The sequence below is a fragment of the Homalodisca vitripennis genome, unplaced genomic scaffold (assembly GCF_021130785.1).
Source record: "Homalodisca vitripennis isolate AUS2020 unplaced genomic scaffold, UT_GWSS_2.1 ScUCBcl_4215;HRSCAF=10265, whole genome shotgun sequence".
In the NCBI taxonomy this organism is placed as follows: Eukaryota; Metazoa; Arthropoda; class Insecta; order Hemiptera; family Cicadellidae; genus Homalodisca; species Homalodisca vitripennis.
In genome coordinates this window covers 1-52992 of record NW_025780347.1, presented here as the reverse complement: position 1 = coordinate 52992, position 52992 = coordinate 1, and the positions used below count along the sequence as shown (strand labels likewise).

Sequence of the window (52992 nt, the reverse complement as noted above, 5' to 3'; positions counted from 1 at the left end):
CAAAGCGGCCTAATCTCGACTGATGGTTGACTGATTGGTTGGTCTGCCAATTTAATGTATGTTGCCTCAATTAATTTCCTTTTGAAGAAATGTGGTTCCCGATGTATTATTGTTAACTTCATCCCAATTCATATGATGGTCTTCGGACCAACAATGGTGTGCAATTTTTGACTTTTCTGTGAAACCCTTTCTCGTGTTTTTCTTTGTGTTCTTTTATCCTTACGTTTAGTGGTCTTTTTGTCTCGCCTATGTATTCCCTATTGCAGCTACATTTTATACTGTAAACACAGTTTTTGGAATCCTGTGTGCCATTTTTTGGTTTTGTTTTTACGAGACTTTTGTCTAAGAGTGTTGTGTGTTTTTTAAAACGCGGTTCTAATGTTGTACTTTCTACCTACTCTTCTAATTTTCTCCGATAATCCCGGCACATAAGGGATTGACATAAACGCAAATTTATCAAAATTCTGTTTTTCTGACTCAGGAATGATTCTTCTGGTTCGTTTGCACTTATTAATTACTAATTGAGGGTATCCATTGCTTCTGAGATCCGATTCAATTTTCTTAAATTCTTCTTTTAGTCCATCTTTATCTGAGCACAAGCTCTTTGCTCTATCAAACAACGAGTAGGCTACTCCTTCTTTGACAGATTTTTGATGGTTGGAATGATAATTTAAATATTTTCCTGTGTGTGTTATCTTTCGAAAAACAGTTGTCTTAAGGACATCCCTATCTCTTAATACACACACATCCAAAAAGGGAAGCTTGTTTTGGGACTTCCACTTCCATTGTGAGGCGGATGGAAGGAGAAATACTATTAATGTGATTCAAAAAATTATTTAATTCAATGTCTCCATGAGAAAAAATAACAAAGGTATCATCCACATACCTCCACCAAATCTTCGGTTTGAACTGAGCTGAAGCCAAAGCTTTTCGCTCGAATTCCTTCATAAAGTTATTGGCGAAAATAGGAGACAGTGGAGAACCCATTGCCATCCCCTCATCTTGACGGTAAATTTTACCCTCTAACTCAAAATAATTGCATTGAGTGCATAGTTCTAACAGTTCCATAATTATTGGCACGGGAAGTTTAGTTCTATCCTTTAATGTTTGGTCTTCTTTGAGACGTGATTTAATAATTCCGAGAGTTTCTGGAACTGGTACATTTGTAAACAGACTTTCGACATCAAAACTTACCAGTTTGTCAGTTTCAGTCAACTTTAGGGATTTTGACTTCTCTACGAAATCCCTGGAATTTTTGATGAAAGAGTCAGTTTTTCCTACCAATGGCGTTAAGATGTCCAAGAGGACTTTAGACAATTCCCTGCAAGGTGAATCACGAGAACTATGCCGGAGAGGGATGGTAGGTTTGTGGATTTTGGGAAGGCCATACATATGGGGGATTGGGTCAGTCGTAGGTGGTTAGTAGACGAGTGAAGACGTATTGTGACCTGTATTCCGTAGTTTAGTTTTAATGATTAGTGTTTGGTATAGTTTTGTGTTAAGTGCATGTCTTTAGAGTTAGTGAAGTTGACAAACAACATGTAGGTTGTAATTCCTGACTTAGGCGTGCCACAACGCTTTAGTAAGATTTGTTTATTTTAACCTAGTTTGTAATTATGTATTAGGTTAGTTCTTTACCTGAAGAAGAGATCAGATTGCAGATCTCGAAACGTAGTGTTACTGTTTTCTTGTTTCACTGAACGATGGTAAAATTTGGTATTATTAAAAAAATATATTCATATAGAATCTGTGTTGATATTAAAGACTCCTAGCACCTTCGTATTTTCAGTCTGTTTGCTGCCACGCTATTTGTGGACCGGCAGTTCCCTTGCCCGGTCATACCCCTTCAGCCTCTCATTTAGATCCTCTCTTCATTCGCCATGTCTCCAGTCTCGGTTCTGTCATAACTAAACAGATAGTTTTACAAGGCTAATCTCACTAAGCGTTGGCTCGTGTTGAGCACGCATACTTAATTAAATTCGGAATGAAGATATTCGTACAACATTGTATCACATTGGTTTCAAATCAATAAACCATTCAAAACATCGTTAGATGTGAAAATTGCAATGGATTGAATGAACTTCAACACTTGACAAGGGCTCTTTACCTGACCTGGCCTACATACTCTCAAATTTGCATTCTTTTTTCTGATAATGTAAAAGAATAATGAAAATTGTCGTTTTCTCTGACAAAATAAAAGAAAAATACACTAGCTCAATTGGAATTAGTCAGGTTAGAATAAATAGTCTAACTATCTAATTAATACATTATCTATGTATAAATGTAGAGGGAGGAAAATTAGAAAAAGACTATATAAACTGATATCTCGATGCACAATGTAATATTATCTTATAATTTGATACAAAGTAAAATCGGTTAAAGATAAGGATATGATTTTTTACAAGGTGTATGCGAAAGATACATCCAGACAATGAATTGACACGTGTTTTATTTTTAAATAACTAATTTCTTGAATAATAACTTTATTAACAAACATGTAGTTTTCTAAAAATATTATAAAAAATATAATTTCCTCCAGTCATAAATAATTTAAAAAGTATCAGTTCCTGAAGTAATAGTAGTTGTTTGTATTAGTAACGAAACTAATACAACAATAATAATAATAAAATTGTTTATTGTGAGAAGACAAACATTGTATCACAACCGTACTTAAGGTTACCTAACCATTCTCACTGACTGGAAATCTTGAGGAAAAACCTTTGCAGAGCATATAATATATGCAAACATGCAGAAAACTGGGATAGGTTCTCTGCTGCCCTAACAGAGTAAAATAAAAAGGTGAGATAAGCTAAGAAACACTCAAGGAGAGAATTCTGTCAAGTATTAACAAGGTATCTGACTGTGCAAAACTTCAAAAAGTCCTTGCTCAAAGCTTCATAAATGTGGTGGGTACTATACTTAGTGAAGATGGGACTCACACCAAGGATCCTGGGGAGACCCTTCAGTGTTTACTAAACACACACTTCCCAGGATCTTTCCAGACCAGTGAAACAGTTTTTAGTGAATGCCGGCGAGAACCTAGGGAGAGCTCGTCTAAGGAAGACTGGAACTGTGCAAAGACTATCATCAACTACTCAATGATAAAATGGGCTCTAGAGTATTTTCAGCCATTCAAATCACCAGGTACCGATAGCATTTTTCTTGCTCTACTGCAGGAAAGTACGAACTTGGTGATACCTCTGCTCCTAAGATTGTTTAGAACTAGCCTAGCGACAGGAGTCATATCCTCATCAGAGAGGACCTCTAGGGTTATTTTTATCCCGAAGCCAGGTAAACCCTCCTATGAGGTTGCAAAGGCTTATAGACCAATAATCCTAACATCCTTCCTCCTCAAGACCACGGAGAAGGTTCTCGATACGCATTTAAAGACTGTGGTCTGTCCGCCAGGTCACACTAAACTAAATACCTTTTTGTTTTAGAATGTAAACCTCAACCAGTTCATTATTAGATTAATAGAACAGCATGCTGCACATCATACTGATTAAATTTGTTTAATTGTCACATTTTCTAAAAATATCTCCAAAGGACATTCATATGACAAGAGGCAATGGAAAATTTAATTGGTTTTTAGATTTAATTGGAAAAAATGTGTTGAAAATAAAAAAACATGGTTTATTTATATACAAATGGTCATTTTATATACAAATCAAATATCTTGATAGTATGATCTAAGCCACAGCTAGCAAGTTGTAAGATACATTCTGTTTGTTTACTTGCAGAGTCTTCAGCCTGGCCAGCTATCCCTAGAACTGGCCGAAAAGACAATCTCTTGACTGTCAGGTGATGCGCAGAACTGATAGGATGGTTAAGGTCAACTTTGCACAACAATAAAAACAAACAGATTTCATTTAGCAAATAACTGCAAGTCATACATACTGCTAGTTATCTTGGTTCTGAAAAAAGTTAAATAACCTGAATAATCGACTCTGAAATGTGTAAAAGTAGGTCTGAATTTAGCATATTTCATATATTACATATTTAGAACTATATTAGCACAATTACTTAGTATGGTTTTTGTAAAATAATAATTGTTAGCACCTACACCTTATTCTTAGAACAATACCGTTGCCTGTCTATCTGTCTTGTGTGATACCTCTTGATAGAAAGGTTCTGAAGGCTTGAAACTTGATACATAGATTCCTCTTGGTCTAAGAAAGACCTTTTTTAATTTGGGGTCATAAGATCAAAATGAATTTAAACATTTTTACATTGGTCTTAATAGCAACGGGAAAATCTCAGAACAAAGATATTTGATAAAAAAATAAATATACTATGAAATCGCACGAAATTTTTCAGCTAGTAACCAACAAATGAGATGGAATTGTTTTGTTTAATTGCATGGTTTCATTAAAAAATTATTGATTATCGACCTGAAAATTCTTTGTCATGAACGTTTCCACAACACTTTAAACTTTCTGAACTTCAGCTTCACTCATTTTGGAGAACTTACAAAGTCTAACTGGAAATGCACTAAAGGAACCGCTAAAAAAACTTCCTTCTTAAAAAGACAATTTACAACATAGAAGAGTTCAAGGAAGATGTATAAACTCTCTCTATATGTATATCTTACATTATATTCTATTGTAAAACTTGACAAAATTACTGTACTTAAGGTTCATGTAATAAAGATTTTTTGACTTTGACTAGCTGAAAGTAATACAACTGTAAGAAATTTTTTTGATGTTATGAGTTATTCCAAATTTAAACTTTGAAATGTTATATCTTCAGTCCTGTAACTACTTTTGTTTAATGCATAGTTCTATAGTTTATTAACTATCTATATATAAAATTGTAGCCATTTGGTAATCTGAAATTACAAATTAAGCATTCTATAAGAATAAATATAAGTGCCTTACACAGAATCTTTTGAGTTAAAAACACAATGCATTCAAATTTATTTGATGAAAGTAATAGGGATGTATAGAAATGTCTTTATATGTGTATGAGTTACCAAACTTTAGCCTTATAACTCAAAAACTGATTTAATTTGGTACATAGAACTAACAAATTATGTTTGTAACTTAATTGAATGATGATGCGACCAAGCTAAAGAATTTGTTCAACCTTGTACCGCCCTTAATATAATTATCACTCATTAATAATTTACAAACAATAACTTCCAGTTATTATGCCAACAGCAATGAAAAAGAATACGGTTTTCTGCACTTTTCAACTACAAATTTCAAAATTCATAACTCAGAAACTCGTGATTCGATTATGACCAAATATTTATAAAACATAGGGTACAGCATTGTTTTTTATTATGTAATTTTAGAATTTTTGAAATATATGACAAAGAGGCAATTCAGTTACTATCATAACTTTTATTCTTGACCAGGTGGGGTACAAAAACTTCAGCATCGGTTGAAGAGCTCTTAATCTTTATTATTAAATGTCGTTATCTGGGGCGTGTAATTTTGTAACGCACTAATTAAAATGTCTCATTAAAACACATTAAATTGAGCAGGTATTTTAAAATTTACAGAGTATCTGTATCATCAGTATGTCTACTCGTTTGAACATGTCAGACTGCCCAGGGCGGTGTTAATACAGGAAAAGCACTATCAGCGTGTAGTAGGTATTAATATTCAAATTCCTTAGCTGTGTCTCTACCATTCACTTTGAACAATTATTGTATTTCATATGGAAAGACATCTTTTGATATTCTAGGATTTGAGGAGAATTGAATTGAAAATAAATTATAGAAATTCAAAAGTGAAAATCTTTTGCTCGGTGGGGTTTGATTCCACGTCTGTCAATTACCAGTTGAATGCACTTATACTTTACAGCTACGAGACAATCGAATTTGCACCGTCATCTCTTACTTCTTGGCATGAAGAGAACGGTGGAAGAACTACTTTATCGCTACCATATATTCATTTCATATAAATTTGTGACATCTCATGCGGTTCCTCTCAGCCCTCGGCCTTAGGCCAAGGCCTAGTTGTAAATCCGGCACTGAGTTGCTGCCTAGAAAATAAAAAACCAAACTGTACGGAATTGCTAAAAGGATACTTTCCACTGAGCTGAAAAAGAAATCTCCATGGTGACTGAAGATTTTCCCAACCGTACAGTCTAATGTCTCCTGCCTCTGACCCAACAGCCATCAAATACTCGTTTGTGAAGAGATAAAAATCTGCCCCACAGGCAACACTGGTAATGGATTCTTTCGGCAAATCAAGATATTCAGAGCACCCTGCAAAATTGCCTAGAGTGGGGTGGCTGTGTTCTATTTTGTCCCACACCACCACCTTTCCATCACGTGACCCAGTGACAAAATGGGCCGAGTCATGGGTCCATGCACAGCACCAGATTATCCTGGTATGGACCCCTGTACCTTTGTTCGACCTGGCCACCAGACTGTACTTGTCCACCTCTGCAAAAAAAAAAAAAAAAAACAGGTAAAACAATCAGTTCCTTAAATCATTTAATAAGGAAAAACATATAAGTGTAAAGTTAAAATTACCACGTCCAGACTTCAACAAATCAAGTACTTACTTTGAAGAAAATATTAATCAAGGATGATGAGTATGCCTTATGAATTAAACATAGCCTAGTTAATGTTAGTACTGTAATGTGACATAACAAATACTTATAACGGATTATCGACATAAATCCATTTCTTCATTATCTTATCTCATTCATTCTTTATCAGGTAAAACAATCAGTTCCTTAAATCATTTAATAAGGAAAAACATATAAGTGTAAAGTTAAAATTACCACGTCCAGACTTCAACAAATCAAGTACTTACTTTGAAGAAAATATTAATCAAGGATGATGAGTATGCCTTATGAATTAAACATAGCCTAGTTAATGTTAGTACTGTAATGTGACATAACAAATACTTATAACGGATTATCAACATAAATCCATTTCTTCATTATCTTCCTTAAAATTACTTTATATCAATGTAGTGTACTGTGTAGTTCTCTTTCGGCGTAAAGTAACGAAAACAGTTATTATTTAAGAAGTCAATTTATGACGTCTTTTTCTCCCATGAGGCTAATGCAAATTTTATAAGGTTTTTAAAACCAAATATTAGGATTCAACTTCTGCTAAATTTAATTCTTAAATCTAGAACTAATGGTTTGAAATAATAAGCCATTTTACATTTTAAGTACAATAAATGGCAGCCTAAAATTAATATCTATATAATTCATTTAATTATTTTATGAATAAATATTTTTAAATTGTTAAGATAACAATTTTTGCACAAATGTGAACTAATGCAATATTGAAATCTTTTATTAAATGACATCAATTGGCGTTATTATTAAAAACAAATTAAAATTCTTAAAATAATTTGACATTTATTCTAATAGTCCTAAGCAAAAATAAAACAAATAAAAGCTATGAACTTTGTCCTTCTGTTCATGTTGAATGTTCATAAATTCATTGTTGAAACCCATATTTATTCAACAGCAAACCTGTTAAGAAGGTGATCAAGATCTAAGACCCAAACTTGCCTGATTCACTTCTCTGGAAGACAGCCCAACATCGGTCCCTGGAAACAGACAGCAGGTACTGGTCATCGGGCGAAAACTCGAGCTGAGTGACAGTGAGTTGATGGTAAACCAACCGATCCACCTTCTGCCATGTTGTCGTGTCCCTAGGATGAAATCCCAGACCAGGTTAGAAAGAAACATTTTTCAATTAAGTTTTGGCAAAGCATTCATGTCATCATTAAAAGTTGTATTGTAGAAAAAATCTCTTATCCATTAATTCAATTCAATTCAATTCAATAATATCTTTATTCACACATTCATCAAGAATGGTTACAGAGTCAACACATGCAGTAAAAATTGATGTCATCAAGAAGTAGGTAAACTAGTTTAAAACTATTATAAATGCAAAGAGAAAATATCTTTAAAATTTGATATTAACTAACATTTCTGTAAAATAAAATATATATGAGGAGAAAATATATGAATGCATATACATACACATACATGTCTTAAATAATAGCATTAACAGAATTAAAAAACTCATTCAAACTATAAATTGTAGAGTTTATCAACAGGCTGTGCAGTCTTTTCTTCAGAGTTTTAGAGTCACATGTTTTGAAGTTTTCTGGAAGCATGTTAAAGAGTCTTGCACCGCTATAGGAAGGCTTCTTGGTGTAAAGGATTGTTCTATGCGCTGGAAGGGATATATCATTTGCCCGTCTTGTTGTGTAGCTGTTGACGTCACCAACCCTTGGTAATCTTTCTCTTGAGGCGTGGGTGATTACCTCGATGATGTATATGGACACTACTGTGAGTATCTCAAAAGATTTAAAAGCCTCTCTACAAGATTCTTGTGGCTGTAGTCCTGCCATGATCCGCATAACCCGCTTCTGTAATACCAGGACACGATGAAGGTTGCCGGCAGATGAACTTCCCCACAGAGTTATTCCATATCGAACATGTGATTCGAACAGAGCATGATATGCGGCTTTCAAAGCGATAGAGGTACCAATGGATTTAATCCTCTTCATTGCAAAGATTGCAGAGCTAAGCCTTGAACACAGTTGGTCGGTGTGATTGCTCCAGGAGAGGCCTTGATCCAGAGTTAGGCCTAAGTGTTTTGTGTTGTCAACTCTCTGAAGATCTGGGGGCTCAGTCAAGCATTCTTTTAATCGTCCATTAATATTCAGAAGTGGGGTTCCACCATTCTTTTATTTATTTGCATGCTAAATTACAGACAAGTTATCTAATTACATTGTAGTATTATACTATAAATTATTAAATTTAAGCTAGTTAGCAAATATACAAAATACAAATAATCAGTACTCAATCATGCAAGTCTTAAAGAGGGAGAACCTGCCAAGAACACAAAATCCTTGACATATAAAAAAGTAGCTAAGATTTTAAAATTATGAGCTTGAGTACTTAACAATGACATTTACAACATTAAGAATTACAAAACTTAGAAAGAATTAATAACACTTGTAATATTAATGTAATCAGACTTCACATAGGAGAAGACAAATAACTCAAAATAAGATTATAAAATAAATTGTAACATTAGTAGTGGCAGAACCATTCTTCATGCAATGTAAAAAATTATCCCTGCACAGTTTAGCCAATTTCTATAACAACCATTAAATTGAGGTTTTCCAATTTCTCTCTCTCATTCCCTTTTCCCCTTCTCCTTCCACTGCCTCTTGGAGACTGTTGCACTCCACATATTGACATTTCATACTCAGGTCTGTTATTGGTTCAAAGTTAACATTTTACAGTTACTAAAATAACTGAAGTGTGATTTTTCTTTTGCTTAAAGAAAATAATATATTTAAATTTTAGATGCGATAATTTTTTTTACTGTTATACGTTACTCATTTAAGTGACTTTCTGAAATACTTTGTGGCCAATACCTTAAGGTGCTTACAAGCAATGTTGAATTGAACTGAATTTATTGATTACAAAAGATTACACCTTACCAAGTAAAGATGACTTCTTGATGGGAACACAGTGTTCAAGAAAAATGTACATTTATAATTTTATTAATATTATACTTTAATTAGTGAGAGTGATTACAACATCTGAGTGGCTGTGGTACAAACATACTTAATATCACAACATGTGGCTGTTAATAAATAGAAGTAAAACACTTACAAATACTAAATAAACATCCAACAATAACAGAGTTCTGGATTGGAAGTAATTTTTTCACTGTCTATTTAAATATTTCCAATTTTGTCTGGAATTAAACCGAAATAACATGGAATATAGTTTTCTGGCAACTCTCTCCGTACTCGATGCTGCAGAATAGACATTTCCATGACTACAATACTAGACATGGCACAAATTACGACACACCAGCTTATCATTACTCCCAATATGAAAAGAAACCCTCCTACATAGGCATGAAGCTGCTCAACCTTCTGCTAGAAGAATTGAGATGCCTTACCGAAAGAAAATCGAAGAAACCCCTGTAAGGTTTTGTAGTTTGGTTTAGTTTAAGATTAAGGTTGTGACATATTTTGTGATTTTTATAAAAGCCTGTTCACATAGATCCGTCCATTTAAAATGCCATGTTTTTATTTGAATCTTTTATTATCTCAGTAAGGGGTTGTGCTATTTTGGCATAATTTTGGATGAATCTGCGAAAGAATCCTGAGCATCCTAAAAATTGTCTCATCCTTAAAAATTGTCTCACTTGCCTTACACAAGTTGGTCTTTTAAATTCGGTGATAGCTTCTACTGACTGTTTTTTGGGGTAAAATGCCTTCCCGTGATACCTCGTGTCCTAAAATGTTTACACTTTTGTAGAGAAATTTACACTTTTTTGTATTTAGTTTCAAATTAGCTTTTTCTAGTTCTTCTAATATAGTTTCTAGATTATGTAAGTCATTTTCAAATGAGTCACCATAACAAATTAGGTCATCCACGTAACAGATGACTTTATTATAAAGGTGACGGTTTAATATCGCATTCAAGGCTTTTACTAAATAATGTGGTTGAAGTTGAAAGTCCCATCGGCAGTCAGCAAAACTGTAGAAGTCTATCAGGTGTTTTTATGGCTAGGATGTGCCTATCTTCTTTCCTAACCTCCATGGAATAAAATGCATTTTTTAAGGTCTAATTTTGTAAATGTGTGCGCTTTGTTCAAAGAGCTTAAAACCAGGTTTACTGAAGGAATGGGGTGGGCATCTGTTTTCAACTGTGCATTAACCTTCCTGAGATCAGCTACCATTCTGTCGCTTCCATCTTTATTTTTTCACTAAAAATACTGGGCTTGCATATTCTGTGTAATCCTGACATTCCTCTAATATTTTTGCTTGTACTAAATCGTCCAATAATTTGTTTAATTTTTCCCTTTCTGTTTTACTCTGCCTATACGGTGGTGAGTTTACAGGTTTCGTATTTGGTTTTAATTCGAGTTGAACAGGAGGTATGTTTGCAGGAGTTAAATCGATTACCTTTGTTGTAAATATGTGTCTGTATTTTTGTAAAATGTCAAGGACTTGTTTGTGTTCTTGGAGGGTTACATGTGGTGAGATATCAAATACTATGCCGTCCTTATCTGTCAATATGTTTTTCCTGTGTCAGTTGTAGTGGTATGGTGTTCCAGGGTAGGCTGTGCTTCGAGAGTTGGGTAATGTATATGTCCTATTGTAGTATATGCGGGTATCCTTTTTGGGAAATTTGATGCGTTATAAATATTTACAATTGTATCTGTACCATCTTCCCCTTCTGTAAGATATGCATGACATTTCTTTTTTATTCTTAGATTCCTATCTGTTTCGATGGCTGTTCGAGACTCTATACCTTTTAAAGAGCTAATCCTAATGTGCTGATGTGGTGCTATAATTATGTCTTGTGGGGCTGTTACCTCTGTTACTTGCTGTACTTCTAATTCCTGTGTGTTTTTAAAATTCTTGATGTCTAACTGCCACTGTTCATTTCATAGGTATTATATGTTCAATCTGATATTTGGTAATTTTTATTGTTTTATTTTTATAGTTTAACTCCACGCAGTTCTGAAATAGGAATATGTTTCCTACCAATATAGGGCTGTTTAGATCAGGTGTCACATAAAACGTGTCTTCAAGTATTACTTTGCCAATTTTATATGGCGATCTTTGTTGAACCCAAAACTGTTAATGGTATACCGTTAGCCGATATCAACGAGGGTATGTTGCTAGTATTTAATTTTGTTTCACAAACTAGGTCTGCTCTAATAATGTTTATGTTACATCTGTATTCTATAATGCAGGGTACTGGATGTCGAGGGTTTTGTGGTCAAGGCTACGTCTATTGTTAGGACAGGTATCTTCTTCTTGGTTTTATTTTTCGCAATTAAATATGAGTTCATAAATATCCTCTAATAATAATGTTTTATTTTTCCTCGTCTGTGTATCCTGTCTTGCGTTATTTCTTGCAAGTTAGTACAATCTATCATATTCTGTTTCTTCTGTTGCTCTATGTGATTTAAAATCTGTATATGTGTCTATCTCAATGGTTTCTTCTTCCAATCCAGTATGTGTGTTTACCTCCCCCATACTACAATCTGGGTCCTGTTTTACGTGCGCTACCCCCTTTAATACACTAGGTTTTATCTGTCGTGTGAAATTTTCTGAGACTGCAAGGTTTCTTGTAAAGCTGGGTTTTATTTATATTTGTTGTCCCCGAGGGGTTTGGTTCACTTAGGGTTTGGGGTTGATTGAACGCAGATTGAAGTTTCATGGTGTGTATAGGCTTTCTGCAAAATAGGTTGTTCAATTTCTTGCATCTTCTTTAAGGGTGGGAATTCTTGATTATTTTCTATGGCTTTAAATATCACTTCTGAACTGGTCTTTCCAGGGGTTGATAGTGGTAGTACTTTGGGGTTAGTTGGAGTAAATGTCATAGACTTTATACATTTGTAAGTTTGTCGATTCCTTTGGTTAAGATCTATGGTGATATTGTTTTCGCTTTTGATAAGGGGGAAGTTCGGTAAGGGTTAGTGTGACCTCCCCCTATTTCCCGTTTTTTTTGATGATTTTTGTTTATAATAATTAGACTTGTAACATGATTCGATATTGTGGTTTGTTCGCTTGCAGTACCTGCAGAACAGCTCTTGTGTATTGTTGGTTTTAGGTGCCAAGCAGTTACTTTGGGTTTGAGAAGTTAATGAACGTTGCTTGAACCAGCATTGTTCAGTATTATGGTTGTCTTTACGGCAAATAGTGCAATACCTATTTTGTCTAGCAGGTTGTATTTGGGAATGGTTTTTGTCTTCTCCTATCACTGAAAGTAACGTGTTTAATCATAGGTGGCCTTTGGGTTTGTTTGGGGTAGTTTGAGCTTTCCATATATCTATTCTGGTGAGGACTAGGTGTTCTATCATATCTTGGCTTATATTTTGAGTTTTTCATACGGGGATGGAGACCTTTCGTACCTGTGGTTATGATTTGAAAATTTGGTTTGTAGTTAGGGTAGCTACTAAATTGGTTAGGGTGTTAACTTCTGTTTGTAGTTTATGGATGATGTTTTGTTCATATAAGGGTGTACTATAGGGTCTGTTTGCTGCAACCCTATTGTACCTTTCTTTGTTTTTTCATTTGTGTTAGAACTAGCTGTTCTGTAATTTTTAAATTATTCTCTAGATCACTTAAAGGTGTCGTTTTTTAAGGCCTATAACTCGTTCACCAGATTTCATGGTTTTAGTCCCTGTATGATAAAATGTATAATTTGCTTCTCCTGTATTGTGGGGTCATATCTTCGGCATGTTGTTAATATATCTAAAAAATAGGTTAGTGTTGGCTCGTTCTCTCCCTGTATTTTGTGTTCTAAAATAATTTGTAGACTCTGGGTTTGTGCTAATGGAGTGAAAGCCTCTATGAAACTTTTAGCAAGTTGATCCCATTGTATGGCTACCCCTCGTTGTTTTTGCTTGTAGTGTTTGAACCAAGTTAGTGCTGTGCCTGATAAATGCGCTGGAATAAATTAACTTTAGTGTTATCTGTCCATCTGTTTTGAAGTTGCTGCAACTAAGAATTTGTCTAAAAAATCTCTTGTGGATTTTTCGCTCTGGAGACCTGTGTAAGTCCCAGCTGATATTAACGGTATGTTTTCCCCCATGGTTACTGTGTTCGTTCTGTCAGGTAGTGTGAGTGGGCTCGTAATGTTGTGCTAAGGTTGGGGGTGCTTGTGTCTTGATGTCCGCCTCAGGGTTATGTACTATGTTGTATAAATTTGTTCTCTGCACTAGAAAATCCTCGATTGTAGCTAGATCCTTATAGTTTTTCCCTGTCCTCTTCACTTAGGTGAGTTTTTTCGTGTAGTTAAATTATTAAATATGGTTTTAATATTAGGGTGACTTGCGCTTATACGTGTTAAGTTCTTAAGTGCCGCTAGGATAGGTCTGAGGTCTGCTACAGTGTCTGTGTCTCTAGATAGTATTCCATTTTCATTTTCATATTTTTATTATGTCACTTTTGGAAGTTCCTATATGTGTCTAATGGTATTAAATCTTCATGTAGTATGGTTTCCATTTAATTATACATGTCCATTGACGTACCTCGTTAGTTTACTTGGCGTTACTCTAATTACGGGTTTGAAAATATTTTTGAGTTATTGGAAATTTAATTTGTCTTTTAGGTAAATGAGTGGTTTTGTCACTGAAGTAGGCTATTTTAGTTAAATACTTTCTTATGAATATTATTTAGTTCTAATTTATACCTAGCCTATGAAACTATGTGCTTGCCCATGTGAGGAATTTGAATGCCAACCGAGTTTAGCGCCTCCACCATGTAAGGTTTTGTAGTTTGGGTTTAGTTTAAGATTAAGGTTTGTGACATATTTTGAGCAAGGGTTTGCTGTGAGAGGATTTAATAAATAGGTTAGATTGGCAGTACAAATACCCTCAAATGAACCAACACATTTATTTGTGACAACATTTCATTAATTCGATTAATTGATTGCGTCAATCGACATATTAAGCACAAACCTTAAATACCTTAATACTTTGAAAACATGTTTGATATTAAATTATTCATGACAATTTATTTTAAATTTAATTCATTATAACATTTACTAGTAATTTTGTAGTGTTGCAATAATAATGAGTTCATGGACTAACATGAGAAACTTTCTTTAAAATAGCTAAACATTTACATGAATATACATTTTCGAAATTGTGAACATTTAAATAGATATGGAATTGAAAATGATTAATGAACCCTAAAAATATACTAAGTTCTTAAAATTACTTACATTTTATTTCACATCACACTTATTACGCCTAGAGATATTTTTTCCGCACACGAACACAAAACACTCCCGAACTTCACTTTTTCGAATTCCGGCTTCCACTTCCACCTCTCCTCCTTGTTCTTCCGTTTTGATGTTTTGATGTTCTTCCCCGCCAGCTCATTGACCACGCCTCTGCCAAATCTCTCCATCATAATTGGTGAGTAACAATTTTCCATATCAGCATGGCTTGTCCTTACATTGTCGCACGGTTTTTACAAATAAGCATTTCCTGTTTGTTCACCATCGGCGTCTGGGCGGATGTGCGTATCTACTTACATCCGGAGGATGTTTGTCTCGAATTGCAATACGAGACTTCCTTTCCAGCAACTATCTGTACATCTATTCTATGAATTTTATTTTACTAATAATACATATGTCTTACAGCCCTTACTCCTTGGCTGGTCAACAATCCTTTTTACACACTTATCAAATTCAATGAAAGAGGATTTACATCTTTTCAAACAAATATTTTTGTTTTACTTATATATTTTATACTATTTGATACCATTTCAATACTTTATGTATTTTAAAATAAAGAATATTTGTATAAGGTGAGCTACAGTGGTCATTTTTTCAAAATTGTACTTACTTATAAACCTGTCTCCTAATTAATTAGTACTAGCATATCATCTGTATTTAGAATGTGTTACAACTTAATGATTTTTGTATCATTTTTGTCTGTTGTTTGCTTTTCTTTAGACCAATTAAATTTGATACTTTCCTAAACTGGTTTTGTTTTCATACAAATTATTCTCCAGAGTATACAAACTGTTAATATAATAAATTGATCTGCTTAGGCTAATTTTTAAAACCATTTAATGTTATTACAGCCTCATAATAAATTGTGTTTTATTAAAGAATGTTTAGTATTTGCAACCAACATCAATTTGGTTTTCATTAAATGGTTTAGTAACAAAAATACAGAATCTCTTTTTTCTTAGGCTTACGCAACCAGTGTCATGACAATCATACAGATTTTCAAGTTCAAAAATTGTAAAAAAGTTCCTGTCAAAATTCAAAAATTATTTTGGCCTCCCTGTGATGAGCTATATTCAGTAAATAACTGCTTGACCTAAATCAGTCCAACTGGACCGGTTTGATCCGGAAAACTTGATGATTGTCGAAGCTATATCTTCTCTTCCATTTCAAGTCCTACAAATTCGTGGGCTATGTTATCTTTCCCAACTGTTCAACTGTGCATTGTGCTTGGTACTTAAAGTTTGTAGTATAAATTAATTGCAAGTTTTTTAACATAGCAACTGTGATCTATGTGATAGTTAAAAGTGACTATTTTTTAATTAAATAATAGGTTTCATTTGAATTTAGTGTTTATTAACAAAAATCTTAATACTAAAGATGAGCCTTCATGTTAACCTTAAACTTGATAGTGGAAGTTGATTAAAGTGAAGTTTTAACTTTTTTACTGTGAAAATAAATTCTATTTGAGCAAAACTATAAACATTGCTTTAAAAGGCTACATTTAAAAACAATCAAATATTTGAAACTTTTAAAAAGTCCTACTGTCCAGTAATTTCGACTGTCAGTTTTCCTGTTCAAGATTGTAGGAGGATAACTTGTTTTGAACTTCTTGCTGGTGTGTAGTTTGGTATAGTGTCTGAACTTGTCATTGCCCAGTATCATTCAGTTGTAGCTCAGTGGTCCAAGTGCTGACCTAGAAGAAAGTCGAGGATCCACGGTTCAAATCCAACAATTTGCATTCATATTTTTGCTGGTTGATTTTTATTATATATATTTTCAGGATTGAACTGTAAACAAATTATTTTACATTTTCCAACATTAATAATACAAAATAATAATAATTAAAAAATATATATTTTTTTTATACAACATGAAAAATAAAACAAACAAGTATCCTTGTGTAAATGTCTTGCTAATGTAAGTAAGTGTAGCAAGGCAGTGCTATGCAAAGGCAGCTGCAATCAATGGTTGCATTTAAAATGCAACTGATTTAAGTAAAGAGGACTATGAAAGAATTAAAAAATCAATTATTAAAAAATGGTTATGCTCAAACTGTGAGTTTGGCAGACATTGATGAAGAAATTGAAGTGGAGGATAGGGTTTTGTATGTGGAACTAAAAGAAGAACTTGAATCCCAGGAACTTATTATTAAAAATCTGTCAGAGGACCTTGCTAAAGCTAATGATGAGATAAAAAATTTAAGTACTTATACCTTAAATCTTGAAACTCTAGTCCTTAAAAAAGAGGAAAGTATTGAGTTACTGGAAAGGAAAGTTAAGGAAATTTCTGAAAATAAGTCTGAATGCAAGTGCCTGAATAAATACAAGGCAACTGGTCCAAGAAGGAGTCTTCCTGCAAAAACTATCGACCCCTGTCAGCAGTATTATGAATAAAAATAATCGTTTGGACTCAGAAAAAAATAAAGAAACTTCCATATACAGTTGTAAAAAATAGAAAACAAAAAACATGCAACAAATATCATTTTTCAGAATAAAGATTTAAATTTTATTTCCAAAAATCAATATGAGGTGCTGTCGGTGGAGGAAGAAGAAGAAGAAAATGGGCCAAAGGAACAGCCAGTACAAACGTCTTCAAGAGAGAAGAAGAAGCTCCTCATTTGTGCCGATAGTCATGGAAGAGACCTAGCTTGGAATCTAAACCAAACTCAACACACATATGAAGCTGTGGGTTTTGTTCGACCAGGTGGTCGTACAGGTCAAGTTTTGGACAACCACAACATCGAGGAGGAAAAATTGGGAGAAGAGGATGGACTAGTGATTCTTTGTGGGACCAATGACGTGGCAATAAATAATGCTCAAGATGCAATAAAAAACATTGAGTTGGTGCTAAATAAAATAACAAGTACTGTTTCCAAAATCGTTGTAGTTAGATATACCAAGGAGGTATGACTTGGTGGAATGGTCCTGTGTTAATCAAGAGGTGAAAAAGACTAACTGTGCCCTTAAAGAAATGTGTAATAAATTCAGAGATGTGAGTTTGGTGGAGGTTAGTAGAGCTGAAAGACACTTGCACACCGTCATGGTATGCATCTCAACAGAAGAGGGAAGATGTGGCTAGCACATCAGATAGCCAGAGTCCTGGACAGCAAACAGGAGCAAGAGACTTATAATGTTTCACCAACTCTTAGGGACCGGCTCAGAGGAATCAGTAGCTGACGCCATGATGACGACGGAGATCAGCACTCCAACTACCGAGGACAGTATACAACGTCATCGGGAAACTCTCCGCTCCAGACACCAACCCACAACCGGTAGGCCTACCCCAGTATTGCTCCAGGGACTTAAGTGTATACCATTTGAATGTGCAATCTATTAGAAATAAATTAGAGGCTCTAGAATTATGGTTAGACAAATATTGTTTTGATATTTTGACAATTAATGAACATTGGCTGGATAAAGAAGAATCAAACACACTGTATATACCAACTGGTTATACCTTAGCCAGCAATTTTTTGTAGAAAACCCACCATTAAAAAGAAGTGGAAGCTCAATTTTTGTAAAGAATTGTATTGACTTTAAATTGTTTAGATATTGACAAGTTTTGTGTTGATTACTCCTTTAAAAGCAGCTGCTATAATCTTGTCAAAGATTAATGTCAATTGTTGTAACTGTTTACCGTACTCCAAAATTCTGATACCAACCAATTTTTCCATAGTTTAGAGTTTATCGTAGAATTTTTAAATGAAAAATTTGCAAATTTAAAACTTATTTTAACTGGTGACTTTAATATAAATATTAACAATAAATCTAATGAATGTAATTGTTTTCCTGAACATACTTCGCTCTTTGAATTTATACTGTTTAAATGAGCAAAACACTAGACAAGAAGCCTGCTTGGATAATATTAATAACAAACCTTAATGAGTCAAACATAGTACAATGTCAAGTGTTAGATCCTAATTTGTCTGACCATGCTGGTGTATCTGCAGTGTTTTTTGACTTGATCATAGTTGACAACAATAGTGAAAAAAGCTTCATTTTTTGTTAAAAAGAATGCTTTCTGCTAATTCAGTCTTAAAGTTTAAGGAACAACTGTCACAATTTAACTGGTCACAACTTACGAAGTGCACCAATGTTAACCAAGCTTTTGACTACTTCTTATTTATTTTGACAACTTCTCTTGAAGAATGCTGTAAAAACTAAAAAAATAAAAAAAAGTAAATTTAAAAGGCCAAAAATCACATGTTCACACCAGAGTTAAAAAATTTAGAGATTTTATTGTTACCTTATATGATAGATATAAGTTATCGGTAGGGGGAGAAAGTGAACAACTGCATAAAAACGTTTATAATGAAGCAAAAAAATTATATAAGGCTAAAATTTTAGAAGCAAAATATCTGCGAATGACGAATATATAAAGAATTCTAAGAATAAATTGTAAAGCTGCTTGGAATATTATAAGGCTTGAGACCAACCGTTCTAAAGTTAGTCAAGAAGTACCTGTTAATATTAATGATTTTAATGACTATTTTATAAGCTCTGTTTTCACTTACACCAACAAATAATGTTTTAGCAATTGAGTTTGTTGATGATTATATTTTTAAGTTGTAACGGTGGGGTCAGTTGTTTTAAGTGGCAAAGCATTGATAACACTAAGGTGTTAAAGTGTGTCTCAAAGTTAAGTTCGTCCCAAAGTGAAGATTATTATGGGTTCTCTAACAAACTTTTAAAAGAAATAATCGATGTACTTGTAGACCCATTAACTTTTTTGTTCAATATGATGTTGGAAGATGGTGTCTTTCCTGAAGCATTAAAAGTGACCAAAGTCATTCCAATTTATAAAAAGGGTGAGAAATCACATCCTTCCAGTTATCGGCCAATCTCTTTGGTACCTATATTTAGTAAGGTTTTTTGAAAGTTGTGTAAAGGACCAACTAAGTTTATATTTTTACAATAATAATTTATTATGTAAAAGATCAATTTGGGTTTCTTCCAAACTTAAACACAACCAAAGCCATAGAAGCAATAGTAGGGAAAACGTTTTTAGAGAATTTTTGAAAATAAATTTTTGTCGTCTGCAACTTTAATAGATCTCACAAAAGCATTTGACTCCATCTCTCATGAACTGATTGTAAGTAAATTCAATAGCTATGGAGTTAGAGATTCTGAACTACAGTTAATTTCCTCTTACTTAAGTAATAGAAAAACAAATGGTTGTAACAGGCTTGGAACTATCTGATTTTAAAACAATTCAAGTTGGGGTACCGCAAGGATCTGTTCTGGGTCCTTTTCTATTTATAGTTGCTGTGAATGATTTTTCATTCAATGTGCCATGTAAAGCAGTACTATATGCCGATGACACCACTCTTCTGAATCAAAGTAAAGATTTGAATGGGTTATTGTTAGAAGAAAATAATTCAATGATAGCAGCTCAGAATGGTTCAAAGTCAACGGGCTACTTGTACTTGTAAACAGTAGTAAAACTGAAAAATATTGTTTTCTCATTGAATAAACTTATAAATGAAGGTACTAAACCCGTTAAACTATTAGGATTATATCTAGATAGTAGGCTTAGCTGGGAAATGTCAAATAAATCAATTGTGTATAAAAACTATCTAGAGTTACTTATTTATTAAGAAAACTAAAAAAATTGTGTTAGTTTCCCAATGTTAGTTGCTGCTTACTATGCCTTCTTTAATTCCCATTTATTATATGGAATAACACTTTTGGGGCAACAGCTCACAATCACTAAAAGTGTTCAAATGGCAAAAAAAAGCTATTAGGATAATGGCAAATATCTCAGGTAGAGAATCATGTGTTCCATATTTTAAAGAATTCCAGATAATGACTCTTCCATGTATGTACATATTTTTTTAGCTTAGTTAGTGTTAAGGAAAACTTAAATAATTATAATTTTAGAAATGAAGTTCACACCTATAATACTAGACAAAATTACTTACTTGATTGTATTTCTATAAAACTAGAAAAATCAAAAAAAAAGCCATGTGTTTATGAAAATAAAATTATTTAATAAGTTACCAAAAGAAGCATGGTCTGTAAACCTTAGCAGATTTAAATTTATTCTGTCAAAATGGTTGAAAGAAATTGCCTTTTACTCTGTTAGTGATTTTTTGGCCTGTGATATTAGTACTTTAAGATTTTAACTGTATTTTTAAATGTCATCTTGTTTTTTAATTTATTTTGTAATTTTAATGTCTATGTGTTATCTATTTATTTATATAGATATATATTTATGTCTATGTTTATTAAACAGTCAAGATATTTATTCTTTAGGAAGATGCCTTAAATATATAATAAATTTCTAGACCTTATGTAAAATATAAATAATGTTTTATTAACTGTTTATTTATTTTGCACATGTATATATTTTTTTTTTTGTAGAAATTGTATTAGATGAAACTGTATTTTATTTGACTTTGTCTATTGCCATGTGCTTAACGACAATAAAAATTCTTGATTCTTGATTCTTGAAATCAAATAGAATTAAATGTAGTAATCATTAAAAATGAGTATCTTGATCAAAATGTCTTGCATTACTCTTATATAATGAGCTTACTTGGAATTAACATGTGGACTATCTCTGCAAAAGGTTAAGTGGTGTGTGTGTGCGTGCATGCGTGTGTGTGTGTGTGTGTGTAAAATACTTATTCTTCTAACTCGTATATGCAACAGGGATATCTGGATATCTTTTTGACTTTTTACCATGACTGTGTTGAGTTGCAATAAACATTTTGAGAAAGTATTCCTCAGTCTCAATACTTCTGGGGTGTGAAATAAGCCCTTGAAGCCCAAGTATTTGACAATAGGCCAACCTTTAAAAAAAGAACATAAATCTGGTGAGGCCAAATTCAATTGATTCGCCTTGGCCAAAAGGAATGAGAATATCTTAATAAGATCAAAAAGGAAAATATTACAGAAAAAGAACATTTCACCAAGCCATACATAACTAATAAATACTCATTTGTTCAGTACCAGAGCAGGACAGCAGCATGCTCTTCATTAGTAGCCTTACATGCTGAGGCCAGTAGTTTACCATCGCTTGTAGTGGCCAGACTGAATATCTCGTAGCCATGGCCATACAACTTCATTGTCTCTGGCCACAATGTATTTTGGAGGAGGTTGTCTTCTGTCGGAGGCTCTAAAGAAATAGTTATGGTTAGTTTTAATAAAAATATCTAAAATACTCAATATCTATATTAATAATACATAGGAACTTTAAATTATTAAAGTGTCAAGAAGCAAGTGCGAATTGTACTCAAATCCGATTTATACATGTACCTTAACTCAAGAAGGGGCACATCAACCCCTGACTGTATTCTTGCCTTGATAAGGCAGTGGGGCTTATGCGCTCCGACAACCTCGAGAGCTATGCCTGCAGTAGCGCTTAGTTAATGGTAGGGCCACCCTTGCCAGACAAGTCTTCATGAGGTAGGAGGCAGACTAAAAAGGATACACTGATGCAGATAATGTGAGCAACAGATCAGTACCAAGCTGGAGACGATGAAGTGATTTACTCCAAGAGGGTCCAGCATCGGAGAGTGGTGGAGAGTGATTGTGTCATGCTGCAGCCACTGTATTGCTAACTAATGATTTTGGGTTGTTGTAGAACGTGACAGATGAAAAACAGGTGGATATTGTAAGCCAGGTAGGAAGCCACTTCAGTGGAGAATCCCGCCCCTCTCAGAATGGCCAGCCCATTGATTCTAGGGCGGGTATAAATCTGATGAGTTACGGGCTTGCTGTGAAGGTGTCTCTGCTCCTGGTGAAGATCAGGAGGTGGAGATGTGTGAAGTGGGGGTGTTCCAGAGGAGTGGACTTGTGCAGTGTTCACCTGTCACCGGGCACTCTGCCCTGTTTCATTCAGAGTGAGACAAATGTGTTCCACAGTGCTATAGCAGCTGGCTACTAACAGTTGGATATCAACCTGGGGGTGTCAGATGCTGAGCTGCTGATGGAAACCTCCCTGGAAGACACTGGGATGGAGCTAGATAACACCCAGTTGGAGGCATAAATTGGAAAAGTTCTTGACTACAACCTGCATCTTCCATCTAGGTACAGAAAGCAGCTCATGAAGGAGAAGAATGAAGCTGAGAGTACCTGGATTCCGTGGAAGGAGTGAAGAGAACACAGAAATCTCAAGCCTAAGCAAAGGAGGAAGGCTCATCTCTGAGGAAGGTGGGTTCAAGCCAGAGGATAAGCTCTTGTCCTAGCAGGCCAGATCCGATGAGTGGATCCCTGAGACTGCTCCCTCTAAGAAGATGAGAAAACATAGTAGGTGGGACCAGTGACCAGAGACATGAGAGGGAATGTCTAGGGAAGCCAGGCTCTCCCTCAAGGATTGGGTTTTAAGCTGGAAAGTTGTTACTGCTCCGGAGTCTTATCCTAAGGCTAGGTCTTCTGAGGAGCAATGTGAATCTGTGCAATTTAAGCTGGCGGAGAAAGTATTTTATATATGTTACTAAACAATAAGAAAGTTTCTAAATTTTAAATACAACACAACCAATAACAAAATTGAAATGCGATAGATGGTTACAAAAACATACAGATGGAACAAAACTTTCTGCAATAGATAATGAGCAAAAAATAGGAGATTATTGAACAGTAGTTCGGTACTTGTAAGCTTGTTCAACTGCAGACATAACCATGAAAGGGCACATACGGAAGCTACTTCCACCTCAAAACACTATCTCAAACACAGACTGACTGAAAGTTATGATGGTGGATGGAGTGGCTGATTCTAGTTCCCAGAAAAAGGATTTAATGAAATACACTAGGTTCTAGGGCTCCCAAAATATGGATACTAACTTTTATTAAAAGAAACACACACAAAACAACCAGGAGGTAAACTCAGTGATGGGTTCTCTATAGGGTTCTTCATGCAAAATTTCAAGTCCATAGCTTAGTTCATGCTCGAGATATCGTGAGGACAGACAAACAGAAATGAATTTTTCCAGCCTCTCCATGCTCTGTCAGCTGGATTAGGGCAGTTGTTGTAAATCTGCCTTTAAGAAAACCATGTTGGTGGCTTGTAATTAGTTTATTTTGTTCCAGATCACAAATGAGTCTTTTAAGGAGAATTTTGTAAAAAATTTTTGAAAATGTGGGTATTAGGAAGATTGGTCTATAGCTGTTTGTGTATGTGGTAGGACCTTTCTTGTATTTTGGGAATACTTTTGCTGTTTTTAGCTATGATGGGAAAATACCTTGTTTGAGTAACTTATTTAAAAGGTCTGCAAGTGGGCGGATTAATTAATTTTCACTAGTTTTCCTGATATTTCATCAATTTCAGATGATGTTTTTGGTTTTCAAAAATCTATAGATATTTGTAATTCAGCTTTTGTGGTTTCTTGAACATGCAGCTCTTGATTTGTTAGTTGAGGAGTTAGTGTGGTATTGCATTTAGAGGTCCTGATATTATTAGTCTCTAAAGTGTTTTTGAGAAACAGTAGCAAAACATTTGAAACAACATTATTGTAATGGTTGGCTATTTCTTGGGCACTATCTAATTTATCTTGACCTACTTGGAGCTTCCATTGGTTCTCGTATCTGGGGTTTTTGTTCCTTTCATTGTTTATGATGTTCCATACTGTATTTGACTTATTGTTGGAGTCATCAATTAGGTCTGAGGTTTGTTTTTTCCCCACAGCTTTCTCTGGTCATGATCCTTATTATTCTTTGCAGGACAAAACGTTTGAATTAAACAATATTTTGAATTCAAAGAGTTTAAATTATCCATGTTCCTCTTAAAAAAAGAAACTGATATTTTATGATTCAAATGAATTATTTTAATATCTCAAATTTCAAGTTCATACATCTAAAATGTGTTATTAAGATGTACAACAAATTATATTTTGACTTAAAAACTAATATTTTACGTAAATCTTGGTTTTTGCAATTTTATAATGTACAGGTAACTAAATTAAAGTAGATAGCTTTATATTAGATTACCCATTTCTTATACTGCATTTTAAGTGAGTTAATATACATTAATACTTACAAAAGATTTTTTAAGGATATACAGTAAAACCATATTTCTCCAAAACCGCTACTTTAAAAAATAATTAAATAATTTTAAATTTTTATTTTAAACATACAATGAATTTAGATTGATTGAAATGATAAAATGTGTTATCTTGGTTATCTGTTTATGTAAATTATGTCACACTAATTTTTATATTAATTTTAACAAATTTGTACAAGCATGGAGAGGTAATGCTTACATCACTAAGGTATAATTTTAGAATCATTTAAAGCTAACCATAAGTCATTCTAATTCTGGATTTCTTCAGACCCTAACAGTTCCCAACATTGGACTGTTGGAAAATGTTTTGAATTTGAAGTCTGACTGTACTCCAGATGTGGAGCTCTCCCACAATATGATTTATTGAACTACATAGGTTTTAGTTGTAGACTATATTAGAAATATTATATATTAGAAATATAATATAGCTCCCACAATATGATTTATTGAACTACATAGGTTTTAGTTGTTGACTTGAGATTATATTAGAAATATAATATAGCTCCCACAATATGATTTATTGAACTACATAGGTTTTAGTTGTTGACTTGAGATTATATTAGAAATATAATATAGCTCCCACAATATGATTTATTGAACTACATAGGTTTTAGTTGTTGACTTGAGATTATATTAGAAATATAATATAGCTCCCACAATATGATTTATTGAACTACATAGGTTTTAGTTGTTGACTTGAGATTATATTAGAAATATAATATAGCTCCCACAATATGATTTATTGAACTACATAGGTTTTAGTTGTTGACTTGAGATTATATTAGAAATATAATATAGCTCCCACAATATGATTTATTGAACTACATAGGTTTTAGTTGTTGACTTGAGATTATATTAGAAATATAATATAGCTCCCACAATATGATTTATTGAACTACATAGGTTTTTAGTTGTTGACTTGAGATTATATTAGAAATATAATATAGCTCCCACAATATGATTTATTGAACTACATAGGTTTTAGTTGTTGACTTGAGACTATATTAGAAATATAATATAGCTCCCACAATATGATTTATTGAACTACATAGGTTTTAGTTGTAGACTATATTAGAAATATTATATATTAGAAATATAATATAGCTCCCACAATATGATTTATTGAACTACATAGGTTTTAGTTGTAGACTATATTAGAAATATTATATATTAGAAATATAATATAGCTCCCACAATATGATTTATTGAACTACATAGGTTTTTAGTTGTTGACTTGAGATTATATTAGAAATATAATATAGCTCCCACAATATGATTTATTGAACTACATAGGTTTTAGTTGTTGACTTGAGATTATATTAGAAATATAATATAGCTCCCACAATATGATTTATTGAACTACATAGGTTTTAGTTGTTGACTTGAGATTATATTAGAAATATAATATAGCTCCCACAATATGATTTATTGAACTACATAGGTTTTAGTTGTTGACTTGAGATTATATTAGAAATATAATATAGCTCCCACAATATGATTTATTGAACTACATAGGTTTTAGTTGTAGACTTGAGATTATATTAGAAATATAATATAGCTCCCACAATATGATTTATTGAACTACATAGGTTTTAGTTGTAGACTTGAGATTATATTAGAAATATAATATAGCTCCCACAATATGATTTATTGAACTACATAGGTTTTAGTTTGTTGACTTGAGACTATATTAGAAATATAATATAGCTCCCACAATATGATTTATTGAACTACATAGGTTTTAGTTGTAGACTATATTAGAAATATTATATATTAGAAATATAATATAGCTCCCACAATATGATTTATTGAACTACATAGGTTTTAGTTGTAGACTATATTAGAAATATTATATATTAGAAATATAATATAGCTCCCACAATATGATTTATTGAACTACATAGGTTTTAGTTGTAGACTATATTAGAAATATTATATATTAGAAATATAATATAGCTCCCACAATATGATTTATTGAACTACATAGGTTTTAGTTGTAGACTATATTAGAAATATTATATATTAGAAATATAATATAGCTCCCACAATATGATTTATTGAACTACATAGGTTTTAGTTGTAGACTATATTAGAAATATTATATATTAGAAATATAATATAGCTCCCACAATATGATTTATTGAACTACATAGGTTTTAGTTGTTGACTTGAGATTATATTAGAAATATAATATAGCTCCCACATATGGTTTATTGAACTACATAGGTTTTAGTTGTTGACTTGAGATTATATTAGAAATATAATATAGCTCCTCACATATGGTTTATTAGAAGAGAAATAGTTGACTAGTGTGGGTATTGGTTTATAGAAGGTCATGTTATTATTGATGGTATCAGATAATTGCTGTATAGGTGATTGTCACTTTTGTTGTTGGTGTTGGCATTGGTGTTGTTATTGTTGTTATGTTGTCTGGTAGGGTGATGACAAAGGTGTGATTTGAATCGCTAGTAAGTCAATGGACTAACAACAAATTTCACTTTTTGACAAGGTAAGCCAAAATGACCTTAGTTTTAGTTCATAATGATAATGATGCCTTTGAAGCTTCAACATAATACGTAGATCTAATTGTCCAGTTACAGTATAAAAGTTTCATGATATCAATAAATTGGCATTTTCTTTGAAGTTAGGAAGAACTTCTCTTACTTGTTTACGTGCCTGTCTTATCAGATCCAATTATTTAATAATATTCAAATTACCATTGTTACAAATTAATATAATACACACTTTGAATTTTGAGAAATATTAAACATGGAAAATATTTTGGAAACTGGTCTATTTCCTATGAGTTAACAAAACAGAAAGGAAATAATACAACATAGCATGGGTACTTCTGAGCTTACTAACTGCCGGGAGTTGTTATCCATTAATGTTGTGGATATTTTATGTAAAAATCACCATTTTACAAGAAGCACATCTCATAAAAATTTGCTGTGTGAACAAAAGTGTTCAATTATACTCTACTAGAATAATTCATATAGTCGAAAGTTACCTTCAAATTGTTGTGGGGTGAAGTACGAACTCTCATCATACTGGTCTTTAACATGCCTTTCCTCGGGTTGGCTGACTGGTTCATGCTGGAATACTGCCTTATTTGACAGTCCCAGCACAGGCACTGCTGCTCCAGTAGGGAGAGATACGAGTTTGTCTAGAAGGAAGCAATACAGAAGAAAATTAACAAACTTAGTTTTATTGCATATGGCCAACACAAATAAGACTGAAATTACACAAAACAAGAATATTACCCACTTATAAGTTTGACTTTAAACCACTAAATTTCACTAATGCTCCTGCTGCCCAATGAAGCTCACAAAGTTGAACTCACAAACATTCATGACAAAACATAAATACAAGAAATGCTTTTGAGAAATATGGAAACTTCATGCTGATAGTGACAATAATCCACAGCCTACATATAATTTTGAAGTTTCATGAAAAAACTTTATAAGAAGTTAAAAAGATCAAAATAATTGTTAGATAAATATTTTTAATGGCATTACATCTAATCATTAAGTTATACATAAAAAATAAAGCCAAATTAGTAGGTATCTTGTAATAATTTGCAAAAAAAAAATCGCAAGGACACCTTTAAAGAAATACATCAAGAACAAAAATCACTTTATAACAAATCTATTCATCAATGTTTCAATTAGTTTCAGGATAAAGGAAGCACGTTGATAGGACAATTCCAAGCCTTAATGGAGAGAAGATAGCAATAAAAGAGGCCTCAAACTGGAACCTCAAGGCACTCCTGTGTGTGTGTAATTAAATTTAAATACACTAAAAACACTAAGATTAAGTAATAAATACGCCTCTAAAAGAATTATAATGAACATAAATGTTTAAGAGTTAATAGACAACAGACTAATATCTAGAAATGGTATCAAGTCGATTCTCACTTACCATCTGATTCTACATCCTTCGTGTTTTTCAAACACAGCCTCTTGAAGTTCTCTAAGAAGTTTTGAGGGGCAGTGAAAGCTCTTACCACTTTTTCATCAGCGCCAGACACAAAACGGAAATTTGGCAACATTGCCAGGCACACCAAGTCATAACCATGGATTTGCGGTCGGGCAATTTCATGCCAAGAATATTTCTGTAACAAGATACATAAAGATTAAAATAATTTTCTAGATCCATTTACTAAAATAAATTCCAGGGAGTAATTTTTTCACATTCAGAAGGTACTACATACATTCGTTTAGTTCATGAGCTAGTGAGAACAATTTTGATTGTCAAGTAGAATTTTGTGAAATAATGAAGTGTAACATTGATAATACTATAATTAAATTAAACAACATTGCTTTCTCAGATGAAGCAATTTTCATGTTTAAACAGTAACATAAACAGACACAGTGTTAAGCATGGCTGGGGTGTACCTTAAATGTCAGGATAGCAAATAAAGGGCAACCTTAAGTGCTTGAGTATTTGAATATACGAGGGTCGTCCATAAAGTAACCGCCGTTTGGGCGTGGCGTGATAAGTAGTGGGGGTAGCGCCGCCATTCTCACATCGGCGTGCGCAGCAGTTCAGTACGCTTCTAGCTGTGGAAGGGAGAGCATCGTGCGATCGCGCGTTCTTATGTTACGACGTAAAAACATGAGTGCCGTGATAGAAAATCCCGCCAAATGTGAAGTGCGTGGTGTAATAAGATTTTTGTGTGGTTGAAAAGTTACACAGGAGCTGAAATTCATCGTGAATTGAGTGAGGTGTTTGGCCCAAACATTATGAACGAAGGTGTAGTCCGTCAATGGGTTCGTTTTTTAAAAATGGAAGAACGAACGTTCACGATGAAGACCAGAGTGGTAGGCCATCTCTCGTCAGTGATGACTTGGTGAAAGGGCATTGGTGCTAAGGGCATCTTGCTCGTTGAATTTATGGAGCGTGGTACGACCATTACAGCTGCAGCTTACTGTGAAACCTTAAAACGGCTACGACGAGCGATTCAAAACAAGCGTCGTGGTCTTCTGACATCTGGTGTTGTGTTTGTCCATGAACACGCCCGTCCTCATACAGCTCAAAGAACAACAGAACTTTTGGAAAAGTTCAAATGTGACGTTTTTGACCACCACCCTCCCTACAGCCCGGACTTGGCTCCCAGTGATTTCCATCTTTTCCCGTACATGAAGCGGTGCTTGCATCTCAGAGGTTTGCGAGTGATGAAGAGCTTCAAAACGCTGTGACAGGTTGGCTACGTTCTCAGGCGGCAGATTTTTTTTAAAGGTGGAATTTCAAAAACTGTTAAAAGATATGATAAGTGTTTGAATTTGTATGGTGAATATGTAGAAAAGTAGAGAAAAGCTGTAGTTTTAACATTTATATAATAAACTTTTTGTATCTCAACTGGTTTACTTTTTATTTAAAAACGGAGGTTACTTTGTGGACGACCCTCGTATGTTTATTGATCCAAAGCATCTAAGTAATAATTACACATTGAACACAAGTTGTTCTTACAAGGCTGATTAATACTGGAGACTACCAGACATACTAAAGAGCTGAGGGCTAGCGTGACTTACCCAGCACCGTAACCAATAGGGCCAACAAAGACATGGCAGCACGGAGAATGACACCGGGCAGAACTCGTACAGGACTGGGCCTCGACTCGACTGCGCTGATGCGAGGCTGAGACGACGAGATAAGAGATGAGCAGATAAGAACTACTAATTTTGACTAAGTTTGGGTTTATATACTGAGGTGGTGGTTCCCTCTCCAGAGGAGGCGGAGCCTCCCCTACCGTGCCGCATCCCAGGGGTTCTGAGCCCTGATTGGCCAGTGGATATTTTGGGTCTACACGTGTGACCTCCAAGGACGGAACTGGTTTCCCACAGCCGGGCCATTAGTGGTGAGGACATCCCGGACATTGGTTTTTCGAATGTTATTTTAAGCTGCGTGTGACCTTTCCACGTGTGGTGTCGTACTCCCTGGGAATCTTGGCTACATGTGTGTTCTAAAAGGGTTGATGCCTAATCCAAGATAACCCTGTCTGCATTCCCAGATGCTCTTAATATCCTGGGAAGAAATGTTAAGAAGGCCACTGCCCTAAAGCCTCCCAGATGTCTGTCTACTTTCCAAACTGACTTCCAATTTGGAGTAGAATGATTCATAACAACAGACACAATGCTCTGATGCAATGGGCTAATGTTAACCCTCATTGGATGAGAGAGCAACATACCCAGCACCCTGAAAAATTAAATGTTTGGCTTGGCATTGTGAGGGATGTTTTGTTACGCCCACTTTTATTGATGGAAACCTTAATGCTGAGATATATCAGGAAGTGTTGAAAAATCAGGTTTATCCAGTAGCAACCAACAACTGTAATGAAGTTTGGTTCCAGCTGCATGGAGCACCTCCACACTATGGCCTACATGACTGCCAGTATTTAAACAGTATTTTTCCAAATCGCTGTATAGGCAGAAGAGGAAGTATCAAGTGGCCACCAAGATCTTCAGATCTGTCTCCACTTTACTTTATGTGAGGTCATATTAAAAATAAAGTCTATAATACAAACTCCAGTGCATTAATGACCTTAGGGACAAAATAGTAGCGGAAATTCAAAAAATCCCACGTGAATCCATACAGCGTGCAGTTTCAAGTTTTTACAACAGGCTTGGACATTGTCAAACCTTCCTGGGACAGCAGTTTGAACATCTGATATAAAATACACAGTTTAGTAAGTTTTAGCTGTTTTATTGTAATTTTACATTAAACAATTTTAAACTGCCTCCATTTTGGAAAAACAATTCACTTTTGTTTCCTAGAGGGGTGTCCTGAGTTTAATTTTTGTTATCTTTGTCCATTGAAGGTTGAGAGGATCCATCCATGCTTTTAGCTTAATTAATTTCAATGAGCTGCCATTTTGTACTGGGTTGAGATAGAAAGCTCTAGTTTCCACTGTTCTCCTTTTATGAAGACCTTTCAAATGACGTGTCACTTTACAGGTCTTTACATTTAAACATTTTGAGCCGCTCCCTTAAAATCCCATTTTGGGAAAATGGTCAAAGTTGTCCCAAGTTCCATCCCTCCATCATTAACCATAAAAAACTAAACAGAGTGCATCCATACTTTTAATTCACACTGTATATTAAGCCTCAATCAATATTGGATTGATTGACTGGCTTCCAGCACTGCATAACACAGCTTTTCTTGAAATTTATCACAGGGAAACACTCCTGAGTTGAAAAAGATCACTTCCACTCCTAACTTGCCCGTCTTACAGAACCAGCCTCAAAAAGAAACTCGACTATGGTTCCGTAAACCACCCTTATATACAGCTTCTCAGGTTTATCATCAAATGCTTACTGGGCACTCTCCTGGAATGGAAGAGCGAAACAAGTTTCTGATTTCCAATCCAACGACAAGATTGGGTGGTAAGGACCTTCCTGAAAAGGAATGTGTACTTTTGAACCGAACTGGAGTGGGCAGATGCAAAGCATGGAAATCTAAATGGGGAATACCTCCTGATCTATCATGTGATTGTGGAGTGGGTTCTCCAACAATGCAGCCCATTGTCAATGATTGCTCCTTGAGTCTTTTCCAGAAGGTTCAACTGGTCTTCACAGATTGTAGGACCTTGACTGGGTTGGTCTCAAATTCATTTCTTTTTGGCTGTTTATTTTACCTCTTGACGCTAGTACTTTGTACTTTACTACACACAACGAACCTATGGTAGGTCACAAATAATATAATATTGGATTGAAGCTAGACTTTCTTCTATGATATCTTACTAACCTCTAAGATCTGATTAGAAATATACTGCAGGTCAGTAATCCTCTCTCTCTCAGGAGGATATTTTTAAAAATTCCAGTTTTGCTAATAACACTATTTTACCTGCTTGAAGACAATCAGGTATACTGTCACTCGACCAACAACTTTATCAGCTTCAATGCTGAATGAGGATTACACCGGCTTCATCAAAAACCTTTTCTTGCAGGCTGTGTTGAGTATATAGAATAGAATAGATAAAGCTAAATTGTTATGTATTTACAAAAAATAAAATAATTAAACACAAATTGTAATCTTAGCTAACAGTAATATTAATTATGACATCTCTAAACACAAAGACTGTTTAAAACTGTAATTATGTATATCTGTAAGTTATATGTAAGTAATAACATAAACTTACAATTAAACATTTAAAATATTTAAAACTTAACCGTAATGTTCAAAAACTTAAAACCTTACAATGTAAATTAACACATTGCAACCAGACAGAGTCCAATTATTGAGGGAGCTGTTTACAAAAAGGAAAAATATTTACATGCCAATCCATCCAGTTAGAAATAAAACATTACATGAGGATTGAATGGTTATGTCAGCTTTCTAAAGAGATACAAATAAAATATATAAATAGAATAATGGAGAAATAAAGAAAAATAGTGAAGATTGACTAAATAACGGTAAGAGAATATGACTCAATGACCAACCCAGGGGAGGGAAGAGAATACTGAATTCACTACAATGAATATTCCTTCATCCTCGTGGTGGGATTAGGAGAACACTGTTTTTATCGTCAAACCTTTCGCTCTAAATCAACTGTATGCATCATTATACCTCCAAAAGTACTATAGCTTCATTCATCTTAAGGAGAAAGCTTATGTTATGGCCTATGTCCTGAAAGGGTACTAGTGTAGCCTTTCCAGTGAGGTCACAATATCTGGGCATTGTGACAAAAGACTGATCTGGAATACACACTTCTGCATCAAGCAGTGGTCTCTCTCTATACCAGCAGACAGTTCTGTAGTAGAACCTGGGGTATGAGGTCTAATATTAGTTAAAGCACTGGGTATCCGTAACAAAGTTACTCTAATGTGGGCACTGAAACATAAAGCGATAAAACTTCAGTAGGATTTAGTGAGAGCTGGAGCTATGTAGCAACTTGTTGGCCCTTAACCCTTTTGTGACTTGGCTAAGTGACAAGTCAAAAACGCTATCACAAAATGGGTGGCTTTGTCATCCCAGATCTGAGACAAATAATAAAAGTTGTCACAGACTACTCAAATTAATAGCAAAGCTATTTTTGGACTCAGTAAACGAGACATTAGTCTGCTAACCGGACATTGTCCACTTAACTACCACCTGTTTAAGATGGATATTCGTGTATCAGAGATTTGTCGCTTCTTCAGGGAGCCCAAGGAGATTGCTGTACATATAATTTTTGACTACAAAGCGATTGGCCTGAAAGATGGAGAAACCTCTACAGGATATTCATAAAACCTGCTGAGGTGGGCTAGTTTTGCTTCTGGAAGCTTCTTATGGTTTATCTACACTTGAATTGTCTACATTTCAGGGTTAAATCATAATAGATCACCAGGATTGCGATGAGATGATGGGGGAGGGAGGAGGGGGGTCATTATCATGCCCTATCAACTCTTAGTTATCACATTGTATAGTATGTACACAGAATAAAGTAAATGTACAACGCTATAATTCTTGACTTTTATACATTTACCACAGCTGCTTGATATACAGAGATCCTGCTTGTGCTCAAAGACATATTAAATCTACCAACCTTGTCACAGTCTGACTGCACCCACGGAGCATGTAGACGTGTTGTCTGGTCAGTGCTAACTGTGAGGAGGTAGCGGCCGTGTTTTCGTTCCCATGCCAGATCCGTTACTGCATCAAAATGGCCTCCTACTACCACTGTCGGCCGCCACTCATCCTATATCACCCACATTGTAGATTAAACAGAGTGTTCATTGAGAAAATTACAAATTCAAGAATTATTTTAATACACTAATAATTTTAATAACTATGACTGTAAAACTAGTACTACTTCTTTTTGAGTTGAACTAATGTTTTATTAAAACTCCATTTTGGATTACACTACTATGTACATAAAAACTGTTTAAATGAAAAAGAAATGATTTAAAAAATAATTCCTATTCATATGGAAAAGACCTAAATAGGCTGTACTAAAATTCAATGTGAAATACTCATTTATGCCTTTCCTTTTTAACTTCATACTAAGGAAGAAATTGCTATTAGTTAGCTGTTATTTACAGCCTCCCCTCATAAGTTCTAAAGAGACTAAAATAACTTTGGAATTGTGCAATATATAAGGAAACACTTGCTTGGAGGTTCCTTCGTCGGAGGTTCAGAGGCTTTATAATGTTATATACTACCTATTTCAAGAGACCTCACATGATTTGGATCTGGTTTTAATAAGGCTGTTGTAAATCCACAATAACTGGTAGTCTCAGGAAACCCATAATTCGTTGTAAGGTTCTTTCCCATGTGCTGTGGTAGAAAGTGCCACTTAGATTTTATCTTGGAACCTTCTTTGTAAAGGCAAAGCTGTAAAAGTGTTTTTCATTTTTTATTGAGCAATAGAACTACCTGAAAAATAAATATTTTTTGAAACTTATTAAATGTTAAATGTTCAGCAATTCTAGTTCGAATCAATTATATTTCAATAGTAGGGTTTATTTTGTTTCCATGATCAAAAATACCCATACATACACGGTCTGAGAATCCTACTTTAGTCAAAAAGTGTTTATTTTCGGCACTTGTTGCATTTTTCAATTTAATTTTTAAGTAAGACCCTCAGCTCCACCCATATACGGCTAGTTCGAGGTTAAGTTGGCTGGTGGACTAAGAATAACTACCTGAGTATCACGTGTGTTTTAATAATCAGTTGTTTTAAGCTAAACAAAAATACTCTGATAAGTCCTCCTCTGTAGATTAGAGCATACAGTCACAGCTATCTAACTGAGAGATCACAGGTTCAAATTCCAGAGAGGTTCAATATGACAGGAATAATAGCCAAAGTGAAAAAAACAAGCCAGCTTAGCCAAGAGCTAAGGCTTAAAAGAGATTAAAAAAAAAAACAAATAAAGATTAACATTGGAACTTTTGAAGCCTGTAGAGGAGAGCCCTGTAGTAAATGTCTTCCAAATTCTTTTGATAATATTAATAGCACCAAAACTTTGGTTCTTTAACTTTTTCCATCTTTGTATAGATATGAAGTCTTTTGTAACCATCTATCCAGATGTTTTAGCATTTTTTACATAAAACAAACATAAGTGAAAATGAAGTCATTGTAAATTATTTAAGATGTTAATTTCAGTAGATAAATCTCAATTATCCACAAATATATATGTTTACTAGTATCAAATTTCTTATATATTTTGAAATTGATATACTTTTCATACACACATACATAGTATTACAATAACAGAGCCTTCACACATTTTCAAACAAAGTTATCGCTCACTTTCAAAACATATTAATGGTTTAAAAGTAATAAGAGACTAATCAGATTAAATACTGAAATTTCTTAAAGTTTTCTCAGTTAATCATGTATAATTTATATTGATTGAAATGTTTTAGTTAATATAAACATTTTTAATGGTTGATAATAGTTTATTATCATCAATTAACATTGTCAGTTTGAGTATTAAACAGAAATTCAAATGCGCCTCTGTTATACAATACAAAAAAATAATGTAAATAAACTAATGTAAAAAACTATCAGAGTAAAAAGACCAGGATCAAAATTCTTTGTCACTAAGACACTATTGTTTTACTAGTATTATAGGGAAATTAAGTGTAAAAGTATAGTCCTAAAATTGGTATCAATACAAATTCACGCAAAATACACAACTCACCAGTTAAAACTAATATTCTGCCGCAGATTTAATTAGTTGCAAAACTATGTTTACGGCTAAAGATTTTACACAGACAACTGGTTATTTTTACCTCATCCTTATACCACAAGTGGAAGCCACCAAGATAACTGTGTGCAAGTATGGCAGATCCTGACGGGCCAAAACTAGCTCCAAAGAAGCCAAGTGTGTTACCGCCTACTTCCCCCATCCGAGCTTCCTCCAGCCACACTCCCGACTGTGCTTCGGGTGCCCACACTACCACTGTTTTGTCCAACGAAGCTGTCAGCAGCTTCAATGGCTGAGTGTAGCCTGTGTCTGCATACCAACAAAATGTAATACATCAAACACATTCATTAATACAATGCTGTCCACTCTTCCCAACATCTTATTCACCAGAAAATTGTCTCTCATTAAGAGAACATAATCAACTAATAATAACTATGTAATATTAAAAACTCAGAACATTCTGTCCGAAGAATTATAGAATTTTGAATGGAAGTTTACAAAGTAAGCACTTAACGATTAGCTATTAAACAACATACTCTATGAAGTAAATACATTTCACCAGCACAGAACTTAACAAAAAATTGAAAACTTTGTTTGTATCATAAAATAATATGTGCAATTTAAAAAATAAAAATGGATATTATGTCATATATGCAACCACATTTTATTTTAAAGTCACTCATCTCTTCGATCCCAACGTTCTTAAATATGGACATCAAAATGCATTCAAAACGTATCTATGTTTGTAATGGATAGAAAATTAATAAACTTATTATATTGGTTTTTAAAGCAAAATAAAAACAATAATACACTAGAGTAAATGAAATAAATGGAATGTTTCAAAATACGTTAAAATATAAAAACAAAATCACTTTAAAAAATTAAAACAATACATTGCGAAATTGTACAAGTGAGTCATCACTGGAGAAATGGGTACACGACTCCGTATAAGGTGATCTGGACTCTGATTAGTGCACATAGTAGTTTTTTTTCCCCATTTTTCTCAATTAATTATTGCATTTTTTCAAGAAGCAGGGTCTAGTATATATTTTAATATAAGTTTATTTTGTTTATATTTTTCTGATAAAAGTTGTTGAAAATGGCACTGTCCGTTTGAATGGAAACAAATAAAGATACATTAAAAAAAAACATGTAACACAAATTAAATCTAGTATGCCCACACATCACTTTTAGAGAGTTAAGATGTTTGTTTAAAATGTATGTATTAATGATTAGGTCAGTCTTGATATAGGGGTACTTCTTGTCAATGATGAACAAAGTGTGTTTGAATTTAGTTCCACCTACGAACTGACCTGTCAGTACAGGTGGATGCCACTTGACTCCATACACTCTTCCATCGTGACCAAGCAGCACTGACTCTAGGCTGACGGCCAGCTCCATGGAGCCAAGTCGGAGCATCTTTTCCTCCACCCGAAACATCGGAGGCAGGGATGAGCCGTCGGTGGAGCGTTGGGAGCTGGTGGGATGAAACCGCCACAGTCTCACGCTAGAATCTTGCGATCCACTGGCCAACAATAGGTCTCCATTGTCTGTGGAAAATGTTTGATGTAAAAATGTAATAAAACACATTGCCATCAGCACAAAACCATAGAACATATAATGCAGGATTAAGTTAGGACCATATAGTTAGGAGTGTCTCACTGCTTTGAAGTGAGCAATGCCACCTTGGTTCCAGCTACGGGCGGTGAGGGGCAGGAAAAGGGATGAGTGCATGTGAGTAACACTGCTCGTTGCTTTTTCCATTGCCTTGCACGTTGTTGCTTGTTAATTTCATTATTCTGCCTCAATTCAGTTAATGTGGCTGATGGAGCTGGTTGTATTTTATCTAAGTTAGTATGCCACTGTATTTTATGCAGAGATAGACACTGTCTAAATGTTTTAAATACCTAGGTTTTCTTCAACATGTTGAATGGTGCGATCGCAACCTGCTAAAGCTATCACAGGAAAACTCACTGTTGAGCATGTAGGTTTTGTACCATAGTTTTCCTAAAGACCCAGATATGTGTGTTGTCGGTTTGCAAGTGTAGAAGAGAAGGCAAGACATATTTAATTATAAAAATGCTTTTATATATAACAATCATTTTTTTAGTGTAGATTACGGGGACGACGTAAGGAATGATTCATTAGGCCATCCCCAAAAAATTGTTAAAATGTAATGCTGTCTCTAGTTTAAATCTCCCAGGAGCAGAACATATAAATAAAATCAAAAGACCAAAACAAAAGTTTAAACTTCGAGGTGAACTATTGGAAAAAGAACAAAACTTGAGCATTGTAAACCCTAGTGGCAGCATAAAAAACACGTCCGAATTGACGTAGCAGATGAGTTGATTGAAAGTAGCAGATGAAATGACTAACAATATCATTATTGACAACAATGATTTGAAGAAGGAAACAGACATACTGTTACACAGTTCGTCGGCCGGCAGCGGTTTTCCACTAATGGCTTACAAGTGAATGAAGATAAGAGTGAGCATTTTATTTTTAGCTTAACACGTTGAGTGCTGCATGCCAAATCGTAAAACAGTGGTACGGGCCTAAAATTTTTTTACATAAAATTCTTATATTAACATACATGGACCTCAGAAATGTTGATGGAAGTCAGCCGAGAAGATTCTATGGTGCTGATAATGACGTCACGTTCGGCGTCGGGTTAACCTGTCACCAGGCCCACAGATGAGACGCACATAACTTTAATAGTTCTAAGGTAAACAAAATGAAGTACACAGATTTTCTTATTGAAGTTATTTTCTCTAACACTTTTAAAAGTTATTTTTCAGGTTCTGGGAACAAAATTAGTTAATTACAAAAACATCGGGTATACCCGTCATCAAGCCACTGAACTTAGTTTATAAGCAAAACACAAAAAATAAGACCAAGAACAAACATTTTTAAGTTAACACTGTAGGATATTTATTGTTAATGTTTATTTACACCACACATGTGGTGTTTTGAGCTATTTACATCCCCACCTACCCCCATAAAAAGGTCCGAATTATATTCCTTGTGGTACTTGTCAAAGCACCGCACTACACACAATGCTGGCTCTTCAGGACACTGCGAACAGAAATACATGCTTTCTTTTCTTTTCCCTTCTCTGCTGCACACTCTGCTCCTTCTTTCTCTGGACTTTCCACCAGGAGTTTGAGAAATTTTCGAAATGACATGTTCAGTCAGTCGCTGTCTTTTTGCTGGGACATTAGGTATGTCGTCTTTTGGTGGAAGAAGTTGCTCAATGATACTCAACCTAAAGTCGTATAAGGGAATTTTCACTTCAAGATTTGCAAAGCAATAAAGGCGATAGGCATTGGTGACAAACATCTGCAATAAGTGGACAAAAAGAAGCTAAGCATACTCCTCCACAATATCATTCCTTCATCTAGAGAGAGATCTTTGCCAGGAGAGTAAACCTGCGACATTTTATTATTAAATGAGTCAATAAGCAGGTTTACTTTAGAGAGATTGTCAGTGGTTTCCAGAGTATTATTATTGAAATGCAAACACCTCAAAATCAAAAGAAATCTGTCTCGACTCATTGAGTTCCTGAAGACCTTGAAATCAAAAAGATAATTAGTCTTCCAGTAATCTTTAATTCTGTTCAGTCTGACAGTACCCATGTGCAACAAGATTCCAATAAAAGGTTTTAAATTAATTTACTGTCAGGTCTTTCCAATCATTTATGCGTGACTGAGGGCCAAAAAATAGTTCCCTGGCATAGAAGTTGGTAAATTGTATTATATTTTCAATTAGTATGATGTCAAACAAAACCCAAAGCCAATCAACTGGCCTATTTTGTGTTGGTTTTGGCCAAAGAAGTTTGTTTTCCCCTGTAAAAGGGATATTACGAAAGACCAGATGTAGTAGGACTCCATGTTGGATCAAACGTACCTTCTTCACCTGAGTCGGTGTCGTATTCTTCCACGCTATCTTCGCTGCTTGAAAGTTCAATTTCACTGTCTTCTGAACTGTTACCAGAAGTTTCCGCCATATTCATGAACAAAGTACTCAAAATAATAAACAAACTTAACACTAAACACAGCACAATACAATGTAAACAATAAAGTATAGGTAATACACTGATATCAGAATGGAAGCCTAGACTGGCACGCACAAAGAACAAAGGAGTAATATCTGAGGGCCTGACAGTGAAAACAAACTCCTCACTCAAGAGCCGAGCTCAGACTGAGCCAGTAACTGTGGAGGAGACAAGCGTCGGGTATACCTGTCGCCAGGCTGCGGCAGTAGGAACGCGTGACGGGTATACCCGACGCGCCACACCGAATGTGTTAAGAAATAACTCTGTAAATAAATCAGTCAAACTACTCTGTATCAACCTGGACTCAAAGCTTACCTGGAAACACCACACAGATGTTCTTTGCACCCGATTATCTAAAATTATATTTTTGTTAAAAAATTCAAAACTTGTACCAGTTCCAGCTTGATAATGAAAGCATATTTTGCACTGTTTCACTTGCATCTCTTGTATGGAACTTTGGGGTAACTCAAGTGGTGCTAAAGAAGTCTTTCTATGCCAGAAGAAAGCATTAAGCAAAATGTTCAATGTAAGTACTACTGACTCATGTAAGCCCTTTTTAATAGAACATAATGTACTTACTGTATCCTGCATTTTTATATTTCAAAGTTTAATGTATATTAAAGAAAATTTAGAAGCTCAAATCATGATTACTCCACTACATATCGAGACCTTATTGACTTAGAATCTGCTAGGCTGACTAAAACCTAGCATTCCTACTTCTATGTTGGTACTAAATTATCCAATAAGCTGCCTGTAAATGCCAAAGATGTCTCTTGTAAAATATTTTAAAATGTTTTGCTTAAATGGTTAAAACAAAAAGCTTTTTATAATTTTAACGAAATGCTTTATGTAATGTAGATAATTTATTCTTTTAAACTTTGCCTTGACTTGTACTATTTGCGAGCGAGATGACAATAAACATTCTTGATTCTTGACACTTTGTAAAATATTATTCATTTCTGCTTACGATTTGCACCAGAATATTTTTTTTACTTTTAAAACTTACCTTCTGTAGTGAAATGAAGAGCAGTGACCCAGTCCTCGTGGCCTTTCAGTGACTGGAGGCGAGTGAAGGTGTCAGTGTCAGCTGCCTGGCCGTACAGATGAATGTGGCAGTCATCCAGCGCACAAGCCAGCAGTGGAGTGCTAGGGTGGGGCAAAAGGATGCTGAGAGACACACAGACGCCAGAGTCCAGTGACAGAACTTGGCGGCAGACAGCAGCTAGTGGAACATAAATAGTGTAGAGCAGAGCAAGGCAGATAAATTAAAGTAAATAAGTTACTTTGCTGATCTAAAAATTATTGTCAATAAACCTAAATATATTGATGATACAATCACAATTTTTTATTCTAGGAAACACAACAATTTATTAGCAGTTTCTTACCCTCTAAAGACAAGTGCAGGCATAAATTTCATTATTTTTATGTAACAACCATATCCCCTTCAAAGTACTCTCCATTACACTTTTATACATTCATCAAAATTGATGCTTCTACTGTAAAAATTTTTGTTGTACTCATATTTTGTAATGGCTAACAGCTTCTTCTTAACTATTTTCTTGATATCGTGTGTTATTTAATTTGAGTTTTTTCATGTTCCTTTTCATGCGTGGAAATAAACGAAATCACATGGAGCTAGGTCAGATGAGTAAGGTGTGTGGGGCAGCGGAACTATGCCATTTTTTGTCAAATAATGATTAACATAGATGGCTGTGTGTGCAGAATGATGTGTTGTCATAATGGAAAATCCAGTCTCCAGTTTGCCATGCATCAGGTATTTATGATGAACACTGTGGTGTAATATTCTTAAAAATTGCAAATAAAAAGCCTGATTAATGGTCTGGTCTGAAGGAACAAACTTTGACTTAACTACCCCCTCCCATAAAAAAGTGAATGATCCTTATACCTTATTGTTTGATTTGACGACCTTTTTTGGATGGGGTCACAATGCTGTCTTCCATTGGCTTGATTTCTGCTTTGTTCTGGATCATAAACGTAGCTCCATGACTTTCGATAGGACAGATGATGGATGGCTTTTCATGAACATGTTAACATTTTTTAAAGCAAGAAAACTACTTGTACTCTTGAGTTGTTCCAATAGTAATATCTGAGTAAGCTGTGTAGGCTTTGTTCCACATTAAAACAGTTTCAACGGCATTTTTAACGAGCAGGAAACTAAATTTCACAGCTGTAATCTGTTCACTTAAACTTGCCATCATAAAAAAAGAAAATAGCACAAAACAACAACACCAAAATCTATCACTAAAGAAGAATAGAACAAGCATGTCGACGATCCAGCTGGCACTGAAATGGCAATATATATGTATAAACTGGTTTTATAAATTAGAGAACTCCTAATTCGTAATAACAATTTTTTTCAAGGAACTGTATACAGTACTGTTTTTTTTTTTCAATTTTGTAATGTAATTATAAACTTGTATGACTATTTTGTTCAATAGCTTCTATTTACTCAATTACATAGGCTCTGTATGTTAGTTGCACTTTTGTGAAGTTCTCATTTTCTTTGTTGTAACTGACCCTAATTACTTCAAAAGCAAAAACTACTGGATACATAAAATATAAATTTGTGCACAATATGTGATTTAATTATTATTATGTTAACAATATACAAGCAAATAATAAAAATAAAAATTGTGTATCACAGTGCAATACATACTATTCACAATTATTGATATAAGTCTAAAATAAACCCTTTACCAATTTAAATGTTCTAAATTATTGTTTTTTAAACCTATGTACAAACGTTGTTACTAAAGAGGTCCACAAAAGGTGACTCCAGGTTTTCGAGGTCCTCAAAAAATGAAGCTGGGAAGCACTGATAAAGTCAGTAGTTTTATCCCCATAAAACTCAAACCACCCCACAGGCTTCAGTTTGTAACCAGATAAGGAACATTGATATCTAACTAATATGAGAATGCTGTAGTCATATTGAATAACTTAAAATTCTCAAATACCTGGTCCTCTAGAGAACCTACTACACAATAAGTCTTCCAGAATTATAATTTATTACTAATTACATTGTTAAATATACTAAAATATAAGCAAACCTTCTTCGTGTTGCCTTTCCCATATTCTGACGGTGGAATCTACGGAGCCTGTAACTATCAGCAAAGTTGGAGTTGCTCCAGGTTTTGTAACGTAAATTGCATCAACCACTGTCACAGAACTTTCATGCCCTAAAAGTAAAACAAAACATGAAAGTTGAAAAAGCATTTTAAAAATCTGTGTAATAAAATACTAAAGCATTATTAATACCATTTGATTGCAAAAAAGCAACCATCACTCTCAGTTTTAGACACTTCCTTATGAATACATTAGAAATATTTATTCTCTAAGTAATTTAGTAAACTCTACTATACAAAGGAAACCTATGTATTAATAATTAAAAATGTACAAATTAGCCTTCAATAAAAAGTAGCTCTGTTCAATAAATTTGTCAATATAAAACGGTTGGTGTCTTATTAATCTATTTTAAGTAAAGTTTCGAAATTCTGCCACTGTACATAAACAATGTAACCACATTTGAACACAGGAACTGTGGCTTTCAGACATAGGTACATATGTACTAAATGCCGACCCCAACCAAACTGCTGCAGCGACGGAATTTCAAAACTGTACTTCTTAAGAAACGCACCTAGTATTTTTAGCGACCAAATTCTGTATTATACAAAGTTTTACTTATCCGCTCAAATCACTTAGGAACACATTAGTGTGGATGATTGCAGCTCTACTCCAATTAATTTCGTTCCCATGCAATATATTATAGTATTTAGTTTAGATGTATTCTTATAATGTTGCATGAGTGTTTTGATAAGAACTCTGCGCACTATTATGTGGTACCATACCAAACTGACTTTTACTTTTACTGCTTAATATACAGCATGTTTTAGTGATTAGTGCGTACGGAATTGACACAACAGGATTGTTATGACTCCTAACTTATATGTGTAGAAACAAACTTGTATGATTTTTATTATTTTAACCCTCTGTACGCTATAAATAAATCACTTAATATCTCTGTAATCCTCAATAAAAAATATTAATATTTTAATTGATCAAAGTTAATTTTTTGTAGTTTTTTGTCCAAATTAATGCATGTACATATGTAGCCTACATAGTGATTGAAATAAATAAAAATTAAGCTTTTTCTATGTAATTATAATTACATACAGTTACAATTATTATAGCTGGCATAGTAGTAGTTCTATACTGAGAAGTAAAAATACAAGATAATTAGAATTTAAAAATACACAAAGGTGAAAAAGGCACAATAAAACTAACAAGTTTTTTACAAATTAATTACTACACACAGCAATAGTTATAATAGTAGGCATAACAATAATGTTGTACTAGTTAAACCAGTTGAAACACTAATACAAGAAAACAAGGTAATACTTCGTCAGTTATGTAGTAAAATAAAAAATACTAATCAAATATAACTTTATAAGCTATATGAAACAACAAATGAAGTCATATTTCAAAAAGTAGATAACCTCGTACAACAGTTAATAATACTGCAGAGTATAAGTTTTAAAACAAACTAAGTATTTGCATATCAGCTGATTGTTACGAGCGAGTATTTTCGATTAGAACAACAGGTAGGTACTGAGGAAATGTCTGGGCTGATGAAACGAACAAAAAATTGAGTCGTGACAGTCACGGGGTGATATGACAAGGAGGAATTTGTAACACTGTGTGTCACGTAATAGGCTTCGCTTAGGTTCAATGCAAAATCTAAGGCTATAACTTAGCTCATTTTTACAACCCCAGCAAACAAAAGAGAGATTGTGCCAGTCTACTAGTTCCATAATTAGACATGCAACATCATAGAACTCATTCTTGTCCAAATAAAACTTTTCGTGTAATATCCCAAGTCGAGGTGTGAAATCTTTCTCAAGCTATACAGCCATACGATACATTCACACTTTTGCTCATTAAATTGCATTTCATACCAGTGTTTAAACAATAGAAGTGTACACACCAAGCCACCATAAAATAATGTAGGATGAACAAATGTTAAGTTAAGCTCCATTACACCTTCCACTTAGTGCAGCGTCTGAATTCTAATGCTGTGACAGGATTAACTCCTGGAATCTGGAATCAAAATTCGTATGAAGAGATCCAAAACAGTCGGCAACGAAGAAGCTCAAAACAAACTCCTTACACAACCGTTATAGATTCCAGGAGTCAAGTCTGTCACATTACAACTTCAGACGCTGCACTAAGAGGAAGGAGAAATAAGGCTGAACTTAACTTTCACATTGAATTAACCCTTCCAACCATAGCTCTATGTTATATTTAGGATGAGTTGGAATACATGTGTTAATTCTTTGTTTGAAGGTTATTTTTGATGATGGAAGGATTGTGAAGGAAATAGGATTTTTCCGGACATTTGCCATCGTTCAGTGAAACAAGAAATCAGTAACACTACGTTTCGAGATCTGCAATCTGATCTCTTCTTCAGGTAAAGAACTAACCTAATACATAATTACAAACTAGGTTAAAATAAACAAATCTTACCAAAGCGTCAGGTAGGTTGTGATTCCTGACTTAGGCGTGCCACAACGCTTTGGTAAGATTTGTTTATTTTAATCTAGTTTGTAATTATGTATTAGGTTAGATCTTTACCTGAAGAAGAGATAAGATTGCAGATCTCGAAACGTAGTGTTACTGATTTCTTGTTTCACTGAACGATGGCAAATGTCTGGAAAAATCCTATTTCCTTCACATGTGTTAACATATTTCTTCTTCTACTCGACGAATAGTGAGGCTTAGTGCGTAGTGATAGGCTTAGCTAATGTTCAGTCAACGAGTTACGCATGTTGTATCACACTAGCACACCAAAGAAGCACTCTCACACATTCCAATAGGCTTTTGTAGAACTAACATTAATATAATAAGTTGTTCTGAGACACCGCAATATATTTTGTTTAGAACGTTTAGAGCTAGATTTCATCAGCAAGATGTTCCGCTTACAACATACAAAGAGTTAAACTAGATTATAGTTAAGTACTAGGGTAGTTATCCACCTGAGGGAGGGATAAGATTGTGCATCTCAAAACATTGTGTTAGTAATTTTTTTATATCACTGTACAATGGCAAATGTCTGGAAAAATCCTGAAAATCCAAAACAAACTTTGTTTAAAGTATGTTGTTCAGCAATGGTTGATACTTCATTATTTAATGTAAAATGGCTTAACCACTGACAATAAATAAATAATTAGCAATTTTGCATTCTAGGATTTCTTCATACTTGACTGGTACGACTCAATCAGTACAGCTATCTTTTTGGACAGCCATGGTTGTCAAAGGTAAGTTTCATCAAAACCATCTTGCTATCAAAAAAGATTCCTTAAGGATTGGCCTGGGCACCTATCTTGTTTCTCTTACATATAAATCTATCTTCTGAGCTGTATCATTGGCAAAAATTGGCTGTATAGCTGTATAATTTATTATTTGCAAAATCTGCCTATTTTCAGACGATAAATCCATTAAAATTAAGACTCAAATCTGTTCTAAAAACCTTAACACACAAGCCCAGACAGATACAAACAAAATAATTTTGCAGTTTCAACACAACAAACATATGGTTAATATACCAAAACACAGATGATGCAATTCTTACAAGTACTTAAAAAAATTGAGTCAATCACACTCCGTTTGAAGAGTGAGATTTCATACTGCAACATTTTAAAGTTTCATTGGCATCCACAATGATAGCAAATTGAACTTTCAGGACCATATTTTCAGTTTTTTACTTTGTAAGAAACTGATCTCAGAAGTCGTTATTATGAGAAACCTTTCTAAGTTTGCTGACCCCATGGTATCCTTGCCTGTTTATTATTGGTTGATAATATACTCTTTTCCTTCTATGTAAAAGTGAACGTAACAAATTTGAATTTAAACTCTAGAAAGATAATTTTTTGAGCAGTCTTTAAAAAAATCTTCTAAATTTTCAAATACGTCAATTTTCTGAGAGGCTAAATTCTTATATTTCTATCAATTTACATTTTTAAAACCGTGTAACATTTGTTCAAAAAAAGTCTACTCTAAAAAATATAGAGCCATAAAAATCATCACAATCTCCGACACTTTTGTAAAGTTGAAGTTGTGACACATGGGGCTTGGCTAAATTTTACAATCAATATTGTATAAAATTAATAAACACTTTGATTACTCTAATCTAATTTTACCTTTCAAGACATCAGTGACAACAAATGAGTCCTCCCTTTTGCTCCATATCAAGCCATAGGTATCGGTAGATACAGATACAAGCTCTGTCTCAGCAGCAAAAGTTTCACTCTTCACCCATTTTGTGGCGTTCACTCGACCTTTATGACCAGTTAGTGTATCCTGAACCTTGCCTCCACCATTTGCCTTGAAAAAGCATAATTGGAAAAAGATTATTTTATGTGAGATGATTCATTTTCCAGACCACACTGCTGGCTGGCGGTGTGACCTGCCAGGAATATTCATCTCAGGTAATAGGTAAACTAAGTAGTTCGGGCTGCAGCAGTAACACTACTGAAATCTGACTAACAACTAAAACAAACCGGCTGAGCATATTATGTCTGACCTCGACATTGTCAAAAAGTATATCACTGGTACATGAAACTGCATGAAAAGTTCTGTAAATTAACTTTCTGGTGCTTAACATATATTTCTATTGCATGTTCCTTCACACATAAAATTCAGAATATTTTATTTAAAAGGATTTATTTTTAATGTAAATTGTTAACTATAAAAGTTTCTTGCTAGAATGTAATTTGAACTTTTTTGAAAGGTAGTAGGAAGCTTTAATTAGATGAATGCACAATATTTGTCAAGTTGTGTTTCCTAGCTCACAGTAATGGCCAGAGGCATTTGTTATCAGATCATGATCTTTTAATGACAGGAGATGACATCTTGAGGGATGTTTTCCATTTTTGGTTGTAGGTACTTGTGTCAGCCCGATAAGAGTTTTTATTCTCAAAAGGTCTAAATTAACAAAAACGTTGTTTGTTTTTCACAAATCCGTAATTTCAGTATTATTAATTTACGTATCCAAAGACGGTGCAACGGCAGATGTCAGCAGCAACCATTATGAGGTTATCATGGACATAAAAAATTATATGATGCTCAGCGGAGTTTGTAGAACAAAGAAATATTACTCTATGTGAGAAAAGTAGTTCCACTATTTATGTTCTATAACTGTGTTGTTTGTTATTTCCATCCTTTGAAATTTTATATTGTTTTGATACAGAAGACAATAGTAATAGGTTAATAATGCAAAATTCGTATTTTGGAACTCCATTAATTTCACACTTGACTTTAGGTATTTCTAATTGATAATTCAGTTCACTAATTCGATTGTCGAGGCAGCTGCTTATTATTCTGCAGCCAAAATCTACAACTATATATAAGTCGATTCACATATTTAGTAATTGGCTTCTAAATAGCAGCTGTAGAAATCAAATCAGATACATATTCTGTTTTTATATCACTTATTATGTATAAAATGAGTTTAAGTACTATACCAATGTCAAAATTTAGTAAGAGAAAAAAATAATCGAAATGCCTGATCTAGTCGGTCCTCAGCACTTCTCAGAATTGCTTGGAGACCCAATTGGCCCTTGGCACTCAAAAGGGTTAACACTCTGCAGCAAACTAGGCTCAATCTACCCTTTAATTAGAATATTTATGATTAGTTATAAATATCAAGGGGGTTGCGTAGATGTACTTGACAACTTGGTTTTTCGCTGAACCCAGTATAAGTTCAAAGGAAAAGTTAACAAGCCAGAACTGAACTAAACTGAGTATTTTGGTATTATACGAATTCCACTATTTTTGGAAGAGTTTTTCTTACTGGTGATCTAAAAACTACATTTTTGGAAACTACTTTATTTGACTTACTGTGAATATAACATGTTGTTATATTCACACAAGGAAGCTAAGTCGGCGAGAAAAAAGGCACTCTGTCTATATATACTTTTTTATTAGGCTACATAGATAAATACTTATGTACATATTATAAATATAACAAGTTAACGAGTGATCACTTGATCTGAGCTTTAATTAAAATACAGTATATTGAAGGATGTTTTTCTTTTTTTTTTTCGCCAGAAATGCTGTAAGGCGCCACTGATGGCCAGGGGCATTTCCAATCAGTACTTTCCCGATCATGTGTCACGTTGGACAATCTGGCATGTGATCTGAGATCGGGAGAGTACCAATCAGAAATGCCCCTGGTCAAACTCGCACTTCTGGCGAAGAAAGAAAAATCATCCCTCGAGGTAGTATCCATATTTAAGCTCAGGTCATGCGAGCAGTTGTAAAGGTTATCTTTAAACTTGGTACTAATAGTATCATATTTATGATAACATAAACAAAACCTACTTATATAGCAGATTAACAAATAGTAGATTGGGACAGAGTTACCTCCTTCACACTAATATCGCTTCCTTTTTGGAGGCAAAAAGAATAGGAGGAAAACATAGCTTACCTTTGGATCATATATTGCAACAGCATTACAAGCACCATAACAAATTAGACCATTATTTCCCCAATCTGCAGCATGTGGAGTTCTATTGCAAGCACAAGATATGTATCTGCTATGAATTTTACTGATTACATATGTCATATTGAATTAATTGAAGTTTTATATAAATACTATTATAAGGAAATAAAAAAACCAAACTTATCCACATTTGACAACAATAATAGGTTATAGAGCGAGTATTTTGTTTACATGTATTATTTGATTTGTTTGGTTATGTTTGTTTCAAAATGAAATGATTTTCTAGTGACGTTTCGTTTTTCTTACTTGGTATTAGTTCGACTTTCATTTTAACCATGTAGTTTAGTAGTGCCTCAAAACAAAAATTATTTTAATTGCATATTAATTGAAATAAATGTTATTTGATATTGACTTTTCTGTTTCGATTGAAATAAAGTAACCCATTTTAAACATTGCATTTTATTTATGTTACTTATTTCTTTTGATTGTTATTTGTTTTGTTTATATTCATTTTGCTTGAGTTACATTAAACTTTCTTGCAACCAAATTATTTTTATTTTTTTTTTTACTTCAATAACAATAAAAATGTGTTTTTTTTTGCAAAAGGAATGTTTTTCATTACTTTCAAGGAATTCTATATTACATTTCAAAGGACTCAGCCCAAACAATGCTGCAGTAAACGGTGCAAGTAAAGGCACTTGGTCTAGCGTGAGAGGGATGGAAGTGAGGAAGAGTAGAGGAACGTGAAAGCACAGACACATATGTATATATTTGATTCTTCTTTGTGGTGATGGTAAAAGAAGTCGACTCGATTCAAAGTTATTTCTGCGGTGCGCGCAACATCAACGTTTATGACCTGCATTGTGAAAGTTAATACTGCAACTTTGAAAAAATACTGTTTAAAATTGGCATATGATAATACGTCTTGACTGGCTGGTCCACATATAGTGTTCTTTATTTTTATGAACCATTTACGCAGTTAACTCCTTAACTAATGAGGAATATGCCAAGCAGAGTACCTTCAGCGCTACTCACGTGTTTACACGTTCCGACTCGTCGTGCCTTTTATGCAACACTTGTGTTAAAACGTTTTTTAGACAAATGGCTAATGATTGTTTATTTCTTGCTGCCTATAAAGAAATGGCCCTCAAGTGGATAGGTAAAAGATAAATCATTATGCTAACAACAGTACATAATGACCAAATGATTGACACAGGAAAAATTGACGGAAGAACAAAAAAACCTGTAATCAAACCAAAATGTGTCGCAGAGCACAACAGAAATATGGAGGTAGTCGATCGGTCAGATATGATGATTAGATGGTATAAGAAACGGGTTTTCATCTATTAGGCACGACCTTCCTCAATGCATATGCATTATACTTATGTAAAACCGGTAAAAAACCAACTCGTTCCCAGTTTCATCTAGGTGGTCGACCATCTGCTTGGTGATACACCAACGAGACTCACAGTGAGGCATTTTACAAAATACATACCTGCAACCGAGAAGAAGGCGGGGCCATTCAGGTCCTACGTATTTTGTAAGTTTACACAGAGGCGGCAAAAGAAAAGACGAAAAACAAGATATATGTGCGCGGCACCGTGCTTTGGTGAGTTACACAAACAAAAAACTATTAAAAAAGATACGAAAACAGGGATTGGTCATAGTGTATGTAAATAATAACTGGTTCTAGGATATAATTAAACAATACGACTTTACTTCAGTTACCTAGCTTCAGGATAAGCATTTGTTAAGTGTATTTTACAGTTTATTATTATTTACTGTTTATCTAGCAATCAATGAACACTAGTTATATTTTATAAACTACTGCATCTTACAATAGTGTAATATAACCTTTAATTTGTAATTAAAATTTAGGTAACAACCCGTTTTAATTAGAAGTATAAGTAGTTGTTGAAAACAGCTCGCCGACGTCCACTATCTAACCTTGAATGCTCAGCGCTATCAGAACCGCGACTCCCCCACTCAGCATAGTGATGGGAAATACTGTTATTTGTCAATAACCTATTACCAAAATAACGTGGTTACTTGGTATTACGTTCCAGTAACCTATTACCGTGGAATCATGTTTACCAGCTGACCCAGGTATTAGCAACATGCTGTTACTGACCTGACGTTATTAAGTTACAAGTAAACTGAGTTTAAACTAAATCTACATGTGTGGGGCTTTTTTTAGACATAGTACACGTAAATTTAACTAAATCAATACAATGTAATTTTAGATTGGTAAACTACTTGGCAATCACTAATATAAACTGGTTATTTAAAATTTTCACTGCACAATAAAATGAAGTTTTTCGTATAATAGTTTAGATACAAAAACTTAACTAACTCACTAAATAGTAATATTTCGATTAGTAGGCTACTTTTAAATAGACATCCGCGTTTGTTTTCATTTGTACAGAAACAAGTCCTACGTTTGTATTTTGATAAATATGTATTGTGTTTTTAATTTATTTATTTCAATCAGATATTTTATTCCCAGTCCCTTCTCGCACCATCCAGTTTACTCCTCTTCATTATTGGTTCTCAGTAACGTAATACCAGAAAAGCGTTACCAGAACTTGTCCGTTCCTAGCCTCATTGCTTGCACGATAGTAGCCTTTGGTTGTTTGTTACTCAGTAACCTAATACCTGAAAGACATTATGAGAACTCCAAATCATTCAGCCCACCTGTTACTGAAATAGCAGGGTGTTACTGGTAATTCGCTATCCTGGTAATCAGGTCACCATGTTACCATATAATAATAATATATATGGAATAACGATGTTTACCGACACTAATACGTTATATACCGCGCCATCTTGTTTTTCTAACTCAGTTGCGTTAATGGATAGGCACCACTTTACGTGTTTACACGTCGACAGCGGTTAAGGGGTTAACTGAGATTACAAAATTGTAAATGAATTCAAATAATGGCACGAAAAACAGCAAGTTTGAAATTTTAAGACTACTTCTTTTATACTAGTTTTAAGTTAATAGCCTTGATTATGAAACCTTCTGAGATGGTTTCATAATAAAAAATAATAGTTATAAATTACCA

General features: G+C 34.1%; 1 protein-coding gene across 1 annotated transcript; it reads right to left on the bottom strand.

The window, feature by feature from the left end:
- Nucleotides 1-3612: 3612 nt before the first annotated feature.
- LOC124372862 (probable elongator complex protein 2) lies at nt 3613-50210 on the bottom strand. Its single transcript, XM_046831275.1, has 13 exons — nt 49913-50210; nt 47625-47808; nt 43479-43607; nt 41417-41632; nt 37670-37906; nt 36442-36665; nt 34250-34402; nt 28645-28837; nt 27734-27889; nt 21675-21840; nt 7489-7631; nt 6037-6397; nt 3613-3814 (listed from the first exon to the last, which is right to left on the bottom strand). The coding sequence occupies exons 1-13, from the start codon at nt 50048-50050 to the stop codon at nt 3652-3654; spliced, it is 2463 nt and encodes an 820-aa protein (XP_046687231.1). The 5' UTR covers nt 50051-50210; the 3' UTR covers nt 3613-3651.
- Nucleotides 50211-52992: the final 2782 nt, after the last annotated feature.

Excerpts from the sequence above, each read along its gene's own strand:
- LOC124372862 (XM_046831275.1), bottom strand. The coding sequence starts at position 50,050 with ATGACATATGTAATCAGTAAAATTCATAGCAGATACATATCTTGTGCT. Across the intron at positions 43,608-47,624 it reads TGTCACTGATGTCTTGAAAG|GGCATGAAAGTTCTGTGACA; the intron begins GTAAAATTAGAT and ends TTTTACTTTTAG. Across the intron at positions 41,633-43,478 it reads GGAAAGGCAACACGAAGAAG|CTGCTGTCTGCCGCCAAGTT; the intron begins GTTTGCTTATAT and ends ATGTTCCACTAG.